The sequence below is a fragment of the Protopterus annectens genome, chromosome 1.part1, assembly GCF_019279795.1.
Source record: "Protopterus annectens isolate FY-2018-M chromosome 1.part1, PAN1.0, whole genome shotgun sequence".
In the NCBI taxonomy this organism is placed as follows: Eukaryota; Metazoa; Chordata; order Ceratodontiformes; family Protopteridae; genus Protopterus; species Protopterus annectens.
Window position 1 is genome coordinate 489,965,878 of NC_056726.1, and position 72,089 is coordinate 490,037,966.

Sequence of the window (72,089 nt, forward strand, 5' to 3'; positions counted from 1 at the left end):
CCAAGTGCAATATTAAGTTAAATGCAGTAAAAACAGCTTCAATGTAACAGAAAGGCAGGCGAAATACAGTCACTAGGTATTCAGATGTGGAAAGCAACAAAAATATTCTTAGTATCAAGAAAAGTCACTTATTCAGCTCTCTGCAGCCTGGATTACTCTGCTGGCCCACGTGGAGTCTGTGCTGAGTAGGTACAAGCTGAAAAACGCGCGTTTACTGCGTTTTATACCAGGGGGCTGGAAAAAGCTAGAAACTGGCCCAAAACGACCAATAAACTACTAGTTACTGGCTGAAACCTCACAAAACTGGACAAAGGCAGCTCAATGCTTCCCACTCCCACTGGTAAGCAAGGTAACTTCCTCTCCCCAAATAAGGCAAGGAAACAGTACACAGGAACTACAACCAAAGCCCAGGAATCAGCAACTCTGAAACTGGACTAAACTAGTAAAGCAGGAAAACAAGAGATATTTTTTTCTTTTTTTCTTTTTTTTCACAAAACAGGCAGAAACAGGTACAGCAAACACTTATAAATGCTATGAATCAGCTACTACAGCTTACACAGAAGAATTTGCTACAAATACAGTCAAATAGTAACAAACAAGGATTCCAAGTGCAATATTAAGTTAAATGCAGTAAAAACAGCTTCAATGTAACAGAAAGGCAGGCGAAATACAGTCGCTAGGTATTCAGATGTGGAAAGCAACAAAAAATATACTTAGTATCAAGAAAAGTCACTTATTCAGCTCTCTGCAGCCTGGATTACTCTGCTGGCCCACGTGGAGTCTGTGCTGAGTAGGTAAAATATTCTATTCTTCGTGATCCCTACTATTCTGGTAGTTCTGAGTAGGTGTGTGAACAGCAAACCCATACCTTGCTGCATATACCACTGGATAGTTTTGCCTAGACTCATGGTATACTCATTTTTGCTGTGGATGAACAGTGAAATCTGATGTGTACACTGCAGGGGTGCTATCCTTGAGCATCCAGTGTTGTCTGTCTGTTTTAGCATGTACCACATGGTGTGCATGTTATTTTTCAGATCCTGAATGTCTTTTTGTGTACTTGTTGGCACATACCATACCCTTGCTGTGCACCCTGTGAGTGGATCGTGCCCTTGTGTACCTGAAGGCACTAAATCTGTGACTGTCATATAAACTTATTTTTCTTTAAATGTTTATTCTTCCCATGATGCTGCCCAGTCATCTAAGGCACTGCAGATTACAAGGGAGCACAGGCTGTGTCTGCTGTGCACCACTGCTTACTGTGTAGCTGTCATGTAACTAGTGCACTATTCATCTTATGTAGCACAGACTGACCTGCTGTGCACCACTGCTTACAGTGTAGCTGTCGTGTAACCAGTGCATTAATCCATCTTATGGAGCACAGACTGACCTGCTGTGCACCACTGCTTACAGTGTAGCTGTCATGTAACCAGCGCACTATTCCATCTTATGGAGCACAGACTGACCTGCTGTGCATCACTTCTTACAGTGTAGCTGTCGTGTAACCAGTTCACTAGTCATCTTATTCAGCACTAACTGACCTGGTGTGTGCCTTCACTGGAGTTGTGCAGTTGCACCTGAGCTTATAACACTATTGTCACTGCCTTACTGTGAGGCAATATAGTTAGTACAGAACAGACAAATGTCACACAGTTCCTTGACAAACATATCCAAATGAAATATAATTTTGTACATTAGAGGAATGTCACGCAGTAAGTTGAAAAATCAAAACTAAATTCACCCCCTCACCCCCAAAAGGGCCCATAACCATGCCAGAAGAATGTAGAGTCCCTGAAATCACAGACACTCAGGTTAAAACAGCCCTTTCCAAAGCCAAAACCACAGCATCAGTGGTACCGGATGGTGTCCCAGGGTGCGTCCTACATGAGCTCAAAGACGAACTAACCTCTCACCTAAGCACACTGTTCAAACTCAGCCTCTCCTTAGACTATGTACTCATAGAGTGGTGCACAGCAATGGTTATTCCGCTCCACAAAGGTGGAGCCACAACAGACCCCGGGAACTATTGCCCTATAAGCCTGACTAGCTTGGTCTGCAAGGCTATGGAGCACATTATCATGGAACTCATTAACAGACACATTGGGAACCTCCAAACACTTGACCCTACCCAGTTTGGTGTTGTTAAGGGCAGATCATGCCTCCTAAACCTGGTGGATTTCTTTGAGACAGTTACCAAGGCTGTAGACAAGGGAAAGGTGGTACACACACAGCCTACCTAGACCTCGCTAAGGTCTTCATCACCATTCCCCATTCTGGTATTATAGACAAGCTCACCAGCCTGAACATAAACCCCTACGTCACAAGATGGGTTGCCAACTGGCTCATGGACAGAACCCACATGGTGAGAGTTGTGGGAGCTAGGTCCGACTCTAAACCGGTTACAAGTGGCGTTCCCCAGGGCTCAGTCCTAGGACCCCTCCTGTTTGGCATATACTTCTGAGTGGTACAGGCAAGCACAGGAGGACTATGGCTGACCAAGTTTGCAGATGACTGCAAAATAGGGGCTATAATTGACTCTCCAGCTGACACAGACATCATCCAAAAGGGTCTCACTGAGACGGATATCTGGTGTCAAAATCATGGCCTCAAGCTAAATGCCAAAAAGTGCATAGTCATCCCCTTTGGAAAAAACAAAGTACCCACAAACTACCACATACGTGGTAGTCCCCTAAATATGGAAGACGTAATAAGGGATCTGGGGACCCAAGTAGATAGTAATCTCACCTTTGATAATCACATTGCCAAAGTGTTTAGAAAATCCTTCTACATGGCCTACCTAATCACAAAAGGGTTTGCATCCAGATCAAAAGAGGTCATTGTGCCCCTCTACTCATCACTCATCAGACCCATCATAGAGTACAACGCCCCATTTGGGATGTACCTTACAAGACACCTGCAACAGCTAGAAAGACCACAGAAGTACCTCACCAAGAGGATCACTGGCCTCAAACAGATGCCCTATGCAGCTCAACTGAAGAAACTCCAGCTGTACTCGGTTGCATACCGCCTACTCAGAGGTGATCTCTGCCTGACATACAAGGCCATGTCCAACCCAGAATTGATGGACATGCTCCACCTAAAGAAAACCTTATCCCCTCGAGCCACACGTTCTAGGGATCTAAACCTAACCACAACAATAAATAGGATGTGTTGGAGGGATAGATTCCTGTCCCAGAGACTTCCCATGCTTTGGAACAAGATCCCAATCTACATTAGGCAGAGCTCCTCGCTAACACTCTTCAAAAGAAACCTTGACGAGTGGATGGGAAACAGAAAGTTTACCCCAGGGATCACTTCAGTGGCTCTGCTGGACAGAGGCACAGGGAATTAATATAAGGGGGGGGGCAAAAGCCAACACATTCTGGCTAGGTTTATAAATGCCTTCGGGCAGATAGCCTAGTACCTACCTATGAACCTATAAATTAAAATATTTAGTTTATTATTGTTAGACTGTTTCTATAAGTGAGTCTTACAATGACAAATTGAAGTTGGTACAGTGATGAAGCAGTTACAGAAGAATGTCACACAGTTACTGTACAAACAAATGTTAATTAATATACATTGGAGAAAGTTACAATATATTTATGAAGGTCATACATCTTGAGTTTTTGAGTAGGAATTACTTTATAGGGTGAAAAGACTCAAATCAGAGTGTAATAAATCAAGAAGGCTGTCTCTGGGGCTGGGGAGATAGTTTGGTCTTGAGCTTGCTAAAATATTAGACTGCATTATGTAAGCAGAGAAGGCATAGGGAAAGAATAATTTTGTTGGGAAAGGGTTAACCAGGGTCAGCACAGGTGCAAATCCGTGAATTAGTAAGGTGGGATTTAAGAAGGTATTTGAAGTTTTGTGTATTAGTTGTGGATCTTATGTTAATGGGCAAGCCATTCCATATTGTTGCAACATAACAAGAATATAGGGAGTCACCTGAGCTATTTTTGCTTCTGTTTACTTTGATTAGTGTTTTATTGGTGGATATTAATAGGTGTTGACTTATGTGTGGATTTAGAAGGCCTTGGAGAGCTGGTGTCTTTTCAGGTTTGTAGATTATAAGATGGGCCATGGTCAGTTGGTTAAGGGTGAGTTGTTTGGGTAATTCTAGCAAAGATAGTTGTTTAATGGCCTTGCAGTTGTGTGTTCCAAAAGTGGAGTCTGTAGCAATTTTTTCTGTCTTATTGTAGCAGGTGTCAAACTTGGCTAGGTCTGATTTGTTAAGGTTAGTAAATACTGGGAGATGCATACAGTAATGCTGAGAGTAGGTGGGTTCTGGCTGTAATGGCTTTGGTATTATTGTTCAGGTATTTTCTGCATCTGTATAGGGTTACACATTTCTTATGAACTTTTTTATTCTTTGGGCAATGTGTAGGTCAAATCTCAAATTTTGATCTATAATAGCTCCTAGTAATTTGGTGTATGAGACTGGTTCAATCAAGGTTCTGTTGCTAGACATTATTTTGAAGCAAGGTGTGCTGTCTATGGTTTTAATGGGGTGATAAAGCATGTTTCATTTTGTTAGGGTTTAGGATTAGTTGAGCATTTGTTAGCTGTCTTTCAACAGCATTGAAAGAATCCAGGGCTTTGTTTTGGAGTTCTAGAAGGGTTAGAGTAGAGCAGATTAGCATAGAGTCATCCATGTACTGGATCAGTGTGGCTTGTGTTGTGGCGGTATAGAGGTTTTTGGTGAATAAGTTAAAAAGAAGAGGACTGAGGATAGACCATTGAGGTATGCCCAAGGTTACAGGTAGTAGGAGTGATAGATCATTTTGCCGCTGGGCAGCTTGTTTCCAATCTGCAAGGTAGTCCTGGAACCAGGCAAGAGTGAAGTAGCATAGGTTGAGTTCAGATAGTACAGTTAGCAGTCTGCTGTGAGTGACCATATCTAAGGCTTTGGAGATGTCTAGAAAGAGAGATGATACCAGGTTGCCTTTGTTCAGGTGTTGATTGATGGTATTGATGAAGCTAATAAGGACAGTAGTGGTGCTGTGATTAGGGCGAAATCCAATATGGGTATTTGTGAGGAGTTTATTGGCTAAGAGGTGATTTAATATTTGAGTATGTATGCACCTTTCAAGAATTTTGAACAGTGGAGTTAAGAGAGTGATGAATCGATAATTTGATAATTCTGTGAAAATTCTGCATTTGTGCAGTTTTATGATGCGTGCTATTTTCCAGAGGGTGGGGATGTGTTGCTCGGATATGGAGTGATTAATTAACAAACAGACTAGGTAAGAGATGGCTTTGGCTGCTTTTTAAGATATTCAGTAGATAGGTTGCCTGCTGCGAGAGTGTGGGCTTTAGTCTCAGTAAATATTTAAAGATAGTGCAAGTTGAGACTGTTTGTAGTGAGGATGTATGATTTTTATGGAGTAGGGAAGCAAGATTAGATGGTTGTGAGGGGCAATTTTTGTTTGCAAGGGCTATTATGGAGCCTGTGAAATATTTGTTAAACTGGGTGGCAATATTTTCAAGGGTGTTACTAAAAGATGGCTAGGGTGCCCTAGTTTGACCTGGTTGCAGTATTTTATTAATAGCAGACCAGAATTTCTGTGGGTTGTTTTTGTGCATAGATTGTATGTCAGTATAGTATTTTTTTTGTTAAGCCTTATTTGTTTTTTTGACTTGTTTCATAGTTGAAGGTATTTCTGGTGATTTGCTGTTGTTTTATTATGGATCCATGTTTCCCATGTCTTTTTTTTTCTTTTAGGAGAGCTTTTGTTTGCTTTGTGAGCCAGGGGTGTAATTGGACTTTGTTTGTACTATTCTAATGGGGCCATACTATTAAGGATGTTTATGAAGGTGGTGTTGAAATAATTGACTGCACTGTCTAGGGGGAAGATTTTTAGGGGGTTCCAATTGCAGAGTTTGAGGGTGGTCATGAGTCTTGTGGCCTGAAGTTTTTAGCATTCCAATTTGACTGAAGGATACATTTTTTACAGGATTTACATGATGTCGGAGAGCAAATGTGGGAAGGTGGTCTCTAAGAGAGAGTCAGGGAGTGCACTTGTGTTATAGAAGAGAATGGGGTGGTTAATAAGAATCCAGTAGAGGATTGATTTCGTTTTAGTTACTTTATCAATCCTTGTTGTGTTTTGCACTCACTGAGTGAAGCCTTGAAGGTTTATATGATTGGTCAGGTGCTGAGAGTTGCAGGAGTACCTGTTAATATTAAAGTCCCCTAATATAATAGTCTCTTGGGGAGGATTTTTTGTAATTCATTGTAAGATGGATTCAAGTTTGTTGATATTGTTGCCAGAGGGAATATAGCATCTGAAAATGTTTATGTCTTTGTTTGGGTTGATTTTTATTCTAGCAGAAAGTACTTATGCGTTACTGACAATAGGGAGATTATAGTTGATAATGTCTATGGTAAGGTTGTTTTTGAAAAGTAAATGCAATGTCTCCACCTCTTTTCTATTTCCTGTCTTGTCTATATATGTTGTAACCAGGGAGGATTATTTCATTATCTGAGATTTCTTGTTTAAGCCAGGTTTTGGTAAGAAGGACTATGTCAGGGGAGTATAGTGTTAGGGTTGCATGAAGTTCTTGAATTTTATTAAGGATACTTCATTTTATTAAGGATACTTCTTATGTTTAAATGTATTATGATCAGGTCATTTCTTTTTCTGGGGAGATTGAGTATGTTATAGTGTGTCTTATTAGTAGTAGTAAGGTCTATTGTGGGACATGGATTTGGGTGTACATCTCCACTAAGGGAAAGTTGGGATGCTATTAGGTAGATTTTTTTTTTAGATATTTGCATAACAATTTGTTATATTGGAGGAATACATGTGAGGTGACTTGGTGTGGGAGCCATCTAAGTGGGGCAAGATCAGTATCTGTGCAATTGAACATAGATGGATTTATAATGAACGTGGTTGGTTTCACTGCAGAGGGTTTGTGTGTTGGGAGTGAACAGGGTTGAAGTGTATCCTTCAGAATGATATGGGGGTATGATGTAAGTTGAGCTAAGAAAGTAAGAGTTAGTATAGCTAAGCAGTGAGAGATTAACATGCTGTGATTGGTGATGTTTAGAAAGGTGGTTGAGTAGAAGGTAGCTGTGTGATGGGGTAGGTGGAATAACATGGTAGGGTAAAGTTTATTAGGATAGGGTGCTAGGGACAAGTGTAATGTTATTTATGTACTTTGGGAAAAGTTGGTAATACTAAAGTAGATTGGGTGCAGATGTCAGAAGGGGTGCAGTGGGTACAATTCAAATGGTAGAGCAAGTTTTGAAGGTGTACATTTTGTCAGGAAAAAAGGAGAGGGGTGTGAGAGTGTTTGATTGGTTGGATTGAGTTGGGGGTGTGGCTAAAGCAGGTATATCTGTAACTGATGTGGGGGTGTGTGGGAATGGGGGTAGGGTAGAGGAGCAGAGTGGGCCAGCCTCGGCTAGAATTAAGAAGAAAAATGGTGAACAAACAATCAGTCAGAGACCAAATGAGACAAAGTATGTCCCTTTTAGCTAGGCATCTTTTGTCTTTTCTAAATGTTATGATCTCAGTCAGCTTGTTTCTTTCATTATTGTTTACTTTGTACCCAACTAGTAAGCTCTATTTTGCCTTCCTCTTGGTTATTTTAATACTTAACTGGGACAGATATTAGCTAGGGGGAGCAGCTGCTGTCGCTGGCCTGATGCTGAGCAAGTACAATTACTTAGAGTTAAACTATACACATGCTACAGAGACAGGATGATGTTAAGTTCAATGCACCTACAGGTTTTGTCTTGTCCTTTAAATCCTTAATAAATTCCAAGGTGGCCGTATCCTCTGCACCAGATCTGGGTTGTGGCCATTTCACTTGCTGGAGGGATGGGACCCAATAATCCATATGCAGGGCTATGTTAAAATCTAAAATAATAAAGGCAGATAGATAGGGAAAGATTAAAAAAAATGCTGTATATAGACTGATAACAGTAGAGTACATAGAATATAGACATAAAGCTGATAACAGTGCTGCTAATGGAACAGTGAGGGGATTAAGTACTAGCCTAAATATAACACACAACTCATGTACCTTCAAAAAGAAAACAACACTAACAATAAATAACAGAAAACTGCCACTATGATACCAACAGCATTCAATATCCAGATAATGACAAAACATGTAACAATTATTCAATGAATAGTGATACATGTTTGTTAGTATGAAATGACTATGATTTATTAATGGCTATCAGGTAAATAAGCTCAGCATTTATTCTAATTGGTTGGTTTCACTTTCACTTACAATTAACTAACAGCTAGCAGAGAAGACATACAATTTACTAAAGGCTAACAGAATGAATAAGTTCAGCGTTTACTCAAAGCATAAAATTTACTAAAGGCTATCCCAGAAATAAGCTCAATGTTTTCTTAGTCAGTTGGTTTCACTTTCATAAACACAGGCAGAAAAAAATGGAAGCTGTAGCAGTCAATGAAACGATGAAGGGTTTTGGTGATTGCTGTTCTGCAATCATGAGATTTGAGGTTTGATGATGATTGCTGTTCTCCAATAATGAGGCAAGAGGTCTGTTTGGAGACTATGGTTAAAAAATGCATACATAATATTATCCTTCAGGAAGGCATCCATCCCTGGTAACTTTCATATTGACAACACATGCCTTAGAGCTGACCTAGTAGTCAGGGACTTAGGGACACACATAGATAGTAATCTAGCCTTTGACCATCACATGTCTACAGTGGTGAGGAAATCATTCTATGCTGCACAACTTATAAACAAAGTATGACATCTAGGTTGAAGGAACTCATTGTTCCACTGTAGTCAGCATTCATCAGACGTATCATTGAGTACAAAGCCCCCTTTGGAATGTACCTAACCAGGCATATCCAACAACTGGAACATCCACAGAGGTTCTTCACTAAAAGAATAATAAGTAAAATGTCATATGCAGACCATGTCAAGGCCCTATCCCTGTATTCTGTATCCTACAGGCTTTTAAGGGGAGATCTATGCCTGGCATACAGGGCATTGTCAGACCCCACTCTGATGATCCTCCTAAATATCCACATAACAAACAGCACCTAAATGACCCTTTCTAAAGAATTAAACCTTGCCTGTGATATAAATATGACCTGCTGGAGAGATAGGTATGTATCCCAGAGGCTACCCTGTCTATGGAACAGGCTTCTCATCCATGTGAAGCAGAGTTTCTCCCTAACCCTATTCAAGTGTAACTTGGACAAGTGGATGGGGAACAGGAAATTCATCCCTGGTTTAGGTTCATAGTTCATAGGTTCATAGGTTCATACTAGGCTATCTGCCCTAGGGCATTTAAAAGCCTAGCCAGAGTGTGTGTGGCTTTCACCACCCCTTAGGATGAGAATACTATACCCATTAGTTTGCTGTGCCTCTGTCCAGCAGTGATACAGAGATGATTCCCGGGGTAAACCTACGATCTCCCATCCACTCGTCAAGATTTCTCTTGAACAGAGTCAGTGAGGGGCTCTGCCTCACATGGACTGGGATTCTGTTCCATAGTGTAGGGAGTCTCTGGGTGATGAATCTGTCCCTCCAGCACGTCCTATTTATATCCGTGTTGAGGTTTAAGTCTCTTGCTCTCGTGGCTCTGGTGGATTTGGATTTTTGAGGTGGAGCATGTCCATTAATTCCGGGTTGGACATGGCCTTGTATGTCAGGCACAGATCACCTCTGAGCAGACGGTATGCGACTGAATAGAGCTGGAGTTTCTTCAGTCGGGCATCGTATGACATATGTTTGAGCCCCTTTATCCTTTTGGTGAGGAACTTTTGGGGTCTTTCCAACTGCTGCAGGTGTCGGGTAAGGTACATTCTGAATGGGCGTTGTACTCAATCATTGGTCTGATAAGTGAAGAGTACAGGGGTACAATGACCTCTCCTGATCTGGATGTGAATCCCTTCATGATCAGGTGGGCAATGTAGAAGGTCTTCCTAACCACTTTGGCAATGTGAGTGTCAAAAGAGAGGTTACTGTCAACTTGGGTCCCCAGGTCCCTGATAACTTCTTCCGTGTTTAATGGATTACCACCTATGTGGTAATTAGGGGTTACCTTGTTTTTCCCAAAGGGTATGACTATACATTTTTTGGCATTTAGCTTAAGGCCATGGCTCTGGCACCAGTTATCCATTTCTATGAGACTTTCTGGAGGATGTCTGTGTCTGATGGAGTGTCAATTATGGTGCCCAGTTTGCAGTCATCTGCAAATTTTGTCAGCCACAATCCCCCTATGTTTGCCTGCACTTCAGAAAAATAAATGCCGAACAAGCCCAGGACTGAGCCCTGTGGGACACCGCTCGTGACCGGCTTAGAGTCTGACATGGCACCAGCAACTCTAACCCTGTGTGTTCTGTCCTTGAGCCAGTTTGCAACCCATCTTGTGACATATGGGTTTACATCTAAGCTGGTGAGCTTTTCTATGATGCCCGAGTGGGGTATTGTGTTGAATGCTTTTGCTAGGTCAAGGTAGGCTGTGTGAACTGCCTTACCCTCATCAATGGCCTTAGTGACTGTTTCGAAAAAGTCGACCAAGTTCAAGAGGCAGGATCTGCCCTTGACAAAGCCAAATTGGGTAGGATCCAGTGTCTGTAGGTCCCCAATGTCTTTATTTATGAGTTCCATTATGATCCTCTCCATAGCTTTGCAGACAAGGCTCGTCAAGCTTATGGGGCGGTAATTTCCAGGGTCCGTAGAAGCACCGCCTTTGTGGAGTGGGACCACAGTTGCCGTACGCCATTCTTTGGGTACGTATCCTATAGTAAGGCTAAGATTAAACAGCAGCCTTATGTGTGGGTTTAGTTCCTCATTGAGTTCGTGTAGCACACAGCATACCGTCCGGTCCCATTGATGCTGTGTTTTTGCTTTAGAGAGAGCAGCTCTCACCTGGGCATCTGAGATGTTTGGGAGGCTAGACTCTGGTGGGATAGATATTTCTCCTTTTGGGGGAGGGAGGAGAAATTTGCACTGAACCTGTCTGCCAGTATGTTGGCAATGTCTGTGGGTTCAGTGATTTTTTTATCATTTTGGACTAATTCTGAGCATATCTGGGAGTTTCCACCCAGGTTTCTAACATAGCTAAAGAAGGCTTTATGATTGTCTTTTGTGTCATTAGCGATTTTTCTCTCAAAGTTGGCCTTGGATGATTTTATGAGTGATCGTAGTTTTTTGCTAGTATTGATCAGAGATGCCTTCCCATTTAGGGATTTTGCTCTGTCATGTAGTAGCTTTCTCCTCTTGTCGTAGAGTTTGTTTATGGCTGGAGTCCACCAGACCGGGCGCCTGCCTTTGGTGGAAAGGGTCTTGATTTTATTAGGGATGTCTTGATCCATACATTCCTGGAGGTGCTCGTAGAAGGCATTTGTAAGGGTTTCAGCAGCGTGGGTTGTGGTTACCACTGGCTCGGGGGCCTTGAAGGATACCACTCCAGTCTTAAGAAGTGTGAAGTTTGCTTTTGAGAAGTTCTTCACTGTGGTCTTTTTTGCTGGGGGTGGGGGTGGGATGTGGATCTCCAGTGAGATTAATTTATGGTCTGATCTCACCAATGAGGGATATACTTCCGGTGTGGAGCATTTTGTCCCCATGTTTGTGATGATCAGGTCTAGTATATTTTCTCCTCTTGTGGGAATGGTGACTAGTTCCATAGCATTTGAGTTTATGAACTCAAGGAACCTTTGGGCTAGGGTGTTGGGGCTTGAGTAATGTTCCCAGTCTATGTTTGGGTAGTTGAAGTCACCCAATATGATGGTGTTTGGAGAGACATTCATACTCTCCAGTGTCTTCAGGAAGGCTGTGTGGGTTTCCTGAGTTTGAGAAGGTGGTCTGTAGCATGTTACAAACTGTAGGGCAGTTTTACCTATGGTTAATTGCACCTGGATGGTCTCCGATGCTTCGTGCGTTGCCACTAACCTGGAGGTGTGGGTATCTTTTATGAATATGGATACTCCCCCTCCTTTTGTGGTTCGGTCCGGATTTTGGGGCCGGAACGCATGATATGAGGTATAACCTGATAGTGCTGGGGTGCTCTCAGGAGCCTTGAACCAGGTTTCAGTCACAGCATAGACATCAATGTTCTCCATACTGAGGAGGGCTTCGAGGGCGTGCAACTTGAGGTTTAGACTTCTGGCATTGAGCAGTATTACCCTTAGTTTTTCTCCATTTTTGTTTTCTAGGGTGGTAGGTTTATCATTTGAGCCTTGCCTAAAAAAAGCACTATGGGGGTGGCAAGAGCCTTTGCCAATATCCGGAAGCCCAGGGGTGACAGGTGCAAGCCGTCCCTTGCGAAGCAGCGTGGCTTGTCAAGCATGTCATCCCAGGCAGACAGACATTGGATCCCCTTAGAATGACACCAGTAATTAAGCCAATTATTAAAGCTGATCATTTTGTCTCTGTATTGTGGCATCATTTTTGGTGACGGTAGGATACTGCTCAGGGTCAGGGTCATACCGGCCTGGGCTACATAATCTGAGAGCTCCTCTATGTCTCTTTTCATGTAGTCCAGGGAGGTACGTCTCTAATGGACAGAGACAACCTGTAAATGGTTCATCTCCCGGGCCCCTGTTTATAAATGTTTCATCTTGTAAGCCCCTGCTTACACTTATCAAAGGCATCAGAACTTGATAGAGATTTGGGATGCATGGCTAGGCTTAAAAAGGCCTCTGTGGTCATTAGCCTAGTAAACACCTATGAACCTATAAGGAGTACATTTTGTGGTATGATCTTACCCGAGAGTACATTCTGCCAGGGGATGTGCAGCACTCTCTCTCTTATTAATGAGGACCAGATAAAGAATGTTTGGAACCCAGGTAAGCATATTGACAATCTAGTCCAGGGAGCTTGTGTTTACAAGTGCAGGAATCTCTGAACCTGCATGTTTAGTGTCATATATTATTCCATTTAACAGTGGGGTAATTAAAGTCACACATAAATATGGTGTTGGGTTGGACGGTGAGTGTTTCCAATGAGCTTAAATATGTATAATGTGTTTCCTGGGTCACAGAGGTTGAACTATAGCTAGCAACTAAGTGTTATAGGATTTTGCCTATGATGATTTGAATGTGGAGAAGCTCAAGTGCATTGTCCTGTTTGACCATTTTGAGGTATATTTATTTTTTATGTAAATTGAGAACCCCTCCTTTAGTCCCTGTCTATGTAGTAACTGGTCTAAATGTATGGAAAGCATTATAGCCTTGCACTGCCAGGGTGCTGTGTGCATCTCAGTGAGTTCACAGATGTCAACTTTCTCTAGGCTGAGGAGAGCTTGCAGGGAGTGGAGTTTCTTGTTTAGACTCCTGGCATTGAGCAGTAGCACCTTTAGATTTTCTTGGTTTTGATTTGCTATTTTGGAAGGATTGTCTGGTAAGCATTATGTACAAAGGCACAATGGGAGAGGACAATGTTTTAGCTAATATTTGAAAGCCTATAGGGGGAGGTGCAGACCATCCTTGCCAAAGTAGCCTAGTCTGTTATACATCTCCTTTCATGCCAACAAATATTGCAGCCCCTTAAAATAACACCAAACCTAATCCACTTATTAAAGCTAGTCATCTTCTGTTCCTATAGCGGCACTTTTAAACTCTTGTGACTAGTCTTTATTATTTATATATGTATTATTATTTCCTCCCCTTTTATCTGTGCACCCTATTTTCTGGAATGCAATACATGTATTTCAGTTTCTAGGTTTCTCTAACAATATGCGGTTCTAGATAGCATTCATTCTGTGCCTATGTATTAAATGTATACTTGTAAATATTTTATATACTGTACTATTTACTGTAGTAGTTGCAAATGAGATTCTATGATTTATTTCTTCTCTTTAATCCTTTCTCTGTTTTTTACCATTCCCTTCAGTTTTAGTTTGTTTCTGTTATTATTACTTTTTGTTCTTTCCTGAGTTGTGGCTGTAAATGGTCTATATGTTTCAGTGCTCTACCCTTGTCAACAAGTGCATAAATAAATAAAAATATATTACATGGAGAAGTGGGTTATCATTATTTGGCACTATTGGTTGATAAAGCTGTGACTTTGACCTCCAATTAGTCATATTATTTTGGTGTGCTATCCATGAAAGATATTAGTTTTTACAATTTTTATTTGTCTAAAGCATGGCTTGTTTGGTCTCTGGTCATATCCAGAGTGGAGGCAGTACTACTGTGCCAGGAATAAAGCTGTAAGGATCTAAAGAATTTTACAAGCCTTCTCTGGGAATTGTGTGCGTGTGTATATGTGTGTGTGTGTGTGTGTGTGTGTGTGTGTGTGTGTGTGTGTGTGTGTGTGTGTGTGTGTGTGTGTGTGTGTGTCTGTGTGTGTGTGTGTGTGTGTGTGTGTGTGTGTGTGTGTGTGTGTGTGTGTGTGTATGTGTGTGTGTGTGTGTGTGTAAGTCTCTGATAATTATTTGCTTTCAGAGCAGTTACAGGGGATAAGGGGCAATGGGAGACACTGTGGTTCACAGAGAGGGAGAGAGAGAGAGAGAGAGAGAGAGAGAGAGAGAGAGGTAAGGAAAGGGAATAAAGTTCTAGGTCAAAGTCTCCACTCTGGAAGTGATTAGTATTTAGCTCTAGTGCTGGTATGGATGGTGATATCCGATTCCCAGGACAATAGTGCATATTCCTTTTATAGTCTTGGGGTGATACATTTGATGAATTTTTATTGAATCAGATTTGTGTGCACTTTTCTTTACTTTCATCTGTTCCATATAAATAGTTTTACTCAAGAGACCATCTTTACAATGGCCAGCTGAGTCAAAATAAGAACAGTAGCCCTTGTCCCTCACATACCCAGATGGCACACTGGTTGACCAGTAAAAAATGTGCTGTCTTGAAACTATTCAAGTGAATGGGCTTGACCCACTAGGATTCAAAGAAAACCCCATTAACCACAATCAGAAATCTGATAAGCAGTTGGCTTGTACAACATACCTCTCCCTACCTTCTGTACAATGTATGTTTTATGCATGTTTTGACTCCTTCAATATAAACCAATCATTACCTTTTGTTTTTTACAGTTAGTAGTTACTTGTTTAGGCCTTCCTAATATGATTTAGGAAATCATATTTCTTTTGTCTTAAATTATTTTTATTTCTGCAGGTAAACAATTGAGACATTAAGTACCACATATGCACCCACAATCTGGTTTTACACTTAGCATATATTTGCAACATATGCTTTAAGAAAAAAGATTAGTGCGCCACATTTAAGTCCATAATTTGGTCTGTATAACATTGCAAGTATTTGTGATAATTCCTGCATTCCAGAAACCTCAGATAACCTCACAGTCTGTACGACAGGTAAATTAACTTTTATTAAAAGGGCCATGTTTAATAGTACTCTAAGCATAAATATATTTCCTAACTTTTAAAATAATCCAGTGCCCTTATTTTGTTGCAGCACAAAAAAACAAGACAAAAGAACTGTATGCAGTTATTAACAAATGACAACAATGCACACTGAATGCTTTATCCCCCTGCACCACTTTAGTAATGTGTACTACCCTTACCCCTTCTCTTCCTCCTAACCCTCACCCTACAGCTTACTTATCCAGACAAACTTAAGTCAGTGTTATGGAGGAGTATTGGTGTAAAAGACTATTTTTGCTTGTGTTCCCGAGCTTTCCATTTAATAGTTTGAGTATCCATGCTATAATTTATATATATATATATATATATATATATATATATATATATATATATATATATATATATACATACATACATACATATAGAGCTGTCCAGCAGCTGCCTACGGAGCCTCATGCCAAATCCAGCCCTGCACATAATTAAGTTTGTGAGTATCGGCAGTGAGTGCTTTGGCAGCTGATGCCAACACATATAGTATATTTTGGGTGTAATCCCTTAACATTAATGGCAGATACAACATTTAAGTTTCACTGCTTTCAAAATATATTATAGTTGGTAAAAATATGGCTTTATATACTCAAAGTGACTAATAGACAAATCTGATTGCGAGCAGTTATCCACCAAACTGCAATAAAAGGTGAGCCTTGTCTGAAGTAAAATCACTATCAATAAACCATTCGGTGTGAAAAAGAAGGATTTGCTGAAACCCACACTCGGTACATAAACAGAAAAGTGAGAGAAAGTGCACTGCTGCCTGCACTACCCTGCTGGATAGTTCAATCCAGTGTAAGCACGTTGACACTTGCAATTGACCTGAGAAGTCTTTTGTTCAATGCTATGATGTGGAGATGCATTTTAGGCAAGTTAATGAACTATCCCCTCAGTCCAATTGATTAAATCAGTCATATGAGAGCTGCATAGCATAGTCTAAGTGAATTTTCTAGGAGCTAGTTTTCTGTTTTCATGTAAACGAATGTTGCATATATCTTGAACTGATATACCTGTCAGGGTGCATATTAATTTTATATAATTAATGGATCTTCAATAAAGTATCACTTTTGCATTGCTCAAGATTCAGAATGCCATAAATGTAATTTCTACCATCTCAAACACAAAATATTCTAGTGTGTGTGTGTGTGTGTTTGTGTGTGTGTGTGTGTGTGTGTGTGTGTGTGTGTGTGTGTGTGTGTGTGTGTGTGTGTGTGTGTGTGTGTGTGTGTGTGTGTGTGTGGGATTTATAGCTATCTATAAATATATATATATATATATATATATATATATATATATATATATATATATATATATATATATCTTTAGTGTAGGGTGGTTTGTTTGGTTATGGGGGAGAGTGTGTGTATGCTTGTGTGTGTGCTATATGTATGTATTAGTTTTGCGATTTTAAATTTCGCGCTTCTGGTCTTTGGGTAATGTGGGGTTTCGGGCTTTTCGTCTCAGTATTTTGAGCGTTGGGATTCTGTGCATTTGGGATTTCATAGGGGACCCATATATATATATATATATATATATATATGTATATATATATATATACATATATATATATATATATATATATATATATATATATATATATATATATATATATATATATATATATATGGGTTGCCCAGCATACATCAAATTTTACTGATGTTGACCTCTGTACTGTCCACCCACTTTGGGTGACATATACAGATGGCTGACAGATTTTCAAGATCAACAGTCACTGGGGTAGAGAGATATGCCCTTTCCCTGGGGAATGTGTGGAAGAATAAGCAGGGGGTGAGGGTGCAGGGGTACTTAACTTCCTGTGAAAAAAAAACTTCATTTTCTTTTGCATGTTCTGAGGATTAGCATTGGAGCATGTACTAGAGATTGTTGACCTGTTTTGTCAACATTAAGCACATCAGCACTATTGTGGCTTAACTATTAATATTAGATCCATTGTTATATATATATATACATGTACAGAGATAGAGAGAGAGAGTGAGATTCATACAGAGAATGCACTCAGCCCTGGGGCTGGATTTCCTTCTCCCTCCAGCCCCCAAATAAGACTCCCCACTGACACATTTGTAGGATTGAGTCCTCAGTCAAGTGTTCCAAGCCAAGTCCTCCACCACCATCTCTGTGAAACCAGTTCTCTGTGTCCCTACTCCATGTAGCTCACACACACACACACACACACACACACACACACACACACACACACACACACACACACACACACACATACACACACACACACACACATACACAGTCTTTGAGATTTATTTCACACACACACACACACACACACACACACACACACACACACACACACACACACACACACACACACACACACTTGGGAAAGGCTGGCACAGATTTGCTATCTATGCCCCCTCTGCCCAGACTATAAGGTAGGTACTGCACCAGAAGACTCCAAAGCCGCTAATCTAAGGATCTTACAAGGGTACCCAGCTATACTGAGTAGAATTAATACTAATACAAATGGTAGTGTTTGACCAATGCAGCAAGGTGTTCAGGAATGGCCACAGTGTTACCAAATAAATATAAGTACTCTCAGAGGTTAAAATATTTTCTAAAAGATCAGTCACAATGAAAAAGTTTTATAAATATATATATATATATATATATATATATATATATATATATATATATATATATATATAAAAGAAGAAATAATAAAAGAACATGAACATACCAAAATATCTATTTATAATAAACACCAGAGTTTTAGTCACAGGAAATATTAAAACTAACACCAATGGGAAGATTTGCACAGATACAAAAAAAACATTACTTAACTAATCTCACTATATTTTCCTGACTGGCTAAAGAATTGTTGTTCCCTAGTTCACTTACTAGAGTAAGGCAAGATGAAGTATGCAAGTGATCCTTCTTTGTCAGGTTTCAAAAACAGGCTGCTCTGAGACTTTTGTCTCATCTGCTATAAAAACATCATTTCAGTGCCGAATTACAGCATGAAGTCACATACATCTTGTCATCCCACACTACCTCCTTTGCTAGAAACTGAACCAGAATTTAGCACATATGTGTTACCATTCATACAAATAGAGCTTTACTGAGATCTGTTATACCATCTCATACCTATAAAACTATTTCAAAACTTCCACCCTTACAGGGTAGCAATTAGTTCACACCTAAGGTCAATACAGTAGGATTCCTAGTCTTGGTTTTCACAGACATTTTGTCTCTGACTGCAATCAGAACTGCAAAATACAATCTTTATGGCCTGAAGCAGGTAATTTAATTTCAGTCTACTTTTCAAAGTTAGCTGGACTGAAATTAACCTCCTATCTTCCAGTATCCTCTGTTACAATATACTCATGTCAACAGTTACAATACAGTCTGATATACAGGCGTGTTTCTTTTCTGTCCAGTTGGACACACTCTTGGTACATTGTCAAAACAAGCATCTTTACAAATACATTTTCAACACAAGCACCTGTAGAAACCAGTTTGATATACAACTAACATATAATACTTTACAACACTCCAGCTAGTTATGCTGGCATATATTACACATCTACTGCCCTGCTTCTCCCGCGATAGCTGGCAATACCTGATATCATCACACCAACATCCTGAAATAGTTGGTCCATTGTCCTAGCAGATGTATAAACATCCTTGACCTTGTACTAATAAACACGAGGGCCAATGTTTCTCACCAATGTAATATCTTCACTTTTCAGACCTGACCATAAGGCAGTATTGCTTGAAATAAAAATTAAATCCAGGTACCCAGCAAAACCAAAAACCTTTAGGAACTATTCCAAAGCCAAACTCAGTCTACTAAGTGACATCTTGACTAAATTCCAAGCACCCCGCAAACCCAATAAACATCACAGCCTATGCTGAGCTATTTACAAAATCTCTGTACAGCCGTAATAATAGCTGTATAGAGCAAGCTGTGTGCACTTTTATTAAGAATAAGACAAACTGAAAATGCAAGCCACTCTGGTGGAATCACAATATCAATCAGTTATACCACGAAAGAAAAAAATCATGTCCAAATGTAGGAGGAACAAAGCCAGATATACTAAAACCCCCCTGACCAGTTTAAACAGGCAGCTAAGAGGGTTAATTAATACCTCAAAGTCTAAATTTGAAAAAAAAAATAGTTTGTCAGGCAAAGAACAATAAAAAAGCTTTCTACAGCTATGTCCTTAATCTCAGGGGGAAATACACAACAATGTTCAGAACTTATTGTAAGTTTCATCACCCACACTGAAACAGAGACCATTGGCGGCCTTTTTGCTGACTGGTTTGGCTTAAATTTCTCCCCCCACTCCTCCACAGTAGTCCAAGGAAAATATTGCATACCACCATCCCCCAAACATTACTAGGGAAAAGGTCATCAATGCACTTTCCAAGGATACAAACACTGCATCGATGGGCTCTGATAACATCCAAGGATGCTTAATAAATATCATGAAACATGATCTCTCTGGTCCACTTGAATCACTTTTCAACTGGAGCCTATAACTTAAGTAATGGAAAATGGTTACAGTCATTCCCCTGCACAAAGGAGGTCCAACCACTGATCTAGGTAACAGGTCCATATGTCTGAATAGCCTCATATGTAAGTCCATGGAAAGAATCATTATGGACATGATAAATAAAGACAAAGGTAACTTGCAAATGCTAGTCACATCACAGTCTGGCTTTGTTAAAGGAAGTTCATGCCTATTACATCTGGTAGACTTTTTTGAGAGGGTCATCAAAACATTGGATGAAGGCAAGACAGTGTACACAGCTTACCTTGTCCTGGCCAAGGCTTTTGATGCAACCCCCCCCCCTCTCAGGCATTATCGACAAGCTCACTAATCCAGATATAAGCTCTTTTATCACCCACTGAATAGGTCAAAATAGGTGAGGCCACCTCCACCAAGAATCCAGTCACTAGTGGGGTCTTCCGGTGCTTAATACTGGACCCACTCCTTTCTGGCATTTTTTTTTTCTGAAATGGAAGCAAATGCTAAAGGTTTATGGCTGACTAAGTTTACAGATGATTTCAAGCTGGGGGCTATCACCAATTCCCCTGCAGACAATATTATTTTTCAAGAAAGCCTACCTGTGACTAACAAATGATGCCAAAGCCATGGTCTTAAACACAATGCTAAGAAATGCATAATTGTACCCATTGGGAAGTCAACCATCCAGGCTAATTACCATGTGGATACTATATCCCTAAGAGTTGACCTAGCGGCCAGGGATCTGTGTACACACATAGACAGTAGCCTTACCTTCGACCACCATTTGGCCACAATGATGAGGAAATCCTTTTATGTTGTGCAACTTATAAGTAAGGGCATGGCATATTCTAGGTCCAAACAGGTCATTATCCCATTGTACTCTGCCCTTATCAGACCAGTCATAGAGTATAATGCTTCCTTTGATTTGTACCTGATAAGGCATATGAAGAAACTAGTGTGACCACAGAGGCTTCTTACAAAAAGAACACAATGCATAACAAACTTGCAGACCTCCTTAAAGCCCTTTCTCTCTACTACATACTTATGAATCTGCTGTACATTCATAAGTCAAACAGTACCAGAAATACAAGGTCTAAGGACCTGAATTTTGTCTATGTCTTAAACAGAACATGCTGGAGAGACAGATATGTGTCCCAGAGACTGCTAGTCCTCTGTAACAGGCTTCCCATCCACGTGAAACTGAGTTTGTCCTTTACCCAGTTTAAGCACAACCTAGACCAGTGGGTGAGAAATAAGAAATATAGTCTGCAACCATGTCTCTTATGGACAGAGGTAGCTTATAAATGCCTGGCCCTCAATATCAAACATGGAAACAAGACATCATTATTCTTTTGGGAAAACTTGGCTAGACTTAGAAAGACCCCATGGGTTGTTAGCCTAGTAAAAATACATGACTTTGAGTTGGTGTATATAATTAGCAGGGGTGCAGGGGGATTGCACTCTGCATAATTGTTTTTTTTTTTTTTTTTTTTACATTTTAATGAGTTTCAACCATATGTGGTCAACATAGTGAATATCAACATAGTGAGTCATCGATGTAGTGAACAATATTCCTATAGATACATAGATCTAGTTATATAGATATAGATATAGATATAGATATAAATATAGATAAATTAAGATATAATTATAGATATAGATAGAAATATATATGAATGTAGATATAGATATATACAGATTAAGCTATGATTATAGATATAGACAGATATAAACACTGATATTCTACCTCTGAGAACAAAGAGTCCTGGAGAAGAGGGCAAACATACAAAACGCATGATAATCACTTTTTTCTCTTCTCCAAGACCTATGAGCTATGAATAAAGTACAGCATCTGTGAGAAAGTAAACTCTGAATTGATAACACATTGATAATGTAGAAATGTGACTTTAACTTTTCAATTCTCCAAGATAATAGAAAAAACAGGAAAGTCAGCGGTAGTGCTCTCTGAATTAATATTACTGGACACTCACTATTCATTTGGCTCTGTTTGATAAGTATTTATTATCTTCTTGCCTTCTTTTTTATTTGCTAGTACCCAAGCAATATTATATATACATATGCATTTTGATGGTACTTGGATTTTGCACATAATTTACTGATAGATCCTGGGTAGGGATGAGCACATTACCAGCTATGAAAAGAAGTAGAAATAAACTGCTAGGGATGTTGTCAGGCAGTTCCACGGGCAGAATTTCTTGAAAATCTACCCACCTCTGTCCTTGTTCAGTTAAGTTTTCTAGGCAATAGCCATAAAACCTATGTAGAAAACATGTTTGAAGCATACCTGGATGTGCAAATGTGCACGCATATGTATTCATGCACACATGTACACACGCACACAAACATGTAGACACACACACACATACACACACACACACACACACACACACACACACACACACACACACACACACACACACTACCTGATTTCAGTTCTTTAGCTGCTCACTACTACTGTTTGTCATCCCTCTAGTGTTCTATTGTTGCATTGTGTGCTCTTTTGAAGGAATGGCTGATTAGGTGGGGCTTTCAAGATGTTATAATTTAATGCCTATATACAATATAATACTGTATGATGCTCTTTTGTTTATGCAATTGTCTTTTATGTAACTGCATTTCTACTTATTTTAATAAACACGTATTATTCTAGTGTCAGTCCAATGACTGGGAACTCGCTTTCTCTCTTCAGTGTAAGAAAATCATCCAAAAAGCTTCTTCATCCTTTCCAGCCAATCACTCAGAATGGCATGTGGCCATTCTGACCTAAAGAAGGTTTTCTGCAGCTCAGGCTTATAGACTACCAGATCACCCTCATACAGGCATCATCCATTTCCTTTCACATTAGGAACATGTTGCGATTATGTTCATTTTCTGTCTTCCCTTAATTAGACTGATAATCTGTGCAACCCTTTTACATCTGCAATCCTCTTTTTGCTGTTTGCTACAGTCATTGGTTTGAAGATACTTCAGCCAGTTTACAATGTGTTATAATGTGATAGTTTACAGAGCATGACACATAGACAGGAAACTTGCAAATCCAGCAAAATTCCCCATTGTCCTGATGCAGAGGCATACAAACTGGCAGACCGAACCCATTGGGGCATTGCAGTCAGGTTTGTGTATGCCAATTGTGTGAATGTGGAAGTAGTAGTGGTGTTTCATCCTAAGTTCTACACCACAAAGGATGCCACAAACATCCATCAGGGAAGCCAGAGAAGCCTGTAAGAGCAAGGAGTGTTATTAAAGCAACATCAATGCCATTACCCCAGAACAGATTAAAAAGAAAAAAAAACAGTGTGGCTAATCTATTCATTCTGAAACTCTATTTTAGCACTATTTATAACAGCACAGCTAAGAAGATCTGTGGAGAAGTGACTTAACAGTGTCTGTCTTACATAAGCTCATGTCTCCACCACAAGCAGACATGCTTTTTTTGTAGTAATCTCAGATGGGACTTTCCTAAACAATGCAAAACTGCTCACTCAGTCACTGATTAACATGCACATGTTTTAAAGAAGAATACATCTTAATAAACACTAAGTGAAACACACACATGCTCTTGTGTGTGTATGCACACATATGCACACTCACATGCAAGAGAGCACACATAAACATCCAGACACACACACGCACACACACACACACACACACACACACACACACACACACACACACACACACACACACACACACACACACGTGCACACACACACACACACACACACACACACACACACACACACACACACACACACACACACACACGCACACACACACACGCACACACACACACACACACACTGTCCAATTAAGGGAAAAAAGGAAAGGAACTTCAATATGTAGGCAAGACTCATATTGATTATTTAGGCATGACACACATTGACTGTGTAGGCATGATCCACATTTGACTGTGTAGGCATGATCCACACTGACTGTGTAAGCATGGCCCACACTGTGTTTGTAAGCATGACCCACATTGACTGTGTAGGTATGATTCACATCGGCTGAGTAGGTATGACACAGACTGAGCATACATCATCCACACTATTGTTTTATTACTTTGGCCACTTTATCAATACATCTAAGATTTCTTTTACATGATCTGCCTTATATGATTTACATGATCTGCCTTCTATGAATCTTTGCTACTTTTGGCCTTGTGTCTCACTTGCTTCTATGTACTCAACAATCATTTGTTTCAGAAATTGCTCTATTATTTTCTGTCAGCAAGATCAAGGTGCAGCCCTAGTTTTTTTTGCATCTGATTATTCTAGCTTTTGTAAAGAGGATTTTTTTTTTACCAGCCACAGTGTTGGCCCAGTGGTTCCCGTTTCTTCATCCAAAAGACCTATGCATTCTTCCTCTGTGGTGGGACCCCTGTAGCCCATTCATACATTGGCGGAGGCAAGAGTCGGGTGTAAGACATCAGGTCAGTTTGAAAAGGGGAATCTCTCCACAAGTCTTTGGTTAGATGTTCAGCCATGTCATTAGCCTTCCACCGGTAGAATGTTTGAATATTTAACATTTAAGTGAATTTCACTTATTAATAATAGTGAATGCTGCACATACTTCTAATCTAAATTTGGTAGTAGTTGCAGAGGCTCAATTTAAGTACAATCATAGTATAAGCATGCCTTATTTAATGAAAATATTTACAATACCTTATTAAATGAAAATTGGCCCTAATATCACCTGTTTTCAATTTTCTATTTATGTTTTGCAGAGCTCTTTTGTGCCTTGATGTCTCATATATTTTAGAATTGTGTTTTGTGGAGCTTTTCTCCCTGGGTCTCCACTAAAAAGGGATGTTTAACCAGTCAGACTTTCCTGGCAAACAAAAGGACAATAAAGAAAGATGGCACAGAACCACAAATAGTTTCAAGCAGAGAGGGAGAATAAGCAGTGGAATAAGCTAGTAATGAAACAATTTTTCACAAAAGGGGTGAACTGTGCATGCTAATGCTGGATAAGGTCCTCTACAAGCACCGTTCATGTATAACAGGAAGAGAGAAGAAGTGCACGTGCAGGGCATACAAGCAGGTAGCATTCCAGCAAGGCAAGGTTTATATTAATTATTATACATTGAGCCCCCCTCATTAATATTCCAAAACATGCACGCTGATTGGTCAGCATGCCCATTGTAAATCAGACTTATACTAATGGAAAAAGGTCCGGTCACCCAGACTATTTCCATTAGTATATGTCTTTTTTTGTGTGTGTTAGACAGCAATGAAGAACAGAATATGTCCGTTGCTGTAATCTTGCTATGTTAAATGGGTTTAACATAGAGAGATATCTTAAAAAAAAGCAACGGAGATCTTCCTTGTTCCGTTGCTTTTTTTAAAGCTGTCTCGCTATGTTAAACTCTTTTAACATAGCGAGACACCTTTTAAAAAGCAACAGAGATTTTCCTTTCTCCGTTGCTTCCACACACAGCTCTGATGTACTGCGTAAGCATACACATGTGCAGCACATCAGAACTGCCACAGAATACTTGACAGATGTGGAAGGCCAGCATGGAGGCATTATACAATGCCATTATTTAATAAAAGTAAGGTTTTTTTTTCTTAAATAATGTCATTGTATAATAGCAATAACACACTTCTGGATGTGGGTAATGCTGGATTTACCCATGGTTGTCTTTGTTTGGCCACTCAGGCTTTGCCCTCATGACCAAACCACACCAACCGTAGGTAAATCCAGCATTACCCACACCCAGGAGTGGATTATTGCTTAAATAATTAATGCTAGCACCCATTGAACACCTTGCGCCATCTCTTGTCTGTGAAGTATGTGCACCATGTGTCTTTCCTTCCTAAATTGGGTTAGCTAGATAGTTGACTGCTACCTATAGGTTCATAGGTAGGTACTAGGCTATTGGCCCAAGGGCCTATGTAAGCCTAGCCAGCAAGGTTCCATAGCTTATGCCACCCAAGAAAGTTATTTTCCTGTGCCACTGTCGAGCAGAGACCCAGAAGTGATCCCCAGGGTAAATTTCCCATCCACTCATCAAGATTTTTCTTGAAGAGTGATAATAAAAAACTTTGCTTGACATAGATGGGTAGCTTGTTCCAGAGTATAGGAAGTCTCTGGGACAGGAATCTATACCTCCAGCATGTCCTGTTTGTTGTGGTGACAAGGTTTAAGTCCCTAGAGCATGTAGCTCAGAGGGATTGGAATTTCTTTAGGTGTAGCATGTCCAACAGCTCTGGGTTTGACATAGCTTTATGTGTTAGGCAGAGATCACCTAGGAGTAGGCGATATGCTACGGAGTAAAGCTGGAGTTTTTTGAGGCGGTCAGTGTAGTGCATTTGTTTGAGGCCAGTAATCCCCTTTGTGAGGAAATTCTGTAGTCTTTCCAGCTGCTGCAGATGTCTTGTGAGGTACATTCCAAAAGAGGTGTTGTACTCTATAATGGTCTAATGAATGATGAGTAGAGGGAACAATGATCTCTTTTTTCCTGGATCAGAACCCCTTTATGATGAGGTGTGCCACGTAGAATGACTTCCTGACTACTGTGGCGATGTCACTATCAAAGGAGAGACTACTGTCCACCTGTGTCCCAAGGTCTCTTATCACGCATTCGGTGTTAAGTAGATTGCTGCTTATGTGGTAGTTCATGGGTACAGAGTTTTTACCAAAGGGGATGACACTGCACCTTTTGGCATTGAGCTTGAGGCCATGGCTCTGACACCAGGCATCTGTTTCAGTGAGGCCCTTCTGTAGGATGTCCACATCATTTGGGGACTTGACTATGGCTCCTAGTTTGCAGTCATCTGCAAAGTTCATTAGCCAGAGGCCTTCTTTGTTAGCCTGTACTTCAGAGAAGTAGATACCAAACAGGAGATGTCCCAGGACGGAACTCTGCGGTACTCCACTTGTCACTGCTTTGAGGTCAGATTTGGAGTCTGCAACTTTTACAGTGTGGGTTCTGTCAGTGAGCAACCCATCTTGTAAAGCAGGGATTTATACCTAGTTTAGTGATTTTAGCTATAATTTCAGAATGGGGGATGGTGTTGAAAGCCTTGGCAAGATCAACATAGGCTGTGTGAACCACCTTACCCTCATCCATGGCTTTGGAGACTGCCTCAAAGAAGTCAATCAGGTTCAGGAGGCATGATCTGCCTTTCACAAACCCGAACTGGGTGGGATCCAGAGTTTGGAGGTTACCAATGTCTTTGTTTATGAGTTTCATGATGATACATTCCATGGCCTTGCAGACCAGGCTCATCAGGCTAATAGGCTGATAGTTCCCGGGATCAATGGTGGCTCCCCCTTTGTGGAGTGGGTTAGCTGTTGCTGTGCGCCATTCAGTGGGCACAAAGCCTGATGTGAGGCTATTATTGAACATGGTGCTTAAGTGGGGAGCCAGTTTGTTCTGAAGTTCATGTAAAATGCAGCCTGGGATGTTGTCCGGTCCCATGGATGCTGTGTTTTTGGCTTTTGAGAGTGCAGAAAAGTGTGGCATGAGTTATAGCCTGGTAGTGCAGGGGTGCTCTCTGGAGCCTTGAACCAGGTCTCAGTCACTGCACAGATATCAATGTTCTCCATTTTAAGGAGTGCCTCGAGTGAGTGCATTTTGAGATTTGGACTTCTAGCATTGAGTAACATTACCTTCGGTTTTTGCTTGCCTGTTCCTGTTATGGTGGTGAATTTGTTATTTGAACCCTGCCTAAAAAAGGCACTATAGGGGCAGCAAAAGACTTAGCCAGTATCCGGAATCCCAGGGATGACAGGTGTCGGCTATCTGTGGCAAAGCTTCGTGGTCTGTCGACCATGTCATTCCAAGCAGACAGATACTGGATCCCCTTAGAATGACACCAGAAGCTTAGCCAATTGTTGAAGTCAATCATTTTGTCCTTGTACTGCAGTATCATTCTGGGCGACGGCAGAATGCTACTCAGGGCTAGGGTCATACTTTTGAAAAAGTAATTTCTGCTATTACTTTTTGAAATTCATGTCTCTAAAGTACAATACAGTTGTCATTGTCTGCTTTTAAGTTGTAAGAGGTGAATTTTATTGTTAGTTTAAGTGCATGGCCATAATTGGTGTCTAAGAAGGTTAAGGTTGCACTGGATTAAAGAAAACAGACTCTGACAGGAATAGGTAGTCATTTTGCATTTCAGGCAATGCTATAAAGCCAACACCAAATCACCAGTGATTGAATCGGTTACTAAAATGAAACCTCCACCAATGATCAAAACTTGCACATTTTATTAAGACAAAACCATGACACCATGATCTACTTGCACATGGTGTATGTGCATTCATCCCTACTCAAGGGAAGGATCCAATAAACTATGACAATCAAGAAAATAATGCACCACTCCCTATCTCCTTAGCAGAACTTTAACATTTGCCTATCTTTAATGCCATGCTTCCGGCATGCATATAATTTAACTTGCTGTAGATACACTCTGCAGTCTAACATTTCTTCTGTGACCACTTTCCATTAAGGAGAGAACATTTTCCAACACAGTACATTTAAACTAAAAATCTTTACAATACTGGGAATGTTTATTTAAAGCATTTAAAACATCCCCATCTCTAATAGCGCACATATGCTCAGAAATGCATTTGGAGAGCTTCCTTGATGTTTGTCCTGTTTAAAATGTTATACAGAAAATCCAACAGATTGCATAAATCCTATCCCAAGAAGTGAAAGTGAAAATACCAGTGACAAGCAGTATCAGGTAGTACAAGTACTTACCTTGCAGCTCTCTCAATGCAGACAAATTAAGCTTGCATACATACTCACCGAAATAGTTAATGCACCTAAACAAATAATAAATTCCCTTCACCAACCTCACACTATTACATCTAGTCATTAACAGGCTATGGTAGTTGCATTTTCCACAAGAACGCATTTTTTTACCATTTACAGATGTCTTCTCTAACATCTCCTTTAGTGTCATGGCCCTTTAAAAACAAATTTAGGACTCTCACATAACACACTTACTGTATTAGAAAAACCTTTTAGGATTCTCCAATTGTTATGTAAAATCTTTTTTTTTTTAAACCAAAACAGCATCTACTGAGTTCTTTACCTTCATAGCCATTCTTCTATCATTAGAAACACCAGACATATTTGTTTTAACATACTGCCCTTTGAGAAGGAAGGGTACAAGGCTTATACTTCGCCCTTTCTCCATGTCCCCATGTAGAATTACATTAATTTCCTTATCTATCTTATCCTGGGGATCATCTACATACATGAATCTTTGTTTTCCTAAATTCATTTCTTTCAAAATTTCCTCTTCCTTTAATGTTAAGCTACTATCCGTAGCCATTTAGCCCTTAACGATATTCTTTTTTATATATACTAATAAAATTTAGGTAAGGACTGCTATTAATTTTCTTACATTCTATTCCAGAGCATATTTTACCATTATTTTTAGTCAACATGATATCTAAGAAAATCATTTGATTAAAATCAAAATTCAAAATGAATTTCATATAACAAGCCACATTGTAAACATAATTAAAAATAATTGAAATTGTCCAAGAGTTTCAGATCAGACTGAAAAATGTCTCCAATAAAACATTTCAGAAATTTAATATGTCATAAATTCAGAAGAAAAAATATTTCTTACCTCCCAAATCACCATAAACAGGCCATGGCTGCACACAATGGCAGTGACATTTTTTTTCTATAAATTTCCCAATTGAATGACATACAATTATAAGTTAATATTGCATCTAACATTTCAATAATAATCATACTAACACTCAAAGCAGAATTAGTGTAAGAATAAAATGAAACCATCTCTAGCCCTTTATCCTTTGGAACCATTAAATGTAGTGAATTAACTTCCATTGTTACCATGATATCTGTGGTATTTGGGGACACATTAATTTAAGCCTCTATATTAAATCAGCAAATGCTTAAAAAAGCGATCGCTGATTTATTAAACCCATGTAAGTGAAAGCTTACAATCCCAAACACTGAGAACAGCAATTTTTTCCCCAATGGAAAAAAATCGCTGTTCTAAAAAAGAAAAAAAAAAAAACACTTTAAAACATTACATAAAGTTTATCTTCCTCTATCTCTTCTAAACTGGAAATCTGTTACAACAAAATCTCAAAATTCGCCACTAAATCCAAATACTCCTCCCACCACTGTACCTCTCTCCACCTGCTAAATTGGCTAGAACTTCCCAACTACCTTGACTACCTCCAACTCACTACAGCCCTAACTAACATCTTACCATCATACAACCCACAGAGAACTCTAAGATCTGCCCACCAGAAGCTTATTACTGTACAGAAATTAAACCGTCCTGCTGGTCAGCTACTCCTATCCTTTTCCTTAGCCAAAAAATGGAATTCTCTCCCTCCTTTTCTAAGAATTTCTGAAAACCCTGAACACTTTAAAACCCAGCTCCATTCCTACCGCTCCTATAATTGGAAGTGCAATTGCACTCTCCTTACCTAACCTGACAGGAACTCTACTATAAGTAACTCTACTCCATACTGATTTCCTAAACAACTGCCTCATTCTGAATATAATGAAATATAACATCTATATCTTGAATGTATATATTGCAAATAGTTTACTTTCTTTTACTCTCCGCTTGCTGGGAATGATTCTCATTACTGCCATCATACAATTTTAGATGCTATTTAACAAAGAACAACTTGTGCCTAACTTAGCTCTCCAACATTTTTTTATTATACAACTGCCTCTCTTTGAATACATAAATATCATGAATGTATACATTGTAAACAATGTACTTTGCACCTTTTATTCACCCCTTTTCTGGGAAGAATTTTTCTTTACTGCCATCTTACAAATTTTAGTTGCTTTATAACCATTTTTAGATGCTTTATAACCACCGTACAACTTGTCTCTATTCTAGTATGTAATGTATGTTCTTCATTTTTTGCTATTATACTTTGTTTAGTTTTATTATGTAATATTATACTTTGCTTATTTATACTATGTAATATGGAACTTTTCTCTCCTGGCCTTCACTGAAAAAGGGCTCCTTGAGCCCAGTGGACCTCCCTGGTCATCAAACAGGAAATAAATAAATAAATAAATAAATAAATAAATAAATGAAATGGGGAGCTTCACCCCCCCCAAGACCTTCCGACATGAGGGGCTTTGCCCCCCCACACCCTACTTAAGTATACCAACTGTGAGATCGCACTACAGTGATGAAAACAGCAAAAGAAAGAAGGTGGTCAAGTGATTTCTTTCCCAGGGAAAGAATTCTCTTATATGCCATTTCGGTATTTTGCCATTTCGTGCTTTCAAGTTCGATCAAGACGTCCTTGATTATATAATAGGGAACCTAATTTAAGGGCACAATGTTTTATTACTGTTCTTTGAAGTAAGTGAGGTGTACTTTGTGTATCATTATGGTAAAAATGCTCCAAATGAAAAAATAAATTTAAATGTATCACTTCTGTGGTAGAAAGAGGTGATTCCAGTTTGGATCTCTCTGCTTCTGGGATACTCACTGTTGCCTCGGTTTATTCTACTCTTTCTTCCTTGTAATTAAGAATGGTGTTGTGCATGGTCTGCGGTGACATTCCTTACTGCAAAACAGTGGTAAGGACTAAACAAGGTCTCAGTAACTGCTCATATTGTTTAACCCTTTTCTGTAAAAGGCTTCCCTGTTGCAGCATCCCTCAGCTGGATTTTACAGCCCTAGCAACTTATATGAGAACTGGTGTAGATAAAGTTTTATTTGCAGGTTTGCATTCTGTTTTGCAGCTCTTGCATTTTGGCTACAAAATTATCTATCTACAGTCTGTATTAAGACAAATAAAAACATATTTTATTTTAGTTTTGCTTTTACAGCCCTGTGCTCTTGAGGATTCAGGGTATTATTATTATTATTTTTTTTTTACAGACTCACATTAGTCTTTTGTTCTAATGCCCATTTTCTGTAAAGGCTTTAGGCTACTATGTTTTTTTAAAGAATAGTACTCACTGTCAGCCATTTCATCTCAGAATGTCTGGCTCATTCTCAGGCTCTTGATTTTTTTAGTCCTATTTATGGTTTCAGTAACTACTAGGTGTCCCTTTGATCTGCAAAAATTGTTCTTCATTATATCAAGAAGGTATCAATAAGTTTTCTTCTTCTTGTGTCATGATGAACAGCTGGGGGATGTAAACAAGGTACAAACTCTACACAAAATGTCATGCATTTATGGGAAATGACAGTGTGTGTATGTACTTTCAACACTCTCAAATGACTTAAACTCCAGGGCGGCCTTGCTTTGATTTTCAGTGACTGCAGGAATGGGGGTGTGTGAGTTCCAGTAGACACAGCTCTTGCGTTTTGCTCTGCCCGCCCCCACACCTAGGTTAACATTAGCTTCCAAACACACACTCCTAACCTCACTTCCTCTGCTCTGCCTATTCCATCTTCCCACACCTAGGTTAACATCAGTTTCCAAGCACGCACTCCTGACCTCACTTCCTCTACCAAACATCCTTCTAAAACTTAAATCACAGCTCAGATAGACTAAATTAATCACATACAACTAAATGTATATCAAGGCCCCACTTCTCCCACAACACATGCTGCCACACAAACACCAGCCTTGCTGTCACTAATATAATGAATAATGGTGCTACTTCTACAGTTAACTCTATTACTACTAGTCTGCAACTGGGGAGAACACATTATCTCCTCTGTCGCAGGGATGTTAATAAATACATTATTTACTTCTTCTGTTGACCTAGAAAGTCCAAATGGGTGGAAACACCTTTTTAGCAGAGGCCTGGGGAGGAATGTTCCAAAAGATACAGAGAGAAAGTAACATACATATATCCATAGGTTCATAGGTTCATAGGTTCATACTAGGCTATCTGCCGAAGGGCATTTATAAGCCTAGCCCATAGATATGTGGCTTTCGCCACCCCTTTAGTTTGAATAAAACTATGCCTATTATTTTGCTGTGCCTCTGTCAAGCAGTGACACTGAAGTAATCCCTGGGGTATATCTGCGATCTCCCAGCCATTGGTCAAGATTCCTCTTGATCAAGGCCAGCGAGGTGCTCTGCCTCACATGTATTGGGATTTTGTTCCACAGCATAGGGAGTCTCTGGGTGATGAATCTGTCCCTCCAGCATGTCCTATTAATAACCGTGTCAAGGTTTAAGTCTCCCGCCCTTGTGGTTCTGAGGGATCTAGATTTTTTGAGGTGAAGCATATTCATCAAATCTGAGTTTGACATGGCCTTATATGTCAGGCACAGGTCACCTCTGAGCAAGCGGTATGAGACTGAATAGAGCTGGAGTTCTTTCAGTCGGGCAGCATAAGACATATTTTTGAGACCCTTTATCCTCTTGGTGAGGAACTTTTGGGGCCTTTCCAGCTGCTGCAGGTGTCGGGTCAGATACATTCCGAATGGGGCATTGTACTCAATCATAGGTCTAATGAGTGATAAGTACAGGGGGACGATGACCTCCCTTGATCTAGATGTGAATCCCTTCATGATCAGGTGGGCAATGTAGAAGGTTTTCCTGACTACTTTAGCAACATGAGTGTCAAACGAAGGCTAGTGTCAACCTGGGTCCCCAGGTCCCTGATGACTTCTTCTGTGCTCAGTGGATTGCCACCTATATGGTAGCTAGGGGTAACCTTGTTTTTCCCGAAGGGTATGACTATGCATTTCTTGGCGTTTAACTTTAGGCCATGGCTCTGGCACCAGTTATCCATTTCTGTGAGGCCCTTCTGAAGGATATCTGTGTCAGAAGTGTTTTCGACTATGGCGCCCAGTTTGCAGTCATCTGCAAACTTTGTCAGCCATAACCCTCCTGTGTTTGCTTGTACTTCAGAAAAGTAGATGCCAAACAAGAGTGGACCCAGGACTGAGCCCTGTGGTACACCACTTGTGACAGGCTTTGAGTCTGACATGGCTCCAGCAACTCTGACACTGTGGGTTCTGTCACTTAGCCAGTTTGCAACCCATCTTGTGATGTATGGGTTTACATTCAAGCTGATGAGTTTTTCGATGATACCTGAGTGGGGTATTGTGTCGAAGGCCTTTGCCAGGTCGAGGTAGGCTGTATGGACTGCCTTTCCCTCATCAATGGCCTTGGTGACTGTTTCGAAAAAGTCAACCAAGCTTAAAAGGCATAATCTGCCTTTGACAAAGCCAAACTGGGTTGGATCCAAAGTCTGCAAGTTCCCTATGTCTTTATTTATGAGTTCCATTATGATCCTCTCCATGGCTTTGCAGATAAGGCTTGTCAAGCTAATGGGACGGTAATTTCCAGGGTCGGTGGAGGCACCGCCCTTGTGAAGTGGGACCACAGTCGCCGTGCGCCACTCCTTGGGTACGTATCCTGAGGTGATGCTAAGATTAAACAGCTGTCCTAACTGCGGGTTTAATTCCTCATTGAGTTCATGGAGCACACAGCCGGGGACACCATCCGGTCCCATGATCTTTTGAGCATACAATAATGAGAAAAAAAATATTGTTTGACCATACAATACTAAGATAACAAAAACTTTGACAAGATAACTATGAATAGTTAGCATCCAAACACATTATAATCATGATACAGGCAACATAGTTACATGAAAAATCAAAAGTAGATCACAGTGAATGTTTATAAGTTCATAGGTTCATAGGTAGGTACTAGGCTATTAGCCCTAGGGCCTATATAAGCCTAGCCAAAAAGGTATGCTGGCTTTCTCCACCCAAGAAAATTATTTACCTGTGTCCCTGTTGAGCAGAGCCACAGAAGTGATCCCCCGGGTGAATATCCTATTTCCCATCCAGTCATCAAGATTTTTCTTGAAGAGTGCTAATGAGGAGCTTTGTTTGATATAGATAGGTAATTTGTTCCAAAGTATGGGAAGTCTCTGGGACAAGAATCTATCCCTCCAACATGTCCTGTTTATTGTGATGCCAAGGTTTAGGTCCCTAGAGCATGTAGCTCAGAGGGATTGGAATTTCTTTAGGTGTAGCATGTCCAACAGCTCTGGGTTTGACATAGCTTTATATGTTTGGCAGGGATCACCTAGGAGTAGGCGATATGCTACGGAGTAAAGCTGGAGTTTTTTGAGGCGGTCAGTGTAGTGTATTTGTTTGAGGCCAGTAATCCCCTTTGTGAGGAAATTCTGTGGTCTTTCCAGTTGCTGCAGATGTCTTGTGAGGTATATTCCAAAAGGGGTGTTGTACTCTATAATGGGTCTAATGAATGATGAGTAGAGGGGAACAATGATCTCTTTTTTCCTGGATCAGAACCCCTTTATGATGAGGTGTGCCACGTAGAATGACTTCCTGACTACTGTGGCAATGTCACTATCAAAGGAGAGACTACTGTCCACCTGTGTCCCAAGGTCTCTTATCATGCATTCGGTGTTAAGTAGATTGCTGCTTATGTGGTAGTTCATGGGTACAGAGTTTTTGCCAAAGGGGATGACACTGCACCTTTTGGCATTGAGCTTGAGGCCATGGCTCTGACACCAGGCATCTGTTTCAGTGAGGTCCTTCTGTAGGATGTCCACATCATTTGGGGACTTGACTATGGCTCCTAGTTTGCAGTCATCTGCAAACTTCATTAGCCAGAGGCCTTCTTTGTTAGCCTGTACTTCAGAGAAGTAGATACCAAACAGGAGATGTCCCAAGACGGAACTTTGCGGTACTCCACTTGTCACAGCTTTGAGGTCAGATTTGGAGTCTGCAACTTTTACAGTGTGGGTTCTGTCAGTGAGCAACCCATCTTGTAACGTAGGGTTTTATACCTAGTTTAGTGAGTTTAGCTATAATTCCAGAATGGGGGATGGTGTCGAAAGCATTGGCAAGATCAAGATAGGCTGTGTGAACCACCTTACCCTCATCCACGGCTTTGGTGACTGCCTCAAAGAAGTCAATCAGGTTCAGGAGGCATGATCTGCCTTTCACAAACCCGAACTGGGTGGGATCCAGAGTTTGGAGGTTACCAATGTCTTTGTTTATGAGTTTCATGATGATACGTTCCATGGCCTTGCAGACCAGGCTCATCAGGCTAATAGGTTGATAGTTCCCGGGATCAATGGTTGCTCCCCCTTTGTGGAGTGGGTTAGCTGTTGCTGTGCGCCATTCAGTGGGCACAAAGCCTGATGTGAGGATATTATTGAACATGGTGCTTAAGTGGGGAGCCAGTTCGTTCTGAAGTTCATGTAAAATGCAGCCTGGGATGTTGTCCGGTCCCATGGATGCTGTGTTTTTGGCTTTTGAGAGTGCAGAAAAGTGTAGCATGAGTTATAGCCTGGTAGTGCAGGGGTGCTCTCTGGAGCCTTGAACCAGGTCTCAGTCACTGAACAGATATCAGTGTTCTCCATTTTAAGAAGTGCCTTGAGTGAGTGCATTTTGAGATTTGGACTTCTAGCATTGAGTAACATTACCCTTGGTTTTTGCTTGCCTGTTCCTGTTATTGTGGTGAATTTGTTATTTGAACCCTGCCTAAAAAAGGCACTATAGGGGCAGCAAGAGACTTAGCCAGTATCCAAAATCCCAGGGACGACAGGTGTCGGTTATCTGTGGCAAAGCTTCGTGGTCTGTTGACCATGTCATTCCAAGCAGACAGATACTGGATCCCCTTAGAATGACACCAGAAGCTTAACCAATTGTTGAAGTCAATCATTTTGTCCTTGTACTGCAGTATCATTCTGGGCGATGGCAGAATGCTACTCAGGGCTAGGGTCATACTTTTGGAAAAGTAATTTCTGCTATTACTTTTTGAAATTCATGTCTCTAAAGTACAATACAGTTGTCATTGTCTGCTTGTAAGTTGTAAGAGGTGAATTTTATTGTTAGTTTAAGTGCATGGCCATATATGGTGTCTAAGAAGGTTAAGGTTACACTAGATTAAAGAAAACAGACTCTGACAGGAATAGGTAGTCATTTTGCATTTCAGGCAATGCTATAAAGCCAACACCAAATCACCAGTGATTGAATCGGTTACTAAAATGAAACCTCCACCAATGATCAAAACTTGCACATTTTATTAAGACAAAACCATGACACCATGATCTACTTGCACATGGTGTATGTGCATTCATCCCTACTCAAGGGAAGGATCCAATAAACTATGACAATCAAGAAAATAATGCACCACTCCCTATCTCCTTAGCAGTACTTTAACATTTGCCTATCTTTAATGCCATGCTTCCGGCATGCATATAATTTAACTTGCTGTAGAGACACTCTGCAGTCTAACATTTCTTCTGTGACCACTTTCCATTAAGGAGAGAACATTTTCCAACACAGTACATTTAAACTAAAAATCTTTACAATACTGGGAATGTTTATTTAAAGCATTTAAAACATCCCCATCTCTAATAGCACACATATGCTCAGAAATGCATTTGGAGAGCTTCCTTCACGTTTGTCCTATTTAAAATGTTATACAGAAAATCCAACAGATTGCATAAATCCTATCCCAGGAAGTGAAAGTGAAAATACCAGTGACAAGCAGTATCAGGTAGTACAAGTACTTACCTTGCTGCTCTCTCAATGCAGACAAATTAAGCTTGCATACATACTCACCGAAATAGTTAATGCACCTAAACAAATGATAAATTCCCTTCACCAACCTCACACTATTACATCTAGTCATTAACAGGCTACGGTAGTTGCATTTTCCACAAGAAAGCATTTTTTTACCATTTACAGATGTCTTCTCTAACATCTCCTTTAGTGTCATGGCCCTTTAAAAACAAATTTAGGACTCTCACATAACACACCTACTGTATTAGAAAAACCTTTTAGGATTCTCCAATTGTTATGTAAAATCTTTTTTTTTTTTTTTAAATCAAAACAGCATCTACTGAGTTCTTTACCTTCATAGCCATTCTCCTATCATTAGAAATACCAGACATATTTGTTTTAACATACTGCCCTTTGAGAAGGGTACAAGGCTTATACTTCGCCCTTTCTCCATGTCCCCATGTAGAATTACATTAATTTCCTTATCTATCTTATCCTGGGGATCATCTACATACACGAATCTTTGTTTTCCTAAATTCATTTCTTTCAAAATTTCCTCTTCCTTTAATGTTAAGCTACTATCCCTAGCCATTTAGCCCTTAAGGATATTCTTTTTTATATACACTAATAAAATTTAGGTAAGGACTGCTATTAATTTTCTTACATTCTATTCCAGAGCATATTTTACCATTATTTTTAGTCAACATGATATCTAAGAAAATTATTTTATTAAAATCACAATTAAAAATGAATTTCATATAACAAGCCACATTGTAAACATAATTAAAAATAATTGAAATTGTCCAAGAGTTTCAGATCAGACTGAAAAATGTCTCCAATAAAACATTTCAGAAATTTAATATGTCATAAATTCAGAAGAAAAAATATTTCTTACCTCCAAAATCACCATAAACAGGCCATGGCTGCAACAATGGCAGTGACATTTTTTTTCTATAAATTTCACAATTGAATGACATACAATTATAAGTTAATATTGCATCTAACATTTCAATAATAATCATACTAACACTCGGAGCAGAATTAGTGTATGAATAATATGAAACCTTCTCTAGCCCTTTATCCTTTGGAACCATTAAATGTAGCGAATTAACTTCCATTGTTACCATGATATCTGTGGTATTTGGGGACACATTAATTTAAGCCTCTATATTAAATCAGCAAATGCTTAAAAAAGCGATTGCTGATTTATTAAACCCATGTAAGCGAAAGCTTACTATCCCAAACACTGAGAACAGCAATTTTTCCCCAATGGAAAAAAAATCGCTGGTCTAAAAAAGAAAGAAAAAACACTTTAAAACATTACATAAAGTTTATCTTCGTCTATCTCTTCTAAACTGGAAATCTGTTACAACAAAATCTCAAAATTCGCCACTAAATCCAAATACTCCTCCCACCACTGTACCTCTCTCCACCTGCTAAATTGGCTAGAACTTTTCAACTACCTTGACTATCTCCAACTCACTACAGCCCTAACTAACATCTTATCATCATACAACCCACACAGAACTCTAAGATCTGCCCACCAAAAGCTTATTACTGTACAGAAATTAAACCGTCCTGCTGGTCAGCTACTCCTATCCTTTTCCTTAGCAAAAAATGGAATTCTCTCCCTCCTTTTCTAAGAATTTCTGAAAACCCTGAACACTTTAAAACCCAGCTCCATTCCTACCGCTCCTATAATTGGAAATGCAATTGCACTCTCCCTACCTAAGCTGATAGGAACTCTACTATAAGTAACTGTACTCCATACTGATTTCCTAAACAACTGCCTCATTCTGAATATAATGAAATCTAACATATATATCTTGAATGTATATATTGTAAATAGTTTACTTTCTTTTACTCTCCCCTTGCTGGGAATGATTCTCATTACTGCCATCATACAATTTTAGATGCTATTTAACAAAGAACAACTTGTCCCTAACTTAGCTCTCCAACATGTTTTTATTATACAACTGCCTGTCTCTGAATACATCAATATCATGAATGTATACACTGTAAATAATGTACTTTGCACCTTTTATTCACCATTTTTCTGGGAAACATTTTTCTTTACTGCCATCTTACAAATTTTAGTTGCTTTATAACCATTTTTAGATGCTTTATAACCACCGTACAACTTGTCTCTATTCTAGTATGTAATGTATGTTCTTCAATTTTTGCTATTATACTTTGTTAAGTTTTATTATGTAATATTATACTTTGCTTATTTTTACTATGTAATATGGAACTTTTCTCTCCTGGCCTTCACTGAAAAAGGGCTCCTTGAGCCCAGTGGACCTCCCCGCTCATCAAACTGGAAATAAATAAATAAGTAAATAAATGAAGTGGGGAGCTTCCCCCCCCCAAGACCGTCCGACATGAGGGGCTGTGCCCCCCCACACCCTATTTAAGTATACCAACTCTGAGATCGCACTACGGTGATGAAAACAGCAAAAGAAAGAAGGTGGTCAAGTGATTTCTTTCCCAGGGAAAGAATTCACTTATATGCCATTTCGGTATTTTGCCATTTCGTGCTTTCAAGTTCGATCAAGACGTCTTCGATCATATAATAGGGAACCTAATTTAAGGGCACAATGTTTTATTACTGTTCTTTGAAGTAAGTGAGGTGTACTTTGTGTATCGTTATGGTAAAAATGCTCCAAAAGAAAAAATACATTTAAATATATCACTTCTGTGGTAGAAAGAGGTGATTCCAGTTTGGATCTCTCTGCTCCTGGGATACTCACTGTTGCCTCGGTTTATTCTACTCTTTCTTCCTTGTAATTAAGAACGGTGTTGTGCATGGTCTGCGGTGACATTCCTTACTGCAAAACAGTGGTAAGCACCAAACAATGTGTCAGTAACTGCTCATATTATTTAACCCTTTTCTGTAAAAGGCTTCCCTGTTGCAGCATCCCTCAGCTGGATTTTACAGCCCTAGCAACTTATCTGAGAACTGGTGTAGATAAAGTTTTATTTGCAGGTTTGCATTCTGTTTTGCAGCTCTTGCATTTTGGCTACAAAAATTATCTATCTACAGTCTGTATTAAGACAAAAAAAAAAAACATATTTTATTTTAGTTTTGCTTTTACAGCCCTGTGCTCTTGAGGATTCAGGATATTATTATTATTATTTTTTTTTACAGACTCACATTAGTGTTTTGTTCTAATGCCCATTTTCTGTAAAGACTTCAGGCTACTATGTTTTTTAAAGAATAGTACTCACTGTCAGCCATTTCATCTCAGAATGTCTGGCTCATTCTCAGGCTCTTGATTTTTTTAGTCCTATTTATGGTTTCAGTAACTACTAGGTGTCCCTTTGATCTGCAAAAATTGTTCTTCATTATATCAAGAAGGTATCAAGAAGTTTTCTTCTTCTTCTGTCATGATGAACAGCTGGGGGATGTAAACAAGGTACGAACTCTACACAAAATGTCATGCATCTATGATAAATGACAGTGTGTTTATGTACTTTCATCACTCTCAAATGACTTAAACTCCAGGGCTGCCGTGCTTTGATTTTCAGTGACTGCAGGCATGGGGGTGTGTGAGTTCCAATACACACAGCTCTTGCGTTTTGCTCTGCCCACCCCCACACCTAGGTTAACATTAGCTTCCAAGCACACACTCCTAACCTCACTTCGACTGCTCTGCCTATTAATCTTCCCACATCTAGGTTAACATCAGTTTCCAAGCACGCACTCCTGACCTCACTTCCTCTACCAAACATCCTTCTAAAACTTAAATCACAGCTCAGATAGACTAAATTAATCACATACAACTAAATGTATATCAAGGCCCCACTTTTCCCACAACACATGTTGCCACACAAACACCAGCTTTGCTGTCACTAATATAATGAGTAATGGTGCTACTTCTACAGTTAACTCTATTACTACTAGTCTGCATCTGGAGAGAACACATTATCTCCTCTGTCTCAGGGATGTTAATAAATACATTATTTACTTCTTCTGTTGACCTAGAAAGTCCAAATGGGTGGAAACACCTTTTTAGCAGAGGCCTGGGGAGGAATGTTCCAAAAGATACAGAGAGAAAGTAACATACATATATCCATAGTGTAATGAATCTTTTGAGCATACAATAATGAGAAAAAAAATATTGTTTGACCATACAATACTAAGATAACAAAGACTTTGACAAGATAACTATGAATAGTCAGCATCCAAACACATTATAATCATGATACAGGCAACATAGTTACATGAAAAATTAAAAGTAGATCACGAATGTGAATGTTTATAAGTTCATAGGTTCATAGGTAGGTACAAGGCTATTAACCCTAGGGCCTATGTAAGCCTAGCCAAAAAGGTATGCTGGCTTTCTCCACCCAAGAAATTACCTGTGAGAATTTCCTATTTCCCATCCAGTCATCAAGATTTTTCTTGAAGAGTGCTAATGAGGAGCTTTGTTTGATATAGATAGGTAGTTTGTTCCAAAGTATGGGAAGTCTCTGGGACAAGAATCTATCCCCATGTCCTCCCCTGTTTATTGTGGTGCCAGTTTAGGTCCCTAGAGCATGTAGCTCAGAATTGTGAGATTTCTTTAAACTATGTATAGCTTTATATGTTAGGGCAGAGATCACCTAGGAGTAGGCTGATATCTGCTGGAGTAAAGCTGTTTTTTGGCGGCCAGTGTAGGGTGCATTTTGTTTTGAGCAGTAATCCTCTTTGTGAGGAAATTGAGGGTCTTCTTTCCTCTGCAGATGTTGTTGTGAGGTACATCAAAAAAGGTGTTGTACCTATAATGGGTCTAATGAAATGAATATAGAGGGGAACAATGATCTCTTTTTTCCTGGATCAGAACCCTTTTATGATGAGGTGTGCCATGTAGAAGGATTTCCTGACTACTGTTGTGATGTCACTATCAAAGGAGACACTACTGTCCACCTGTGTCCCAAGGTCTCTTATCACGCATACGGTGTTAAGTAGATTGCTGCCTATGTGGTAGTTCATGGGTACAGAGTTTTTACCAAAGGGGATGACACTGCACTTTTTGGCATTGAGCTTGAGGCCATGGCTCTGACACCAGGCATTTGTTTCAGTGAAGCCCTTCTGTAGGATGTCCACATCATTTTGGGACTTGACTATGGCTCCTAGTTTGCAGTCATCTGCAAACTTCATTAGCCAGAGGCCTTCTGTGTTAGCCTGTACTTCAGAGAAGTAGATACCAAACAGGAGATGCCCCAGGACAGAACCCTGTGGTACTCCACTTGTCACTGCTTTGAGGTCAGATTTGGAGTCTGCAACTTTTACAGTGTGGGTTATGTCAGTGAGCCAGTTGGCAACCCATCTTGTAACGTAGGGATTTATACCTAGTTTAGTGAGTTTAGCTATAATTCCAGAATGGGGGATGGTGTCGAAAGCCTTGGCGAGATCAAGATAGGCATTACCCTCATCCACGGCTTTTGTGACTGCCTCAATGAAGTCAATCAGGTTCAGGAGGCATGATCTGCCTTTCACAAACCCGAACTGTGTGGGATCCAGAGTTTGGAGGTAACCGATGTCTTTGTTTATGAGTTCCATGATGATACGTTCCATGGCCTTGCAGACCAGGCTCATCAGGCTAATAGGTTGATAGTTCCCGAGATCAATGGTGGCTCCCCCTTTGTGGAGTGGGATAGCTGTTGCTGTGCGCCATTCAGTGGGCACAAAGCCTGATGCAAGGCTATTATTGAACATGGTGCTTAAGTGGGGGGCCAGTTAGTTCTGAAGTTCGTGTAAAACGCAGCCTGGGATGTTGTCTGGTCCCATGGATGCTGTGTTTTTGGCTTTTGAGAGTGAAGAAAAGTGTGGTATGAGTTATAGCCTGGTAGTGCAGTGGTGCTCTCTGGAGCCTTGAACCAGGTCTCAATCACTGCACAAATATCAATGTTCTCCATTTTAAGGAGTGCCTCGAGTGAGTGCATTTTGAGATTTAGACTTCTAGGTTCATAGGTTCATAGGTTCATACTAGGCTATCTGCCTGAGGGCATTTATAAGCCTAGCCATAGTTTTGTGGCTTACGCCACCCCTTAGTTTGGAGAAACTATGCCCATTATTTAGCTGTGCCTCTGTCGAGCAGTGACACTGAGGTAACCCCTGGGGTGTATCTGCGATCTCCCATCCATTGGTCAAGATTCCTCTTGAACAAGGCCAGCGAGGTGCTCTGCCTCACATAAACCGGGATTTTGTTCCACAGCATAGGGAGTCTTTGGGTGATGAATCTATCCCTCCAGCACGTCCTATTAATAACGGGGTCGAGGTTTAAGTCACCTGCCCTTGTGGCTCTGAGGGGTCTAGATTTTTTGAGATGAAGCATATTCATCAAATCTGGGTTTGACATGGCCTTGCATGTCAGGCATAGGTCACCTCTGAGTAAGCGGTACGCAACTGAATATAACTGGAGTTCTTTCAGTCGTGCAGCATAAGACAGATTTTTGAGGCCCTTTATCCTTTTGGTGAGGAACTTTTGTGGCCTCTCCAGCTGCTGCAAGTGTCGGGTCAGATACATTCCGAATGGGGCATTGTACTCGATCATTGGTCTGATGAGTGATGAGTATAGGGAGACTATGACTTCCCTTGATCTAGATGTGAATCCTTTCATGATAATGTGGGCAATGTAGAAGGTCTTCCTAACTACTTTAGCAATATGAGTGTCGAATGAAAGGCTACTGTCAACCTGGGTTCCCAGGTCCCTAATAACTTCTTCTGTGTTCAGGGCATTGCCACCTATATGGTAGCTAGGGGTAACCTTATTTTTCCCGAAGGGTATGACTATGCATTTCTTGGCATTTAACTTGAGGCCATGGCTCTGGCACCAGTTATCCATTTCTGTGAGACCCTTCTGAAGGATATCTGTGTCGGATGTGTTCTCAACTACGGCGCCCAGTTTGCAGTCATCTGCGAACTTTGTCAGCCATAACCCTCCTGTGTTTGCTTGTACTTCAGAAAAGTAGATGCCAAACAAGAGTGGGCCCAGGACTGAGCCCTTTGGGACACCACTTGTGACAGGCTTAGAGTCTGACATGGCGCCAGCAACTCTGACCCTGTGGGTTCTGTCACTCAGCCAGTTTGCAACCCATCTTGTAATGTATGGGTTTACATTTAAGTTGATGAGTTTTTCAATGATACCCGAGTGGGGTATTGTATCGAAAGCCTTCACCAGGTCTAGGTAGGCTGTATGGACTGCCTTTCCCTCGTCAATGGCCTTGGTGACTGTTTCAAAAAAGTCAACCAAGTTTAAAAGGCATGATCTGCCTTTGACAAAGCCAACACCCTTGCCCAAAGGTTCCTAGAATTCATAAACTCAAATGCTATGGAACAACTTGTTACCACTCCCACAAGAGGGGAAAACATACTGGACCTGATCATCACCAACATGGGGACTCTATGCTCCAGACCAGAAGTGTTTCCCTCACTGGTAAGATCAGACCATAAACTGATCTCACTGGATATTCACATCCTGACCCCACCCCCTGCCCAGAAAACCACAGTGAAAAACTTCTCTAAAGCAAATTTCACACTCCTCAAAACCGAGGTGGAATCCTTCAAAGCCCCCGGGCCTGTGGAAAATATGGCCCAGACCGCAGAATCCTTTATAAATGCATTCTATGAACACCTTCAGGACTGCATGGATAATGCAATCCCAAATAAAACCAAGACCCAATCCTCCAAAGGCAGACGACCTGTCTGGTGGACCCCAGCCATAAACAAACTATACAATAGAAGGAGGAAGCTACTACATGATAGAGCAAAATCCCAAAAAGGGAAGGCATCTCTGATCAGTATTAGCAAAAACTAAGGGGCACTCATAAAATCGTCAAAGGCCAGCTTGAGAGAAAAATTGCACAGGAGACTAAGGATAATCACAAGGCTTTCTTTAGTTATGTTAGGAACCTGGGTGGGAATTCCCAGATATGCTCAGAATTAGTCCAAAATGACAAAAATACACTGATCCCACAGACATTGCCAACATCCTAGCTGACAGGTTCAGCGCAAACTTCTCCCCCTCCCCACCAAAAGGGCAAATATCTATCCCAGCAGAGTGCTGCCCCCCTGACATCTCAGATGCTCAGGTGGGAGCCGCCCTCTCCAAAGCAAAAAACACAGCATCAATGGGACCAGACGGTGTCCCAGGCTGCGTCCTATATGAACTCCAAGAAGAGCTAAACCCAAACATAAAACTACTGTTCAATCTCAGCCTTACTACAGGATATGTACCCAAAGAGTGGCGTACAGCAACAGTGGTTCCTCTCCACAAAGGTGGTGCCTCAATGGACCCTGGAAACTATCGCCCCATAAGCCTGACTAGCTTGGTCTGCAAAGCTATGGAAAGGATCATCATTGACCTCATAAATAAAGATATTGGGGACCTACAGACACTGGATCCTACCCAGTTTGGCTTTGTTAAGGGCAGATCCTGCCTCTTAAACCTGGTTGACTTCTTTGAAACAGTCACCAAGGCCATTGTGAAGGGAAGGTGGTCCACACAGCCTATCTGGACCTCGCAAAGCCTTCAATACAATACCCCACTGGCATTATAGATAAGCTCACCAGCTTAAATATAAACCCCTATGTCACTAGATGGGTTGCAAACTGGCTCAAGGACAGAACCCACATGGTTAGAATTGCTGGAGCCATGTCAGACTCCAAACCAGTTACAAGTGGTGTCCCACAAGGCTCAGTCCTGGGACCTCTCTTGTTTGGTATATATTTCTCGGAGGTACAGGCCAACACGGAAGGACTGTGGCTGACCAAGTTCGCAGATGACTGCAAACTGGGCCATAATCGACTCTCCAGCCGACACAAGCACCCTCCAAAGGGCCTCGTGAAACAGACAACTGGTGCCAGAGCCATGGCCTCAAGCTAAACGCCAAAAGTGTATAGTCATCCCTTTGGCAAAACAAAGTGCCCACAAATTACCACATAGGTGGTAATCCATTAAGTACAGAAGAAGTAATTAGGGACCTGGGGACCCAAGTTGATAGCAATCTCTCATTTGACAACCACGTGGCCAAAGTGGTTAGAAAAACATTTTATATAGCCCACCTAATCATGAAGGGATTCACATCTAGATTAGGGGAGGTCATCGTGCCTCTTTACTCATCCCTCATCAGGCCCATAATTGAGTACAATGCCCCTTTTGGGATGTACCTTACCAAACACCTGCAGCAACTGGAAAGACCCCAAAAGTACCTCACCAAGAGGATCAAAGGGCTCAAACAGATGCCATATGCTGCCCGGTTAAAGAAACTCCAGCTCTACTCAGTGGCATACCGCCTGCTCAGAGGTGACCTGTGCCTGACGTATAAGGCCATGTCCAGCCCGGAATTAAGGGACATGCTGCACCTCAAAAAATCCAAATCCCATCAAACTACACGCTCGAGAGACTTGAACCTCAGCACTGAAATAAATAGGACATGCTGGAGGGACAGATTCATAACCCAGAGGTTCCCTTCACTCTGGAATAATATCCCAGTCCAGGTTAGGCAGAGTCCCTCATTGACTCTTTTCAAGAGGAATCTTGATGAGTGGATGGGAGATCATAGGTTTACCCCGGGTATCACTTCTGTGTCACTGTTAGACAGAGGCACAGTATACTAACCTCGAAAAAGGGCATAGCAAAATTAATTTAAAATGGGTGGCGAAAGACAAACATACTCTGGCTAGGCTTATAAATGCCCTAGGGCAGATAGCCTAGTATGAACCTATGAACCTATGAACCTATGAACCAAACTGGGTTGGATCCAAAGTCTGCAAATTCCCTATGTCTTTATTTATGAGATCCATTATGATCCTTTCTATGGCTTTGCAGATCAGGCTTGTCAAGCTAATGGGACGGTAATTTCCAGGGTCGGTGGAGGCACCGCCTTTGTGGAGTGGGACCACAGTCGCTGTGCGCCACTCCCTGGGTACGTATCCAGAGGTGAGACTAAGATTAAACAGATGTCCTAACTGTGGGTTTAATTCCTCGTTGAGTTCATGGAGCACACAGCCGGGGACACCATCAGGTCCCATGGATGCTGTGTTCTTTGCCTTGGAGAGAGCAGTTCTCACCTGAGCGTTGGAGATGTTTGGGGGGCTACAATCATTTGGTATAGATATCTCTTCTTTAGGCGGGGAGGGTGGGGAGAAGTTTGCACTGAACCTGTCAGCCAGTATGTTGGCAATGTCTGTAGTATCAGTAATCTTCACATCATTTTGAACTAATTCTGAGCATATCTGGGAGTTTCCTCCTAAGTTTCTGACATAGCTAAAGAATGCTTTATGGTTGTCTTTAGAGTCCTTAGCTATTTTTCTCTCAAAATTAGCTTTGGATGATTTTATGAGAGCTCTTAGCTTTTTACTTATAGTGATCAGCGGTGTCTTACCTATTAAGGATTTTGCTCTATCTTGTAGTAGCTTTCTCCTTTTATTGTAGAGTTTGTTTATGGCTGGGGTCCACCAGACTGGATGCTTGCCTTTGGTACAAAGAGTCTTTGTTTTGCTTGGGATTGCCTGATCCATGCAGCCCTGCAGGTGCTGGTAGAAGGCATTTGTAAGTGATTCAGCGGTTTGAGTAATGTTAACCACCGGCTCAGGGGCCTTAAAGGAGACCACACTAGTCTTTAGAAGTGTGAAGTCGGCTTTCGAGAAGTTCTTTACTGTGGTCTTTTTCATTTCAGGTGGGGGCGGGATGAGGACCTCCAGCGAGATTAGTTTGTGATCAGATCTCACCAGTGAGGGGTATACTTCTGGCGGTGAACATTGTGCTCCCATGTTCGTGATGATGAGATCAAGTATGTTCTCTCCTCTTGTGGGGATGGTGACTAGTTGTTCCATGGCATTTGAGTTTATGAATTCCAGGAACTTTTGGGCAAGAGTGTTTGGGCTTGAGTAGTGTTCCCAGTCTATATTAGGGTAGTTGAAGTCACCTAGTATGATGGTGTTTGGAGATACATTTATCCCCTCCAGTGTTTTCAGGAAGGCCATGTTAGGTTCCTGAGTTTGCGAGGGTGGCCTGTAACATGCTACAATTTGCATAGCAGTCTTGCCTATGGTTAATTGCACCTGGATGGTTTCCGATGCATCGTGCGATGCCACCAATCTTGAGGTGTGGTTGTCCTTGATGAATATGGATACCCCTCCTCCTTTCTTGGTATTGTCCGGGTTTTGTGGCCGGAACGCATGATATGAGGTAAAACCTGATAGTGCTGGGGTGCTCTCAGGAGCCTTGAACCAGGTTTCTGTCACAGCACAGACATCGATGTTCTCCATACTGAGAAGGGCCTCGAGTGCATGCATCTTGAGGTTGAGACTTCTAGCATTGAGCAGCATTACCCTTAGTTTTTTTTCTTTGTTTTGTTCTAGGGTGGTAGGTTTAGAATTTGAGCCTTGCCTAAAAAAGGCACTATGGGGGTGGCAAGAGCCTTTGCCAAAATCTGGAATCCCAGGGGTGACAAGTGCAAGCCATCCCTTGTGAAGCAGCGTGGCTTGTCCAGTATGTCATCCCAGGCAGACAGACATTGGATCCCCTTTGAATGACACCAGAGTTTAAGCCAATTGTTAAAACTGATCATCTTATCTCTGTATTGTGGCATCATTCTTGGTGAAGGTAGGATACTGCTCAAGGTCAGGGTCATACCTGCTTGGGCTACATAATCAGAGAGCTCCTCTATGTCTCTTTTCATGTAGTCCAGGGAGGTATGTCTCAGGTCGTTTACACCAGCGTGGACAATGATTGAGTCGTACTTGTACCTGCTGTTGAGAGACCTGAGTGCATGCGTTATGTGGCGGATTCTAGCACCCGACAGGCAGCTTACTGTGACCTTCTCCTTACTCAGTCTGGTGAGCGGGACGTCAGTGTGTCTGACTATGGAGTCACCAATGACTAGTGTGTCTGGCATAGTGTTTGGCCTTAAGGGCTGTGACTGCTTGACACTCTGACTGTGTGGTCTATGTGATGCAGGTGTTGTGTTCTGAGGTGGTAGTTGTTTGGGTGTCTGCTTTGGTGGCCTCTGAGGACAAACAAGCAGCTCAGTACTCCCCACTCCCACTGGTGAGTAAAGAAACTACCTCTGGCCACACAAGAAAATGGAGGAATACAGAAACCAAATACAAAGCCCAGGGATCAGCAAAATCTGATCACTGGAACAACTAGCAAGTAAAGTTTAGGAAAGGAGAAATATTTTTTTGTTTTTTGTTTTTTCAAACAGACAGGAAAAATGCAGTACATGCTTTGTTTTCGACTAAATTGCTATCAAAGGCTGGTACACTTGAGTGTATTAGCCTGTTAGTTACTTTTAAGCAATACTTTAGCCCACAAGTGCAATCAACAATATAAGCTCACAAACACAGGAAAATAAGGCAATAAAACAGTAATAAAGGCACAAACAGTAGTCGAAAAGCTTAAAAGATCGAAAATGCAAATAAAAAGTTTTAAAAAATACTTATGATCAAGAAAGTTGCTTTTTCTGCTCTCTGCTGGCTTAGGAACTCTGCAGGGGACCACGAGGAGCTATGCCAAGTTCTCTAATGCCAGAAAAGCCTGCCAAAGCGCTTTATAGCAGGGGGCTGCAAAAATAGGAAATGACCCAAAATGGCCAACAAATTACAAGTTGCTGCTTCTAACCACTCCTCTGAGGACAAACAAGCAGCTCAGTACTCCCCACTCTCACTGGTGAGTAAAGAAACTACCTCTGGCCACACAAGAAAATGGAGGAACACAGAAACCAAATACAAAGCTCAGGGATCAGCAAAATCTGATCACTGGAACAACTAGCAAGTAAAGTTTAGGAAAGGAGAAATTTTTTTTGTTTTTTTTTTTTGTTTTTTTCAAAAAGACAGGAAAAATGCAGTAAATGCTTTGTTTTCGACTAAATTGCTATCAAAGGCTGATACACTTGAGTGTATTAGCCTGTTAGTTACTTTTAAGCAATACTTTAGCCCACAAGTGCAATCAACAATATAAGCTCACAAACACAGGAAAATAAGGCAATAAAACAGTAATAAAGGCACAAACAGTAGTCGAAAAGCTTAAAAGATCGAAAAATGCAAACAAGTTTTAAAAAATACTTATGATCAAGAAAGTTGCTTTTTCTGCTCTCTGCTGGCTTAGGAACTCTGCAGGGGACCACGAGGAGCTATGCCAAGTTCTCTAATGCCAGAAAAGCCCGCCAAAGCGTGCTTTATAGCAGGGGCTGGAAAAAACAGGAAATGACCCAAAATGGCCAACAAATTACAAGTTGCTGCTTCTAACCACTCCTCTGAGGACAAACAAGCAGCTCAGTACTCCCCACTCCCACTGGTGAGTAAAGAAACTACCTCTGGCCACACAAGAAAATGGAGGAACACAGAAACCAAATACAAAGCCCAGGGATCAGCAAAATCTGATCACTGGAACAACTAGCAAGTAGCAATTCTAGCATTGAGTAACATTACCCTCAGTTTTTGCTTGCCTGTTCCTGTTATGGTGGTGAATTTGTTATTTGAACCCTGTCTAAAAAAGGCACTATAGGGGCAGCAAAAGCCTTAGCCAGTATCCGGAATCCCAGGGGCGACAGGTGCAGGCCATCTGTGGCAAAGCTTCTGGGTCTGTCGACCATGTCATTCCAAGCAGACATATACTGGATCCCCTTAGAATGACACCAGAAGCTTAGCCAATTGTTGAAGTCAATCATTTTGTCCTTGTACTGCAGTATCATTCTGGGCGATGGCAGAATGCTACTCAGGGCTAGGGTCATACTTTTGAAAAAGTAATTTCTGCTATTACTTTTTGAAATTCATGTCTCTAAAGTACAATAACGGTGTCATTGTCTGCTTGTAAGTTGTAAGAGGTGAATTTTATTGTTAGTTTAAGTGCATGGCCATAATTGGTGTCTAAGAAGGTTAAGGTTACACTGAATTAAAGAAAACAGACTCTGACAGGAATAGGTAGTCATTCTGCATTTCAGGCAATGCTATAAAGGCAACACCAAATCACCAGTGATTGAAATGGTTACTAAAATGAAACCTCCACCAGTGATAAAAACTTGCACATTTTATTAAGACAAAACCATGACCAACATGATCTACTTGCACATGGTGTATGTGCATTCATCCCTACTCAAGGGAAAGATCCAATAAACTATGACAATCAAGAAAATAATGCACCACTCCCTATCTCCTTAGCAGTACTTTAGCATTTTCCTATCTTTAATGCCATGCTTCCGGCATGCATATAATTTAACTTGCTGTAGATACACTCTGCAGTCTAACATTTCTTCTTTGACCTCTTTCCATTAAGGAGAGAATATTTTCCAACACAGTGCATTTAAACTAAAAATCTTTACAATACAGGGAATGTTTATTTAAAGCATTTAAAACATCCCCATCTCTAATAGCACACATATGCTCAGAAATGCATTTGGAGAGCTTCCTTCACGTTTGTCCTATTTAAAATGTTATACAGAAAATCCAACAGATTGCATGAATCCTATCCCAGGAAGTGAAAGTGAAAATACCAGTGACAAGCAGTATCAGGTAGTACAAGTACTTACCTTGCTGCTCTCTCAATGCAGACAAATTAAGCTTGCATAAATACTCACCGAAATAGTTAATGCACCTAACCAAACGATAAATTCCTTTCACCAGCCTCACACTATTACATCTAGTCATTACCCGGCTACGGTAGTTGCATTTTCCACAAGAAAGCATTTTTTTTTACCATTTACAGATGTCTTCTCTAACATCTCCTTTAGTGTCATGGCCCTTTAAAAACAAATTTAGGACTCTCACATAACTCACTTACTGTATTAGAAAAACCTTTTAGGATTCTCCAATTGTTATGTAAAATCTTTTTTTTTTAAATCAAAAGAGCATCTACTGAGTTCTTTACCTTCATAGCCATTCTTCTATCATTAGAAACACCAGACATATTTGTTTTAACATACTGCCCTTTGAGAAGGGTACAAGGCTTATACTTCGCCCTTTCCCCATGTCCCCATGTAGAATTACATTAATTTCCTTATCTATCTTATCCTGGGGATCATCTACATACATGAATCTTTGTTTTCCTAAATTCATTTCTTTCAAAATTTCCTCTTCCTTTAATGTTAAGCTACTATCCCTAGCCATTTAGCCCTTAATGATATTCTTTTTTATATATACTAATAAAATTTAGGTAAAGACTGCTATTAATTTTCTTACATTCTATTCCAGAGCATAATTTACCATTATTTTTAGTCAACATGATATCTAAGAAAATTATTTGATTAAAATCAAAATTCAAAATGAATTTCATATAACAAGCCACATTGTAAACATAATTAAAAATAATTGAAATTGTCCAAGAGCTTCGGATCAAACTGAAAAATGTCTCCAATAAAACATTTCAGAAATTTAATATGTCATAAATTCAAAAGAAAAAATATTTCTTACCTCCCAAATCACCATAAACAGGCCATGGCTGCACGCAATGGCAGTGACATTTTTTTTCTATAAATTTCACAACTGAATGACATACAATTATAAGTTAATATTGCATCTAACATTTCAATAATAATCATACTAACACTCAAAGCAGAATTAGTGTATGAATAATATGAGACCATCTGTAGCCCTTTATCCTTTGGAATCATTAAATGTAGTGAATTAACTTCCATTGTTACCATGATATCTGTGGTATTTGGGGACACATTAATTTAAGGCTCTATATTAAAATCAGCAAATGCTTAAAAAGTGAACGCTGATTTATCGACCCCATGTAAGCAAAAGCTTACAATCCCGAACACTGAGAACAGCAATTTTTTCCCCAATGGAAAAAAATCGCTGTTCTAAAAAAGAAAAAAAAAAAACACTTTAAAACATTACATAAAGTTTATCTTCCTCTATCTCTTCTAAACTGGAAATCTGTTACAACAAAATCTCAAAATTCGCCACTAAATCCAAATACTCCTCCCACCACTGTACCTCTCTCCACCTGCTAAATTGGCTAGAACTTCCCAACTACCTTGACTATCTCCAACTCACTACAGCCCTAACTAACATCTTATCATCATACAACCCACGCAGAAATCTAAGATCTGCCCACCAAAAGCTTATTACTTTACAGAAATTAAACCGTCCTGCTGGTCAGCTACTCCTATCCTTTTCCTTAGCCAAAAAATGGAATTCTCTCCCTCCTTTTCTAAGAATTTCTGAAAACCCTGAACACTTTAAAACCCAGCTCCATTCCTACCGCTCCTATAATTGGAAATGCAATTGCACTCTCCCTACCTAACCTGATAGTAACTCTACTATAAGTAACTCTACTCCATACTGATTTCCTAAACAACTGCCTCATTCTGAATATAATGAAATCTAACATCTATATCTTGAATGTATATATTGTAAATAGTTTACTATCTGTCTTTTACTCTCCCCTTTCTGGGAATGATTCTCATTACTGCCATCATACAATTTTAGATGCTATTTAACAAAGAACAACTTGTCCCTAACTTAGCTCTCCAACATTTTTTTATTATACAACTGCCTGTCTCTGAATACATCAATATCATGAATGTATACATTGTAAATAATGTACTTTGCACCTTTTATTCATCCCTTTTCTGGGAAGAATTTTTCTTTTCTGCCATCTTACAAATTTTAGTTGCTTTATAACCATTTTTAGATGCTTTATAACCACCGTACAACTTGTCTCTATTCTAGAATGTAATGTATGTTCTTCAATTTTTGCTATTATACTTTGTTTAGTTTTATTATGTAATATTATACTTTGCTTATTTTTACTATGTAATATGGAACTTGTCTCTCCTGGCCTTCACTGAAAAAGGGCTCCTTGAGCCCAGTGGACCTCCCCGGTCATCAAACTGGAAATAAATAAATAAATAAATAAATAAATAAATAAATAAATAAGTAAATAAATGAAGTGGGGAGCTTTGCCCACCCCCAAGACCTTCTGACGTGAGGGGCTGTGCCCCCCCACACCCTACTTAAGTATACCAACTGTGAGATCGCACTACAGTGATGAAAACAGCAAAAGAAAAAAGGTGGTCAAATGATTTCTTTCCCAGGGAAAGAATTCACTTATATGCCATTTTGTGCTTCCAAGTTCGATCAAGACGTCTTCGATCATATAATAGGGAACCTAATTTAAGGGCACAATGTTTTATTACTGTTCTTTGAAGTAAGTGAGGTGTACTTTGTGTATCGTTATGGTAAAAATGCTCCAAATGAAAAAATAAATTTAAATATATCACTTCTGTGGTAGAAAGAGGTGATTCCAGTTTGGCTCTCTCTGCTTCTGGGATACTCACTGTTGCCTCGGTTTATTCTACTCTTTCTTCCTTGTAATTAAGAATGGTGTTGTGCATGGTCTGCGGTGACATTCCTTACTGCAAAACAGTGGTAAGCACCAAACAATGTGTCAGTAACTGCTCATATTATTTAACCCTTTTCTGTAAAAGGCTTCCCTGTTGCAGCATCCCTCAGCTGGATTTTACAGCCCTAGCAACTTATCTGAGAACTGGTGTAGATAAAGTTTTATTTGCAGGTTTGCATTCTGTTTTGCAGCTCTTGCATTTTGGCTACAAAAATTATATATCTACAGTCTGTATTAAGACAAAAAAAAAAAACATATTTTATTTTAGTTTTGCTTTTACAGCCCTGTGCTCTTGAGGATTCAGGGTATTATTATTATTTTTTTTTTTTACAGACTCACATTAGTCTTTTGTTCTAATGCCCATTTTCTGTAAAGACTTTAGGCTACTATGTTTTTTAAAGAATAGTACTCACTGTCAGCCATTTCATCAGAGAATGTCTGGCTCATTCTCAGGCTCTTGATTTTTTTAGTCCTATTTATGGTTTCAGTAACTACTAGGTGTCCCTTTGATCTGCAAAAATTGTTCTTCATTATATCAAGAAGGTATCAATAAGTTTTCTTCTTCTTGTGTCATGATGAACAGCTGGGGGATGTAAACAAGGTACAAACTCTACACAAAATGTCATGCATTTATGGGAAATGACAGTGTGTGTATGTACTTTCAACACTCTCAAATGACTTAAACTCCAGGGCGGCCTTGCTTTGATTTTCAGTGACTGCAGGCATGGGGGTGGGTGAGTTCCAATACACACAACTCTTGCGTTTTGCTCTGCCCGCCCCCACACCTAGGTTAACATTAGCTTCCAAGCACACACTCCTAACCTCACTTCCTCTGCTCTGCCTATTCCATCTTCCCACACCTAGGTTAACATCAGTATCCAAGCACGCACTCCTGACCTCACTTCCTCTACCAAACATCCTTCTAAAACTTAAATCACAGCTCTGATAGACTAAATTAATCTCATACAACTAAATGTATTTCAAGGCCCAACTTCTCCCACAACACATGCTGTCACACAAACACCAGCCTTGCTGTCACTAATATAATGAGTAATGGTGCTACTTCTACAGTTAACTCTATTACTACTAGTCTGCATCTGGAGAGAACACATTATCTCCTCTCTCTCAGGGATGTTAATAAATACATTATTTACTTCTTCTGTTGAACTAGAAAGTCCAAATGGGTGGAAAACACCTTTTTAGCAGAGGCCTGGGGAGGAATGTTCCAAAAGATACAGAGAGAAAGTAACATACATATATCCATAGTGTAATGAATCTTTTGAGCATACAATAATGAGAAAAAACATATTGTTTGACCATACAATACTAAGATAACAAAAACTTTGGCAAGATAACTATGAATAGTCAGCATCCAAACACATTATAATCATGATACAGGCAACATAGTTACATGAAAAATCAAAAGTAGATCACAGTGAATGTTTATAAGTTCATAGGTAGGTACTAGGCTATTGGCCCTAGGGCCTATATAAGCCTAGCCAAAAAGGTATGCTGGCTTTCGCCACCCAAGAAAATTATTTACCTGTGCCCTGTTGAGCAGAGCCACAGAAGTGATCCCTGGGGTGAATTTCCTATTTCCCATCCAATCATCAAGATTTTTCTTGAAGAGTGCTAATGAGGAGTTTTGTTTGAAATAGATAGGTAGTTTGTTCCAGAGTATGGGAAGTCTCTGGAACAAGACTCTATCCCTACAGCATGTCCTGTTTATTGTGGTGACAAGGTTTAGGTTCCTAGAGCGTGTAGCTCAGAGGGATTGAGATTTCTTTAAGTGGACCATGTCCAACAGCTCTGGGTTTAACATAGCTTTATATGTTAGGCAGAGATCACCTCGGAGTAGGCGATATGCTACGGAGTAAAGCTGTAGTTATTTGAGACGGTCTGCGTAGGGCATCTGTTTGAGGCTGGTAATCCTCTTTGTGAGGAAATTCTGTGGTCTTTCCAGCTGCTGCAGATGTCTTGTGAGGTACATTCCAAAAGGGGTGTTGTACTCTATAATGGGTCTAATGAATGAGAAGTAGAGGGGAACAATGATCTCTTTCTTCCTGGATCAGAACCCTTTTATGATGAGGTGTGCCATGTAGAAGTACTTTCTGACTACTGTGGCGATGTCACTATCAAAGGAGAGACTACTGTCCACCTGTGTCCCAAGGTCTCTTATCACACATTCGGTGTTAAGTAGATTGCTGCCTATGTGGTAGTTCATGGGTACAGAGTTTTTACCAAAGGGGATGACACTGCACCTTTTGACATTGAGCTTGAGGCCATGGCTCTGACACCAGGCATCTGTTTCAGTGAGGCCCTTCTGTAGAATGTCCACATCCTTTGGGGACTTGACTATGGCTCCTAGTTTGCAGTCATCTGCAAACTTCATTAGCCAGAGGCCTTCTGTGTTAGCCTGTACTTCAGAGAATTAGATACCAAACAGGAGATGGCCCAGGATGGAACCCTGCGGTACTCTACTTGTCACTGCTTTGAGGTCAGATTTGGAGTCTGCAACTCTTACAGTGTGGGTTCTGTCAGTGAACCAGTTGGCAACCCATCTGGTAACATAGGGATTTATACCTAGTTTAGTGAGTTTAGCTATAATTCCAGAATGGGGAATGGTGTCGAAAGCCTTGGCGAGATCAAGATAGGCTGTGTGAACCACCTTACCCTCATCCACGGCTTTCGTGACTTCCTCAAAGAAGTCAATCAAGTTCAGGAGGCATGATCTGCCTTTCACAAACCCGAACTGGGTGGGATCCAGAGTTTGGAGGTTACCAATGTCTTTGTTTATGAGTTCCATGATGTTACGTTCCATGGCCTTGCAGACCAGGCTGATTAGGCTAATAGGTTGATAGTTCCCAGGATCAATGGTGGCTCCCCCTTTGTAGAGTGGGATATCTGTTGCTGTGCGCCATTCAGTGGGCACAAAGCCTGATGCGAGGCTATTATTGAACATGGTGCTTAAGTGGGGAACCAGTTTGTTCTGAAGTTCATGTAAAACGCAGCCTGGGATGTTGTCTGGTCCCATGGATGCTGTGTTTTTGGCTTTTGAGAGTGCAGAAAAGTGTGGTATGAGTTATAGCCTGGTAGTGCAGGGGTGCTCTCTGGAGCCTTGAACCAGGTCTCAGTCCCTGCACAGATATCAATGTTCTCCATTTTAAGGAGTGCCTCTAGTGAGTGCATTTTGAGATTTAGACTTCTAGCATTGAGTAACATTACCCTCAGTTTTTGCTTTCCTGTTCCTGTTATGGTGGTGAATTTGTTATTTGAACCCTGCCTAAAAAGGGCACTATAGGACCAGCAAGAGCCTTAGCCAGTTTCCGGAATCCCAGGGGTGACAGGTGCAGGCCATCTGTGGCAAAGCTTCGTGGACTGTCGACCATGTCATTCCAAGCAGACAGATACTGGATCCCCTTAGAATGACACCAGAAGCTTAGCCAATTGTTGAAGTCAATCATTTTGTCCTTGTACTGCAGTATCATTCTGGGCGATGGCAGAATGCTACTCAGGGCTAGGGTCATACTTTTGGAAAAGTAATTTCTGCTATTACTTTTTGAAATTCATGTCTCTAAAGTACAATACAGTTGTCATTGTCTGCTTTTAAGTTGTAAGAGGTGAATTTTATTGTTAGTTTAAGTGCATGGCCATAATTGGTGTCTAAGAAGGTTAAGGTTGCACTGGATTAAAGAAAACAGACTCTGACAGGAATAGGTAGTCATTTTGCATTTCAGGCAATGCTATAAAGCCAACACCAAATCACCAGTGATTGAATCGGTTACTAAAATGAAACCTCCACCAGTGATCAAAACTTGCACATTTTATTAAGACAAAACCATGACAACATGATCTACTTGCACATGGTGTATGTGCATTCATCCCTACTCAAGGGAAGGATCCAATAAACTATGACAATCAAGAAAATAATGCACCACTCCCTTTCTCCTTAGCAGAACTTTAACATTTGCCTATCTTTAATGCCATGCTTCCGGCATGCATATAATTTAACTTGCTGTAGATACACTCTGCAGTCTAACATTTCTTCTGTGACCTCTTTCCATTAAGGAGAGAACATTTTCCAACACAGTACATTTAAACTAAAAATCTTTACAATACAGGGAATGTTTATTTAAAGCATTTAAAACATCCCCATCTCTAATAGCACACATATGCTCAGAAATGCATTTGGAGAGCTTCCTTGAAGTTTGTCCTGTTTAAAATGTTATACAGAAAATCCAACAGATTGCATGAATCCTATCCCAAGAAGTGAAAGTGAAAATACCAGTGACAAGCAGTATCAGGTAGTACAAGTACTTACCTTGCTGCTCTCTCAATGCAGACAAATTAAGCTTGCATACATACTCACCGAAATAGTTAATGCACTTAACCAAATGATAAATTCCCTTCACCAACCTCACACTATTACATCTAGTCATTAACAGGCTACGGTAGGTGCATTTTCCACAAGAAAGCATTTTTTTACCATTTACAGATGTCTTCTCTAACATCTCCTTTAGTGTCATGGCCCTTTAAAAACAGATTTAGGACTCTCACATAACACACTTACTGTATTAGAAAAACCTTTTAGGATTCTCCAATTGTTATGTAAAATCTTTTTGTTTTTTAAATCAAAACAGCATCTACTGAGTTCTCTACCTTCGTAGCCATTCTCCTATCATTAGAAACACCAGACATATTTGTTTTAACATACTGCCCTTTCAGAAGGGTACAAGGCTTATACTTCGCCCTTTCCCCATGTCCCCATGTAGAATTACATTAATTTCCTTATCTATCTTATCCTGGGGATCATCTACATACACGAATCTTTGTTTTCCTAAATTCATTTCTTTCAAAATTTCCTCTTCCTTTAATGTTAAGCTACTATCCCTAGCCATTTAGCCCTTAACGATATTCTTTTTTATATACACTAATAAAATTTAGGTAAGGACTTCTATTAATTTTCTTACATTCTATTCCAGAGCATAATTTACCATTATTTTTAGTCAACATGATATCTAAGAAAATTATTTGATTAATATCAAAATTCAAAATGAATTTCATATAACAAGCCACATTGTAAACATAATTAAAAATAATTGAAATTGTCCAAGAGTTTCAGATCAAACTGAAACATGTCTCCAATAAAACATTTCAGAAATTTAATGAGTCATAAATTCAGAAGAAAAAATATTTCTTACCTCCCAAATCACCATAAACAGGCCATGGCTGCACACAATGGCAGTGACATTTTTTTCTATAAATTTCACAAGTGAATGGCATACAATTATAAGTTAATATTGCATCTAACATTTCAATAATAATCATACTAACACTGAAAGCAGAATTACTGTATGAATAATATGAAACCATCTCTAGCCCTTTATTCTTTGGAATCAGTAAATGTAGTGAATTAACTTCCATTGTTACCATGATATCTGTGGTATTTTGGGACACATTAATTTAAGGCTCTATATTAAATCAGTAAATGCTTAAAAAAGCGAACGCTGATTTATCGACCCCATGTAAGCGAAAGCTTACAATCCCGAACACTGAGACCAGCGAAAAATCGCTGTTCTAAAAAACAAAAAATATATACTTTAAAAAGGAATTCCCAATATTTTTCAAGCATGTCCAAAGGTCAGTTGTCAATCTCCTCTCCGGTCCAGCTGGTGAATCTGGGAATCTTGAGGCAATGTTACAACTGCCTCATGTACACAGACAACCCTCTCCTCCTCCCAACAAATTCCAACACATGTGAGAGATGGAACCATATAGCCAAACTGGAGGCTAAGCTCTCTCAACTCAGTACTGGCATAACCAGTCAGGAGGAGAAGGAAACCACACTCACTACAATTCCAGTCTCACATAGACCTACCACGACAGCAAACCAAACACATAATCACACAAAACATACTCTCGAGGCTCTAAATAAAGATCTGCCTAAGCAGCAGAGACCTCCAAAGCAGACACCCAAGCAACCGCTACCCCAAAACAAAACATGTGCAACACATATCTCACAAAGCCAGTGTGCCGAACAGTCACAGCCCTTAAGACTAAACAACACACCTGATACACTTGTAATAGGTGACTCTATCGTTAGGCACACTGACGTTCTGCTCACAAGGCTGAACAAGGAGAGGGTCACGGTGAGCAGCCTGTCGGGCGCTAGGATCCGCCACATAACACAAGCACTCAGGTCACTCCAAGGCAAGTACAAATATGACTCAGTCATTGTCCATGCTGGTGTGAATGACCTGAGACATACCTCCCTGGACTACATGAAAATAGACATAGAGGAGCTCTCTGAGCATGTAGCCCAGGCCGGTATGACCCTGACCTTGAGTAGCATCTTACCCTCACCAAAAATGATGCCACAATATGAAGACAAGATGATCAATTTCAACAATTGGCTTAAGTACTGGTGTCATTCAAAGGGCATCCAATGCCTGTCAGCTTGGGATGATATGCTTGACAAGCCACGATGCTTCATTAGGGACAGCTTGCACCTGTCACCCCTGGGCTTTCGGATATTGGCAAAGGCTCTTGCTACCCCCATAGTGCTTTTTTAGGCAAGGCGTAAAAGACAAACCCACCTCCATAGGTATAACAAGGGATAAGAAACTAAGAGTAATGCTACTCAACGCCAGAAGTCTAAACCTCAAGATGCACACACTCGAAACTCTCCTTAGCATGGAGAACATCGATATCTGTGCAGTAACAGAAACCTGGTTCAGGGCTCCCGAGAGCACCACAGCACTACCAGGTTATACCTCATACCATGCTTTTCGGCCCCAAAATGTGGACCGAACCACAAAAGGAGGGGGAATATCGATATTCATCAAAGATACCCACACCTCCAGGTTGGTGACAAAGCACGAAGCATCAGAGACTATCCATGTGCAACTAACAGTGGGTAAAACTGCCTTCCAGTTTATAGCCTGTTACAGACCACCCTCCCAAACCCAGGAACCCCACTCTGCCTTCCTGAGAACACTGGAAAATATGAAGGTCTCTCCAAACACCGTTATATTGGGTGACTTCAACTACCCAAACATAGACTGGGAGCATTACTCTAGTTCCAACACCCTAGCCCAAAGGTTCCTAGAATTTATAAACTCAAATGCTATGGAACAACTTGTTACCACTCCCACAAGAGGAGAAAACATACTGGACCTGATCATCACCAACATGGAGACTCTATGCTCCAGACCAGAAGTGTATCCCTCACTGGTAAGATCAGACCATAAACTAATCTCACTGGATATTCACATCCCGACCCCACCCCCTGCCCAGAAAACCACAGTGAAAAACTTCTCTAAAGCAAGTTTCACACTCCTCAAAACCGAGGTGGAATCCTTCAAAGCCCCCGGGCCTGTGGAAAAAATGGCCCAGACCGCAGAATCCTTTATAAATGCATTCTATGAACACCTTCAGGAATGCATGGATCATGCGATCCCAAATAAAACCAAGACCCAATCCTCCAAAGGCAGACGTCCTGTCTGGTGGACCCCAGCCATAAACAAACTATACAATAGAATGAGGAAGCTACTAAATGATAGAGAAAAATCCCAAAAAGGGAAGGCATCACTGATCAGTATTAGCAAAAAATTACGGGCACTCATAAAATTGTCTAAGGCCAGCTTCGAGAGAAAAATTGCACAGGAGACTAAGGATAATCACAAGGCTTTCTTTAGTTATGTTAGGAACCTGGGTGGTAATTCCCAGATATGCTCAGAATTAGTCCAAAATGACAAAAAATACCCTGAACCCACAGACATTGCCAACATCCTAGCTGACAGGTTCAGCTCAAACTTCTCCCTCCCCCTCCCCACCAAAAGGGCAAATATCTATCCCAGCAGAGTGCTGCCCCCCTGGCATCTCAGATGCTCAGGTAAGAGCCACCCTCTCCAAAGCAAAAAACACAGCATCAATGGGACCAGATGGTGTCCTGGGCTGCGTCCTACATGAACTCCAAGAAGAGCTAAACCCAAACATAAAACTACTGTTCAATCTCAGCCTTACTACAGGATATGTGCCCAAAGAGTGGCGTACAGCAACAGTGGTCCCTCTCCATAAAGGTGGTGCCTCAACAGATCCTGGAAACTATCGCCCCATAAGCCTGACTAGCTTGGTCTGCAAAGCTATGGAAAGGATCATCATGGACCTCATAAATAAAGATATTGGGGACCTGCAGACACTGGATCCTACCCAGTTCGGGTTTGTTAAGGGCAGATCCTGCCTCTTAAACCTGGTTGATTTCTTTGAAACAGTCACCAAGGCCATTGACGAGGGGAAGGTGGTCCACACAGCCTACCTGGACCTCGCAAAAGCCTTCGATACAATACCCCACTCGGGCATTATAGATAAGCACACCAGCTTAAATATAAACCCCTATGTCACTAGATGGATTGCAAACTGGCTCAAGGATAGAACCCACATGGTTAGAATTGCTGGAGCCATGTCAGACTCCAAACCAGTTACAAATGGTGTCCCACAAGGCTCAGTCCTGGGACCTCTCTTGTTCGGTATATATTTCTCGGAGGTACAGGCCAACACAGAAGGACTGTGGCTGACCAAGTTTGCAGATGACTGCAAACTGGGCGCCATATTCGACTCTCCAGCCGACACAAGCATCCTCCAAAAGGGCCTCATAGAAACAGACAACTGGTGCCAGAGCCATGGCCTCAAGCTAAATGCCAAAAAGTGTATAGTCATCCCCTTTGGCAAAAACAAAGTGCCCACAAATTACCACATAGGTGGTAATCCATTAAGTACAGAAGAAGTCATTAGGGACCTGGGGACCCAAGTTGATAGCAATCTCTCATTTGACAACCACGTGGCCAAAGTGGTTAGAAAAACATTTTATATAGCCCACCTAATCATGAAGGGATTCACATCTAGATCAGGGGAGGTCATCGTGCCTCTTTACTCATCCCTCATCAGGCCCATAATTGAGTACAATGCCCCTTTTGGGATGTACCTTACCAGACACCTGCAGCAACTGGAAAACCACCAAAAGTACCTCACCAAGAGGATCAAAGGGCTCAAACAGATGCCATATGCTGCCCGGTTAAAGAAACTCCAGCTCTACTCAGTGGCATACCACCTGTTCAGAGGCGATCTGTGCCTGACATATAAAGCCATGTCCAACCCGGAATTAATGGACATGCTGCACCTCAGAAAATCCAAATCCCATCGAGCTACGCGCTTGAGAGATTTGAACCTCAGCACTGAAATAAATAGGACATGCTGGAGGGACAGATTCATAACCCAGAGGCTCCCTTCACTCTGGAATAAAATCCCAGTCCAGGTTAGGCAGAGTCCCTCATTGACTCTCTTCAAGAGGAATCTTGATGAGTGGATGGGAGATCGTAGGTTTACCCCGGGTATCACTTCTGTGTCACTGTTAGACAGAGGCACAGTATACTAACCTCGAAAAAGGGCATAGCAAAATAAATTTAAAATGGGTGGCGAAAGCCAAACACATTCTGGTTAGGCTTATAAATGCCCTAGGGCAGAAAACCTAGTATGAACCTATGAACCTATAAAGTCTATCTTCCTCTATCTCTTCTAAACTGGAAATCTGTTACAACAAAATCTCAAAATTCGCCACTAAATCCAAATACTCCTCCCACCACTGTACCTCTCTCCACCTGCTAAATTGGCTAGAACTTCCCAACTACCTTGACTACCTCCAACTCACTACAGCCCTAACTAACATCTTACCATCATACAACCCACACAGAACTCTAAGATCTGCCCACCAAAAGCTTATTACTGTACAGAAACTAAACCGTCCTGCTGATCAGCTACTCCTATCCTTTTCCTTAGCCAAAAATGGAATTTTCTCCCAACTTCTCTAAGAATTTCAGAAAATCCTGAACACTTTAAAACCCAGCTCCATTCCTACCTCTCCTATAATTGGAAATGCAATTGCACTCTCCCTACCTAACCTGATAGTAACTCTACTATAAGTAACTCTACTCCATGCTTACTTCCTAAACAACTGCCTCATTCTGAATATAATGTAATATAACATCTATATCTTGAATGTATATATTGTAAATAGTTTACTATCTGTCTTTTACTCTCCCATTTCTGGGAATGATTCTCATTACTGCCATCATACAATTTTAGATGCTATTTAACAAAGAACAACTTGTCCCTAACTTAAAATGTAATGTATGCTCTCCAATTTTTTTTAATATACAACTGCCTCTCTCTGAATACATCAAGATCATGAATGTATACATTGTAAACAATGTACTTTGCACCTTTTATTCGCCCTTTTTCTGGGAAGAATTTTTCTTTACTGCCATCTTACAAATTTTAGTTGCTTTATAACCATTTTAGATGCTTTATAACCACTGTACAACTTGTCTCTAATCTAGTATGTAATGTATGTTCTTCAATTTTTGCTATTATACTTTGTTTAGTTTTACTATGTAGTATTATACTTTATTTACTTTTACTATGTAATATGGAACTTTTCTCCCCTGGCCTTCATTGAAAATGGACTCCTTGAGCCCAGTGGACCTCCCCGGTCATCAAACCAGAAATAAATAAATAAATAAAGTGGGGGGGCTTTGTCCCCCAAGACCTTTCAACGTGAGGGGCTGTGCCCCCCCACACCCTACTTACAAATACCAACTCTGAGATCGCACTACAGTGATGAAAACAGCAAAATAATGAAGGTGGTCAAGTGATTTCTTTCCCAGGGAAAGAATTCTCTTATATGCCGTTTCAGTATTTTGCCATTTCGTGCTTTCAAGTTCGATCAAGACGCATTCGAAAGAATGCGTCTTCAGTCATATAACAGGGAATCTAACTTAAGGCACAATGTTTTATTACTGTTCTTTGAAGTAAGTGAAGTGTACTTTGTGTATCGTTATGGTTAAAAAGCTCCAAAGATAAAAATACATTTAAATATATCACTTCTGTGGTAGAAAGAGGTGATTCCAGTTTGGATCTGTCTGCTCCTGGGATACTCACTGTTGCCTCGGTTTATTCTACTCTTTCTTCCTTGTAATTAAGAACGGTGTTGTGCATGGTCTGCGGTGACATTCCTTACTGCAAAACAGTGGTAAGCACCAAACAATGTGTCAGTAACTGCTCATATTATTTAACCCTTTTCTGTAAAAGGCTTTCCTGTTGCAGCATCCCTCAGCTGGATTTTACAGCCCTAGCAACTTATCTGAGAACTGGTGTGGATAAAGTTTTATTTGCAGGTTTGCATTCTGTTTTACAGCTCTTGCATTTTGGCTACAAAATTATCTATCTACAGTCTATATTAAAACAAAAAAAACATATTTTATTTTAGTTTTGCTTTTACATCCCTGTGCTCTTGAGGATTCAGGGTATTATTATTATTATTTTTTTTTACAGACTCACATTAGTCTTTTGTTCTAATGCCCATTTTCTGTAAAGACTTTAGGCTACTATGTTTTTTTAAAGAATAGTACTCACTGTCAGCCATTTCATCAGAGAATGTCTGGCTCATTCTCAGGCTCTTGATTTTTTTAGTCCTATTTATGGTTTCAGTAACTACTAGGTGTCCCTTTGATCTGCAAAAATTGTTCTTCATTATATCAAGAAGGTATCAATAAGTTTTCTTCTTCTTGTGTCATGATGAACAGCTGGGGGATGTAAACAAGGTACAAACTCTACACAAAATGTCATGCATTTATGGGAAATGACAGTGTGTGTATGTACTTTCATCACTCTCAAATGACTTAAACTCCAGGGCGGCCTTGCTTTGATTTTCAGTGACTGCAGGCATGGGGGTGGGTGAGTTCCAATACACACAGCTCTTGCGTTTTGCTCTGCCCGCCTCCACACCTAGGTTAACATTAGCTTCCAAGCACACACTCCTAACCTCACTTCCTCTGCTCTGCCTATTCCATCCTCCCACACCTAGGTTGACATCAGTTTCCAAGCACGCACTCCTGACCTCACTTCCTCTATCAAGCATCCGTCTACTTAAATCACAGCTCAGCTAGACTAAATTAATTACATACAACTAAATGTATATCAAGGCCCCCCTTCTCCCACAACACAGGCTGCCATACAAACACCAGCCTTGCTGTCACTAACATAATGAATAATGGTGCTACTTCTACAGTTAACTCTATTACTACTAGTCTGTGTCTGGAGAGAACACATTATCTCCTCTGTATCAGGGATGCTAATAAATACATTATTTACTTCTTCTGTTGACCTAGAAAGTCCAAATGGGTGGAAACACCTTTTTAGCAGAGGCCTGGGGAGGAAAGTTCCAAAAGATACACAGAGAAAGTAACATACATATATCCATAGTGTAATGAATCTTTTGAGCATACAATAATGAGAAAAAATATTGTTTGAGCATACAATACTAAGAAAAGAAAAACCTTGACAAGATAACTATGAATAGTCAGCATCCAAACACATAATAATCATGATACAGGCAACATAGTTACATGAAAAATCAAAAGTAGATCACAGTGAATGTTTATAGGTTCATAGGTTCATAGATAGGTACTAGGCTATTGGCCCTAGGGCCTATATAAGCCTAGCCAAAAAGGTACCCTGGCTTTCGCCACCCAAGAAAATGATTTACCTGTGCCCCTGTTGAGCAGAGCCACAGAAGTGATCCCAGGGGTGAATTTCCTATTTCCCATCCAATCATCAAGATTTTTCTTGAAGAGTGCTAATGAGGAGCTTTGTTTGATATAGATAGGTAGTTTGTTCCAGAGTATGGAAAGTCTCTGGGAGAGTAATAGGAATTTATCCTTCCAGCATGTTCTGTTTATTGTGGTGACAAGGTTTAGGTCCCTAAAGCATGTAGCTCGGAGGGATTGGGATTTCTTTAAGTGGACCATGTCCAACAGCTCTGGGTTTGACATAGCTTTGTATGTTAGGCAGAGATTGCCTCTGAGTAGGCGATATGCAATGGAGTAAAGCTGTAGTTTTCTGAGATGGCCTGCCTAGGGCATCTGTTTGAGGCTAGTAACCCTCTTTGTGAGGTATTTCTGTGGCCTTTCCAGTTGTTGCAGATGTCTTGTGAGGTACATACCAAAAGGGGCATTGTACTCTATAATGGGTCTAATGAGTGATGAGTAGAGGGGAACAATGACTTATTTTTTCCTGGATGAGAAACCTTTTGTGATGAGGTGTGCCATGTAGAAGGATTTCCTGACTACTGTGATGATGTGATTATCAAAGGAGAGACTACTGTCCACCTGTGTCCCAAGGTCTCTTATCACACGTTCGGTGTTAAGTAGACTATCACCTATGTGGTAGTTCATGGGTACAGAGTTTTTACCAAAAGGGATGACAATGCACTTTTTGGCATTGAGCTTGAGGCCATGGCTTTGACACCAGGGAACTGTCTCAGTGAGGCCCTAGGATGTCCACATTGTTAGGAGTTTCGATTATGGCTTCTAGTTTGCAGTTATCTGCAAACTTCGTTAGCCAAAGACCTTCTCTGTTATCCTGTACTTCAGAGAAGTAGATACCAAAAAGGAGAGGACCCGGTGGTACTCCACTTGTCACTGGTCTGAAGTTGGATTTGGAGTCTGCTACTTTCACAGTGTGGGTTCTGTCAGTGAACCAGTTGGCAACCCATCTTGTGACATAGGGAATTATGCCTAGTTTAGTGAGTTTATCTATAATTCCAGCATGGGGGATGGTGTCGAAAGCCTTGGCGAGATCTAAATAGGCTGTGTGAACCACCTTACCCTTTAGACAATAAAACACAGGCCCATAGTATTTTATAATAGTAGGACAATGGTAAAATGAACTTTCATAACAATGTAAAGTTGAGGAGAGTGTGGTACAGTGTAAGTGGACAAAAAGGCATAATAGTACAGGAAGATGGAAGATCACTGGCCAAGTGGTCATTTTAGAGCAGGATGGGATAGAGTGGATAAGGATAGTTAAGGGGTATTAGCCAGGAGTGGTGCATGAACAAAGACACAATACCTATAGGTGATGTTTCAACACTAGCTTGAAGAATTTCAGGTTGTTTGTCTGACTGGGATGGGAATGGAATTCCAGAGTTTAGAAACACAAGAAGTGAGTTGCCTGCAGTATTATTTGATTTAATTCGGTGCTGTAAGAATTTGTCATTGGTGAAAAGAGCTCTAGATGGGGAGTGAGGCTGGATAATTTCAACATTTGAGGGTGTGAATAATTCTAGTTGTATGAATATTTGATAGTACGGCAAATTAACCAATTAATCTGCTTTGGTGCCATGCAGTGATGGGATCTATAAGGCTTATCAGCTGTTTTGCTGTGGCATTTTCTAGCATGGTTATTTGGGTAGTTTGCAGGTTGACAAATTAGAGTAGAAGTAATAATCAGCCTTGCCTGGTTAGTCAGTTAAGATTTGGCTTGATACAGGGCACCATGTTTTGTGTGTATTTTGCTGATAGCTTGCTTTATGTGGTGGTCACATTTCATTTATGATTACAACTAGGAACTTGGTATGAGTTATAAGTTAAATTTTGGTTTTGTCAGAAGAAATAATGGTGAAGAAAGGTATGTTGTTAGCTATTTAGGAGTAAACAAAATATGTTTGGTTTTCTTAGGTTTTAATGCTAACTGAGAGTTATGGAGCCATGTTTCAGTGGAATTGAAGGATTCCTTCATTTGTGTTTGAAGTTGTGTAAGATTTTGGCAGTGCAGATGAACATGGATTCATCAACACAATGAATAGTGGTAGCATGTTTATTTGGAGTATTTAGGTCATTTATGACAGCAGTGATTAGCAAAGGACTAAGGATAGATCCATGAAGCACCCCCATGTACTCTTAGAGAAATGGAGACATGCCATTTTCTCATTTTACAGCTTGAAGTCAGTCAGTGAGATAACTGTTGAACCAAGTGAGAGATGAATGTTGAAGTCCTATGGAGGAGGATTGCAGAGTTTTGAGTGGGACGTAGTGTTAAAAGCCCTTGCCATATCAAGGAAAAGTGCTGCTGTTAAGTTCCCTGCATTCCTGTCACTGTTGATGGTGGTAGCAAAGTTAAGTAGATTTGTTGTACTGAGATGGCATGGTTGGAAATGATGTTGTGTGCGGCTTAATAAGTTGTTTTTGGCAGCAAATTTAAGAAGCTGGGATTGGACAACTTTTTCCTAAGACTTTGAATGGGGGGAATAGAATGGCTATTGGCCTGTAATTGGAGATATCAGTAGAAGAACCACCTTTGTGTTAGGGTAGGATATACGATTTTTTCCACATTTTAGGGATGGAGCTTTCTATGATGGACCAGTTTATTCAGATGGGGATGGGGTAAGCTAGAAGTCTGCTGCAAGTTTAATATACTCTGTAAGAAGATTGTCTGGGCCAAGAGTAGTTGGCTTTAGACTGAGAAGGCAGTTTTTTATGTTCCAGGATGACACAGGCTCATGGGTACATAGAACAACAGTGGAACATTGTTTGCCTATTAATTACAATCGTAATACTGCAATTATTTAATGTAACCACTTCCCACTTACTACATCCCTTTCAACAGCAGAAGCAATCAAAAACGATTTTAATTAAAAATGGATTTAAGATAAATTTATGTATGCACCTCTACAATACATTTTGCATAGGAATTCAAACTTGCCATTTGCCTTCAGCCCTAGTAGGAGTGTACACTCTAATATGCTATCTCACCATCACATGCAGGCATATAGATCATTCAGTAATTGTTGCAATCTATACCATGGTTGAAAACTAACACATATCAATATCAGCAGTATCTGCAATAAACTGCCTTTGCTCCAAGATGGATTATGTTAATACAATCCTGACATATTTGATGGTAAAATGCTGTCTCAAAGATTCAACATAGACAAGATAGGCAACACAAACTAGCAGGTGATGTGACTATCATTTGCAGTGAAAATATATAGGGTTTCCTCTGCAAATCTAGCTCCCATATGAACTAATTAGGAATCTATCTAATCTCACAATATAAAAATGCACAAAAAATATAAACTAACATGTCTTTATGTTCTACCAGACTCCTCTAATGTTACTGTGGAAGTCAGAATTGACTTGCATCCAGCATTAGAAATGAAATGATGTTCATAGTAGAGTTGAACGTTAATTGAAAACTCTTCTCAGACCTACGCTGACATCACAACACATAGATGTTTGGAATAGCATAATTATATATCTTATCTACAAAAGGCCCTAGCTGCTTAATTGATAAGGTGTCTGTGTAAACATGGATTATGGACTGAAGTCCCACCTTATGTGGTACTATTTAAGTCTGGCAGTTACCACAGAGGAAAAAGGCTATGTGCTGGTATCAAGCTGCTTTCTTAGTGCAAGGTTTGACTCTCACAGTCTCTGTTTAACCTTCTGCTTGATTCTGAGGGAATCATTTAACCAAACAGTGCTTTGGGGATAACTGGAAAACTGGACTAGGCTTCTCAATGGTCTTCTGGACTATTGGCCCATTAACCATAAACCTATAAAGCCAAGGTTGTGTAGTCATCCATATCCCAGTCACCTAATGGATAAAGCATTTCATTCTTAAACAAGGAATCATGAGTTCAAACTCTTGGGTGGTATCATTTGCCTGACAGCACACAGAATTAAGTCTATAAGCTCTCAACAAGCTGCTTTCATTACTTCAGGATTTGATCCCCACAGCTTCCATTTGCCTATTGTGTGACTCTGAGTAAGTCACATAACCAGAAAGTGCTTTGGGATAATTGGTAAATTGGGTTACACACCTCAATGGTCTTCTGCACTGCAAGATTAATAGCTACTTATAAACCTATGGAACTGCCAAAACAGACAAAAGCTCTGAGAGAACACATACTTGACATGACTCTTGTAGCTGACCCTCAAAACATTGAAGAAGGTGGCCTTATGTTAAACACCACTGTGACTACCTGCTTGCATTTGCTGTCAGAAAAATAAATCATTACCCCTTCTTCAGAATTTTCATAAGGTTCAGTGTCATTAAATTAAGTCTTACACTCAACTCTGGACTGGATTTGCATTCTTATTTTCATATAGACTCCTCCACTCAACCTTTTATATCAACCTTTATTACATAGCATTGAGTCAGATTTGGGATTTTAACCAGATCACATCAGAGATTAAAGTATAGATGTCCCACAACAGCACATTGTGCCAACAGTACTGTAAAACAAAACTACTACCTGTATTAGGAAAAAACAGGAATCCCATCAAGACCATGGCGCTAAGCAGTAAAAGTCAATTTCCTCTAGGTGGTGCAAAAAAGATCAACTTAAGTGTTAATTTAGTAATTCATAGCTGTTAAAAACAACAACAGAAGCAATCCAAAACAATTCTGGTCAGATGTAAAGCACATTTTATATTCTGGCAGATAAAAACAGCCCAGTTCATTTCCATTTCTGCACTGTGAAAAAACAACTGAACAATTAGTACCATTTTTAAGAATGTAATATTAATATGTACATAAACTCTGA